This window comes from Thalia democratica, chromosome 7 (assembly GCF_965202585.1).
Source record: "Thalia democratica chromosome 7, ktThaDemo2.hap1.1, whole genome shotgun sequence".
In the NCBI taxonomy this organism is placed as follows: Eukaryota; Metazoa; Chordata; class Thaliacea; order Salpida; family Salpidae; genus Thalia; species Thalia democratica.
Genome location: NC_139171.1, coordinates 48,569,893 through 48,630,840, shown reverse-complemented (window position 1 = coordinate 48,630,840; position 60,948 = coordinate 48,569,893). Strand labels below are relative to the sequence as shown.

At 25.9% G+C, this 60,948-nt stretch overlaps 4 protein-coding genes across 4 annotated transcripts; 1 reads left to right on the top strand and 3 right to left on the bottom strand.

Annotated features, from left to right (window-relative positions):
• Positions 1-206: 206 nt before the first annotated feature.
• Positions 207-3,089, bottom strand: LOC145841507 (melatonin receptor type 1A-like). Its single transcript, XM_082948866.1, has 5 exons — positions 2,802-3,089; positions 1,894-2,042; positions 1,587-1,718; positions 1,297-1,425; positions 207-210 (listed from the first exon to the last, which is right to left on the bottom strand). The coding sequence occupies exons 1-5, from the start codon at positions 3,087-3,089 to the stop codon at positions 207-209; spliced, it is 702 nt and encodes a 233-aa protein (XP_082804992.1).
• Positions 3,090-14,422: 11,333 nt separating this feature from the next.
• LOC145840818 (prefoldin subunit 1-like) lies at positions 14,423-20,476 on the bottom strand. Its single transcript, XM_082948155.1, has 4 exons — positions 20,423-20,476; positions 15,954-16,120; positions 14,980-15,064; positions 14,423-14,785 (listed from the first exon to the last, which is right to left on the bottom strand). Exons 1-4 carry the CDS (start codon positions 20,447-20,449, stop codon positions 14,702-14,704), a joined length of 363 nt encoding a protein of 120 aa, XP_082804281.1. The 5' UTR covers positions 20,450-20,476; the 3' UTR covers positions 14,423-14,701.
• A 7,082-nt stretch (positions 20,477-27,558) lies between these two features.
• Positions 27,559-31,841, top strand: LOC145841505 (uncharacterized). Its single transcript, XM_082948865.1, has 2 exons — positions 27,559-28,518; positions 31,725-31,841. The coding sequence occupies exons 1-2, from the start codon at positions 27,559-27,561 to the stop codon at positions 31,839-31,841; spliced, it is 1,077 nt and encodes a 358-aa protein (XP_082804991.1).
• An 18,435-nt stretch (positions 31,842-50,276) lies between these two features.
• LOC145840964 (AP-3 complex subunit sigma-1-like) lies at positions 50,277-54,963 on the bottom strand. Its single transcript, XM_082948320.1, has 6 exons — positions 54,873-54,963; positions 53,964-54,055; positions 52,631-52,742; positions 51,526-51,597; positions 51,036-51,143; positions 50,277-50,783 (listed from the first exon to the last, which is right to left on the bottom strand). The coding sequence occupies exons 1-6, from the start codon at positions 54,939-54,941 to the stop codon at positions 50,664-50,666; spliced, it is 573 nt and encodes a 190-aa protein (XP_082804446.1). The 5' UTR covers positions 54,942-54,963; the 3' UTR covers positions 50,277-50,663.
• Between the last annotated feature and the right edge of the window lie 5,985 nt (positions 54,964-60,948).

Sequence of the window (60,948 nt, the reverse complement as noted above, 5' to 3'; positions counted from 1 at the left end):
TTTAGTAATTTTCAATATTTACAACACTGTTTTCAAATTTTGTTTGCAGTACAATTTTGTAAAACAAATCGAATCAAATTATGTTAGCAAAATCAATAAGTAAATTACAAGTGTAACTAAATTAAATTTAATTAAAAAAATTTAGTTAAAAATCTTAAAACTAAATTTTTGCGCAAGTTAAAATAAAACGAAGACGGTGAATAAAATCACCTAAAGGAATTTTTTGGAAAAGTTTTGTTTTATTTATATTATCCTAGGTTCACTTTTCACCGATAGGTTATTTAAAGTGTGTGGTAATTAATGACTTTAATATCTGTTATCTAGTTCGATGTTAACATCACAGTTTATACAGTTCATCTTTTTTATCAGTCTAATGTAATCTTTTCTGTAAGTTTTATTCATCACTCCATATATTATGAAGTTCAAACTAGAATTTGTCATACCTAACCATCCAAATACCTATATTTGTTAACAGTTAAGATTGCAGTGGAATGCAACATATTTTAAAATATATAAATAAATAAAAAATTCACTTGAAAAATTACAAATAATATGATATTACAATAAACATACGTGTAAATTCTGATTTTTTTTAAACTTTGTTGTTATATCACCACTAAAAAAAACAATAAAATTATAAAATTTTGCTGAAAACTAATAAAATGTTTGCTTTAATTTTGGCCAAGTCAAGATTTTTTGATAAATACTTGTAATATTTAACCTTTTGATTCTATAAGACTTTTTAATTCAAAACCAACATCGAGTGGTTAAATTAGTAAAAAGTTTACACTTTGAGAAAAACAGTTACTAAAAAATCATACAGACTTTTTTAGCGTAGGGATCGACACCGCGTGGGTTTGTTAGTATAACAGCAGCGTAGCCAGACCAACAAAAAATAAACACAAAGATTGTAATCGCAATTGTTCTTAACAGCATCATATGCTTTTTATTTTCTGCAAAATTAGAAATTGCTGCTTGTCTTCTAAAAGCGCTTCTTTTTCTTACTGATCTGTAATTAGAGTACTGAAATACAAGTAGCATACTTTAAAATTAGCACAGGTATTTTTACAATTTCGTACTAGGTTACATAAATTTTGATAGACTACTAAGTCAAGACAATAGTTTAAAGATATAATAACTCCTTTTTATAGTATATTAGTCAACCAATATCAGTTACAATATATACATAATTTAAACTATATTTGACGTTAGATTAATCTCAAAACATAACCTTTAAAAAAAAACCCTCATAGTAAAAGCTGACTTTGAAAAACCTTATGCTTGTTTATTTCAAACCTATATAACAAAACGTAGAAGACAATAACTATTATCAAAGGCACAAATATGACTGTAGATGCTGTAAACAGGTTGTAAGTAATATCTTGAGTGTCATCGTGAACGCACACTTGCATTTTCCAGTCGTATCTAGAAAAAAAAGGCTGAATTAAGCATACTAAAATATAATCAGCAAAGTTTGTGATCGCATATATCCGCACAAATTTTTCATATAATCTAGTTAAAGAAGTTTTTAGCAGAAGTAGTAACAGTTACGCTGTTTAATTTATTTGTTATTATAGCCAACTCACCTAATAGTGGTCCAATAAGCTACTGGAAATACTAGAGCAATTGACCAAACCCAACCAAATACTGCCAAAAAAATCAACCGAGTTTTTGAAACCAGCTTGTCGTAAAGTTTTGAGTGTATAATTAATAAATATCTGCAAAGTTAAATAAACTCATTTTTGAGTCAGAACGAAAAAACGCTTATAAGTTTCAAATCTAACCTAAAAGTTGTTGATATCTAAGTATTAGATGATATGATTTTCAGTATAGAAAGTTAACACTTAATAGTAACATAAAATAGAAAAGTCACATTAAAAGAAAAATTTTAACCTGTTAACAGCAATAAGAGCAAGGTTGTAGGTAGAACAGGTGCAAGCAAAAAATACGAAAAGTCCCAACACAAAACAAAACCCATTGCTAACAGCCTGCTGGGTTTTGTACACATTGGCAACAACGTGAGGCACGTAAATACCTGTTAACTTTTCAAATAAAATATTAGTATAAAGCAATTGCTTGATTTTTCTAAAATAAAATGATAAGTTTTTTTTTTTCATTAAAATAGTTAATATAAATTTCGAGCTTTAATCAAATCTGTCTCGTTATGAATAGCCTAAAAGTAATTTAACGAAAAATAAAGTTTTGTTTTGCATCTTGATGTAAATTTCATCAGTCTATACTTAGAAATATTTTTTTTTTGTATTTTTTTTAACAAATTTTTTATTCAAAACTTTTTAAATACTACAATTTCACCGTGATATCTGTTTTCAACAAATAAATAAATTTAAGCTTCGATAAAGGTGTAATTAAAAGGTAATTTATTAAACTATTTTAATTTCTTTCTAGAGTAACTAAAGATATAAAATTTGTTTTAGTCTATTGTTAACTTTTGCTACTCATTTATATTTATAAAAGTAATTATTGATAGTATTAGTTTTTAAAATAAAAACTAAAAACTTGTATACATTTATTATTTCAAACATTTTACTTGTGTTAATTTAAAATACTATACATTTTTCAATGGCTAAAGGTATGAATACTTTGGTATAGTTTGAAAAATAATGTTTTAGTGACTTAAAAAATATTTTTAAAACGGTTTCTTAAGAGTTTTGTTCTATTTCAGTACAAAATTTAGAGCTTTAATATTTAATAATTTAAAAACATTGAGATAATCAATTAACACAAAAAATTTAAATAAAAACATTTAAACTGAAAACTAAAAACAAATATAATCAACTAACCAGTAAGTCAACTATTGCCAGGTTCACGATAAAAACATTGCCGTTTTTGTAAAGCTTCTTGGAGTGGGCGACAGACAAAATGACCAGTAAGTTTCCAAAAACTCCGACTATGATTAAAACAAGCAAGTAAACCAGCGACAAAATTCTTTTGACATCATATTTACCGCACCATAAGTTTTCTGGGTCTAACTGCTGACAGCAATGTTTGACCTCGTTAAAATCCCCTAAACTGTTCAGGTTTGTGATATTGCAAAGGTCTGGATGAGTTGAAGTTTGATTGTTATTCATTTTGATTGCACGAAGGGTAGTTGTCTATATACATTGCATCATTTTTAATTTAATTGTGTTCAATAATTTAAATCTGGCTTAATATTATTAGAAAATAATTAATGTGTTTCTATTTTCTATCCTTAAGAAATGCAATTTAGTCTTAAATTATGATATTTTGTAATTTTTTATATATTGACTAACACCTTAACAACCAATAGAAATATAATTCAAAAGTTAATTTTGATTATGCTTCTAGGAACTTATTTTGTAGACAGAATGAAAAAAAAATCCGGCTAAGGAACTTTTAATATATTAATTTTTTTTAGCTATCATATAATAATTACTTACCTATATTGGTTAATGACTTTATTTATAAATAACATTTGTGCTATCCATAAATATAGATTTACGGTCTGTTTAAAACCTTAAAATTTTTTCTATTAAGTCTATTTGAGGAAATTAGATACTGCAAACTTAAATAAGACCTATTGAAATTTCATAACTAAAAATTATAAATAAAAGTACATAAACCCACTTAACTTTATAATAACAATAAAGAAGGGCTTAACTTTTTAAATTATCTATGTACTTTCAAAAGTTATAAATTAACAAAAATATAGCTTACCTAAATAAAAGTTTTAAAAACGTTTGATGACAAAATAAGTTCTTCTTTATTATAACAAAATTTCTATCAGTCATGAGCCTAGATTACTTTTATGAATATTTCAGATTCATTCTTAGTTAAAAATAAACTAATATTAAAGTATTAAAGTATCTTATTTGACAACAGCAGCTTAAATTGTAAAACATGATAACTTTTAGATTTAATCTTTAGAAATTATTTTTAAAAGTTAGTATAAAAGTCAAATTATAAAAACCAAAATCTAAATGTTTATTAAGCTTAACTAAAAGAAAGTCTTGTTTATTATGTCATATAGTTATTAGTATTACTAGTTTATACAAAAAAAAAACAAACGTCTAAAAAGTAAAAAAAAAGGCTCTTTTACATAATTTTCAACTTTTTAAGTTTATTATAAATATCATGACATTTTGTACTGTTTACGAGCAGTTTAAATGTTATGATTCATAAAGTAGATTTAGAAATCAGTATTTAAACTAAAAAGGTTAAAGTTGAAAAGCTTGAAATACTTTTTGATTGTTTTGTTCTTCAAAAATATTTTTAAAGTTTATTTCAAAAAAAAAAAAGCTTTATTCACTATAAACGATAAACTTTATTAAAATAAAGCTTTCAAATATCACTATTTTATGACTTTTTAAGAGCGAAAAAAAGATGACTTTTTTATAAAGATAATTTAAAAATAAAACTTAATGATAAAAATATTAAAACGGAAAAAGTAAAATTTAGGATCATATAAAATAAAGCTAACTATTTTTTATTCATAAGTTTTACTCTACAGTACACTTTTATGGATCAAAACAGTTTTATACATTGTTCCCCTCTAACTTAAAACTAACCTGGACTCCGAGTAGTTCTTTGAGTCAAAAGCTCTAGTAGAAATGTGTTATGTTTTTCGCTACTTAACAGAAGTTTTAAGACTCACTTTACAATTACTTATGGCTTTGTTTAAAATTTTGTGTTTAGAGAGTTTATTTATATATAAACATATATACATACTACTGATTTACCGGATCCGGTAGATAACTATTTATAACTTAATGTTTTAAAAATTTTATTTTATTCTTCTTTGTATTAAATACTGAGACTAAACTAAGCAAACAAACATTTAATTACCTGTTTAATATTGATATTTTTATGTAATATTAATTTTGCAATTAATTATCGTAGTATGCTAGTTTAATTTCTCTAAATTCATAATAGCAATACCAAAATAGTTTATTTGTATTTTTTTCATAAGCTTTATATTTAGTATTCAACTATTAAGTTTTCTTAAACAGCAAAACTCCAACAAGTTTTGCTAACTATTTAAGTTTGTTCACTGGTCAAACAAGCATTGTTGTTTATTTTTTGATAGAATATAATAAATTCTTTTATTTAGAAATGTCATGAAAAAAAGAATTCAGTCTGTATAAACAACCTTTAGGGTAGAGGAGTTTAAAAAGCCTGTACTTTTTATATTTAAGTTATAACTTAAATCTTGATAAAACAAAAGTAAGTGTTGTTTAAAAGTAGTTAATTAAAAAAACTTGGTTAATTAGCTAAACTGTGTATTTTTTGATTTGAATTGTTTGCTTAATACATACGTATTCATTCAGTCTTAACGTTGTTTTTTGAATAATTTTACTTGTATTTAGATCAAAATAAATCTTAAAAATAGGATCGTTAAACGCTAAACTTTCTTTATAGACGCTAAACAGGTTTAAATAATCAGATATAAATAATATTTAAATAGCATGTGTCAGTAAAAAAAGCTGTTTATGAAAATTTATTTATTTTACTTTATTTTATTTATAAACCAAATCTTTATGTTTACTAATATAGCCTTTGGAAATTTTTGTTCAATTTTTAGATACCATTTTAAAAGCATTTTATCATAGAAAATATTTTAAAGTTTGTAAAACAACTAAATGTTATTCAAATTTATCGAAAATGTGTATAGTGTCCGAATCTTGCTAGTTTTACTATTTCGTTTGATGTATTCTAGTTTTTCTCTTTATTATAGTTTATTGAACGACAAAAAGTACGCTTAATATATTTGGTCCTAGGACCTGGTGCACAAAAAACCATTCGGTTATTGAGTCGCACACCAAGGACTCCTTTCAACGTCTTGTCCAAGACTTATAATATCTTTGTGCTTTTTTGTTTAAGGAAATAAGATTACAACTTTTAAAAACAGATATACAAGCGTCAGCTATTAAAATTATGTTCTTTTAGAGTAAATTTAAACAGTAAATGAAAGAAAACTTAAGGTAAATAAACACTTGTGTTTGAAAAAACTAGAATGCAAGATTTTTTAAATTATGAAAACGATATGAATTATATGTTGCTAGATTTGGAAAAACTCCGTTTAATGTTGTTTTTTATAGTAAAAGTATAACATGAACAATATTTTTTTAGCTTTGAATTCAATTGTGCCTTAAACTTAACCTAAAAAGTATAGCTACAACATTTTTTTGTTTGTTAATAGTCTTTTTGAAAAAATTGTACGATTTTGCCCTAAACCTTAGAATACTTAAATAGCTAGCAATGTCAAAAAAAATTTCAATGTTTATATGGCAATTTTTCAGTAAAAAATGTTTTTTTTTTAAGTTATAACAATAACATTGTTTATTAATATACAAGTGAAATTTCACAAAAAACATAATATATGTTAGTACATATATGTCATAAATCTTTTAAATTGTACTGAAACTTACATTATTTATTCTTACTGATTTGTTTTTTTTTAATATATTTTACTTGTGTGAGTTTGAAGTAAATAAGGAACCCTTGTATTCAAGAATAATAACTAAAACAAAAAAAAAACATCTAATCAGATATTTGAGGCAGAAATACTCCAATTCAAAAAAATAAAGAGTTCTCAATAAAATTAAAAACAGTTTAAATAATAAATTTGAACTATCAAAATAAAAAATAAAAATCATGTTGAAACATTAGTTTGATTTAACTTTAAATGTCATGCTCGAGTAACTGTGTAGCAGTTTGCTGATTAAAATAAAGCAACTTTGCTTTGTTGCATGGTGGGTGCACGACTATTCAAATTCGGACAACTCAAATTCCGACAATTCAAATTCTTATAAAAAAATTGAAAATGCAATAACTAAAAAAGTAATCCATATTTGTCAAATATAAAAAATACATATGTAGGTCCTATTAATATCTACAAGCCATTTTTTTGTTTTTGCAAAACATTAAATAGTTTTTAAGATATGGCTTAAATAAAGTAAAAAATATAGTTATCTTAAGTAATTTTAAATTATCTCAAAAAAATTTTAAGATTTTGCAAAAAATAAAAAGTTGCTTGTAGGTTTTAATAAGATCAACATATGTATTTTTTATTTTTTTCAAATTTATATTACTTTTTGAGATATAGTCTTTTAAATATTTTTTCAAGAGTTTGAATTGTCGGAATTTGAGCTGTCCGAATTTGAATTGTCATGTAACCACTTTGCTTTGTTGCATGGTAAATGTATAATTATATTTATCAAACTTTTAATCAAACGAATGTTTCAGAATAATTTTTATTTTTTGTTTTGATAGTTCAAACATCTTAATTTATTTAATTTTTCAAGTTTCATAAAACTATTTAATTAATATTATTATCAAAGAACAGTTTTATATTGCTGCTTAAATCTAATTATTCTATTTACAATCTATCAAAAAACTTAAAACTCTTATGGATTATCTTAAATTAAATTTTTTAATACGTTTCAAAATAGTATTAAAAAGGCAGAAAGAAACTAGAAGTCAATAAGAATTGTTTAATTATTTTTTTCAAGTTATATTTTAGTCCAAGCAAAAAAAAAAACATTGCAGTAAATTAGTCGTTTCAGTAACAAGCTTAAAGCTAATAGTTTTTTTTAATTATAAAAGGAAAGTCACTACAAGCAAGTTTTTATATAAAAGTTATTCTACTAATTAAGTTATTTAACAGTTGGATAGTATAACAAAATCAAAAGTTTACTTATTTTCGTATAATACTTACGTTTCAATACTTTTTTTCATTAATCTAAAATTTACGTCTAAGTTTTTTGATTTTTTTTTTCAAACAAATTGTAAACAAAATTTTTTTTTAATCTTAAATTTACATTTTTAAGATAACTTATTTTTATTTAACACAAAATTACATTTTAAAAAACTTGTTGACTATACATAAAAACAATTATAAAATTATATTTTTGTTAAGAAAATTTAGTTTAAAACTGAATTCAAGCATCTTTTATATAAATTCAGCTATCCATATGTAAAACAGTAAATAATAAATTTATTTAAACAGCTACTAAAACTATTCAAAACAACTTCAGAATTACTATACGGTTAAGCTTATACTTATATTATAGAAAAGAAAAATAAATTTCTGTTAGAAATTTTGTTTCAATTAGCTGATAAATGTAAGTTGTTAACATGTAATTATACCATTTTATATAGTTTTTAGTTACTTAGTTTTTAAAGTTGAAATGTAAAAAAAGTAGTTTTAGAATGAGGCTTTATTTCTATTTTTAAAGTACCCTTAAAGGTAAAGCCAACAGTAATTATTTTTAGTTAAATCATGTTTAAAGTATAGGTTAAATATGTTACTTCATACAGGATTGCCAAAAAACCCGGAGTCCTGGAAAAACCTGGAAATTGACAATATGGGCTAAAAATTGGAAAAACCTGGAGATTTGTCCAAAAATAAGTTAAAAAAAACTTAAATTTTAAACAATTTTTACTTTTTAAGTAGTAAAATTTTGAATTGACACAAAAAATTATATCATATGGATAAAAAAATTATCATCAATTTTTTTTTATTAAAAAACACATTTAAAGTAGCTTTACAGTATCTTTTCAACGTTGTTATACTAATTAACAGAGTTTTTACCTTAAACTTGGTTTTAAACTAAAAACAGACCCAAAAACGTGTACTTTTAAAAACCTAGAGGATTTTTTTTAAATCTGGAGAAGTTTTGCTTTAAACCAGTGGCAACTCTGTTTGTAGATTTCGTTGTCGACTAGTTTAAATGACATAGTAACTTTTTGCTAAACCAAAGGAAACAAAGTATTTGCGGGAATATAATTTAGTATAACTAATTGTTCAGTTTCTTTAAAGTTGAAAATACAATATTTGCTTCACATAAGTTCATTTGATTTTATTTACTTTTAGTATTTTCACTTTATTCATTTTGTTTAGTTTTACAATCTATTTAGAACTTGTAACTAATATTTTAAATACTAACGTCTTTTTTTCCTTTTAGCAAAAAGTCCGTACGTTTAACTTACAATTAAATTGAAAACCAAGAACTAAAATATTACACATTATAATATTTTTTCTAATTAAAAAAAGTTGAGTTAAACAAGTTCTGCATAAAAATTCGCTTTTTAAATCTTAAATAGAATAACATTATTTTAGTAAACTATTCAGATGTATGTCAATTTTTTTTTGAAATTTATACAGCTAGCTGTTGATAATCAATAACCTTCTCGTTCATGAGATCTCGCTATTGATAATTAGTTATGTGCTGATTATCGCTTAAATATGTATATTTCTAATGTTCTGCTTTATTTTCATAGAGCTATGTAGATTAGGATAACTGATTAGATGAGCTTAAGTATTATTTTACTAACAGTCGCTTCCCATAACTCTTTACCTATTTTCGTATTTCTTAACTCTCGATAAATTAGTTTTTGCTTTGGTTTGTTGTAATAACGGTATGCTAACATAAGATATCAAGCAAGATATCAAAATAACATACAAACAAGGTATCAAGCTGTATCCAAGTGCCTTACGACTCGATAACCGAAAGGTTTTTTGTATACCAAGTCCTAGGACAAATTATTTTCAGCGCTCCTTTTAATCTTTCGAGAAACAATACTAACAAACCGTGATGAAAAAAAACTAAGTTGTTTGTTGTTGATGATTTGAATACTTATTTTTAAATTTTAAAGCTTACTAACACTGATTTTTTTATCAGATCTTAACTAGGTTTAAACTGCAAGTAAAGTTGGAGTAAGCAATGATGTAAATACTGTTCTATCTATTTATTCGTTTTTGTTTTTAACTTCAGTACGGTTATGTTTTTGGTTTTAATGTGTTTTAGTTTTCAGTGTATGTTTTATTACTTCTGTATGCTATTACAAAAAATGTTTTTGTGTTTATATGTGACTTAAACTTTTATCAATTAGTTTAGGACTTATTAACAATTCTTTTTTTACTTAATACGCATAGTCTGTTACTATATGTAGTTTAGATTTAAGTAAATTCTAACTAAAATTATTTGTAGCGCACCACGTCAACAATTCATAATTTACTTTTTTATGTTGTTCTTAGTTTAAAAACTGTCTGTTTGCACCAGATATTGTAGTAAAGTAGGGATCTATTGGGTCCACTAACTAGGATATAGGTCTTATTTTCAAATTAGGATGCTAAGTGTTTTAAGTTTTATTTAGATATAAGAGAAGTTAAAAGTATAAAAATAAATTGTTCTGGTATCACTAATTTAGTAAAAATGTTTAATATATATATATATGTCTTGTTAGAAAACGCAAAACTTCATTATTAAATTTTTTTATTTTCTAAACTAAGAAAAAAAAGTTGAACGACGTACAAAAAAATATCTATACAAATTAGTTTAAATTGAATTTCTGTGCTTAAATTTTAAAATACAAGGTTGCCAATTGTTTTTGAGAAATTTCTTCTAAGTTTTTAAAATCAAAAAGTTTTTGGTTTATTTTTAGTATGAAATTAAGTTTCAGGTGAAAAAACTGTTTTAATTAGTATAACAAAGTTAAAATTTTATTGCAAAGTTACTTCGAATGTGTTTTTGAATAAAAAAATTATAATAACAAAAAATACCTGTATGACATATTTTTTGTGTCAAATCAAAATTCTATTTCTTTACATGTAAAAATTGTTTTAGATTTAAGTTTTTTGGTGATTTTTGTTCAAAACTCCAGGTTTTTTTAGTCAAGATTGTCAAGTTCTAGGTTTTTCTAGGATTCCAAATTTTTTGGCAACCCTGAAAATATTATTTCAAGCTTCTTATATGATTGAACTTGAATTTTGTATTTCATTTGACGTAAAAGAAAAATAAATGAATGTTTAAATTGTAGGACATATGTGCAAAATCTTACTTTTTGTTGCTTCTGGTTTCCAAAATTCGTTAAATCAAATGAATTATATATCTTTATAAAAGTTGTAATTGTTAACTTTAATAAAATATACAAAACTTTACTATTAAAAAAAGTTTTCACAAATTAAATAAAAGCTAAATTAATTTAATTATATTTACTGATTTCTTGATTGAACTAGAATGACTTGTTTGTGAATATTGTACTTAAGTAAACTGTCGAAGAACTTGATGGAAGAATGTAACTTATAAGTTACATTAGCTCAAAAAGTTAACTCACACGTGAATCAAATGCGCCATCGCCACATATGGTCTCAAAAGGCGTTAGATTACACAACTATTACGTGGAAACAAATATAAAATCGCTCAATCAGAGCTCAAATTTGATCATTTTCCTCAGCAACAACTGGAAGCGGTATGCTGTCACTACTAACAATTGGAGCACTCGCCGCCATTTTACAAAGCTAAACCTCCAGCATAAACTTCTACTCAAGTCAATTTGGATATTTAACTCTGACGAATAAGCCCACGCATCCGGTAGCATCAACTTGATACTTATATCTTTCAATTTTTTATTTGAACATTGAAACTTTTTATCTCACCGAGCTCTACAGCCTGTTTCAACGAGGAAGCATAAGTGCAACCGTCCTGTAACAGAATATTATATGAGCAACCTTCTCTTACAGCACAACTATAAGCCGTGAATTACAAGAAACCTTCTAAAGTGAATAAGTGTAACACCATTTTATTGTGTATGTAAGTTTATTGTAAAATTTAGCATACAGATTTTCGTTCGTCTATATGTAGTTTAAATTTGTTAATTAGATGTCTCTAAAAGATACATTGAAATAAGTATTTTGATTCTTAAACTGTATATAACTATAAAAAGTTTTTTAACTCTTAAACCACCTCGCACTCGGTCGCAAACCGAGAATTCAACCCAAAATCAAGAAGGCCCCGAAAATATTGCGAACCTGGCTCTGTCGAGTTTGCCAAACCTGCTACAGAGGCAGTTTACCGAAAACTAGAGACGAAAGTAGATCGGATAGCATCAAAATGTAAAAAAAATTGTAATTTTTTTTTAATGTAACCCTAACATTACATATATTCATATACAAAAGCTTATATTAAAAGGTAAATATTAATTTCTTTAGCATTTGTTTAGATGTAAAAAAATATATAATCTAATAAAAATAAATATTTCATATCCACACTATTAAATACAAAGAAACCTGTTGTGGTTTTTAAGTTGTGATAAAGAAATAAACGTGTTTTTCGCCGTCTTTAGAAGTAATCAATATCGCTTTCCTTTGTACAAGTTACCAGCTTCAGAAAATAATCTTTCAGATTAAACAGAAGATGGTGGTACCGAAAGATACTTCCTTACAATCTTGGAGACATGTGAATACCATTTATTGTTTTAGCTCTACCAATATAACGTTTAAGCTTATTTAATTTGTTTAAGTAAATTTTATTAAGCGGCAAATCTTTAATTTTTCCCTCAATCTCTTGATCAACTGAATCTTGTTGCTCGCTTTTGTGAGTGGCTGTATTTGTTTTAAACGAGAGTAGAACGACATTGAATCATTGGGAACATCATTTGTAAATAGGTAATTTTTAGCGGTACTTAAGGAATGTGACCAAGCAATTTTGACTAGTCTCACGACAACTATATTTTGTTTCTAATTTCAGCAGTCTTTCAACCTCCTATTTGAGATTATTATGGTTAAAGTAACATCAATACCGTGAATCAACAGCCATTGTGACGAACAACAAGCTGTTATCATGTAGATTTAAGCGTGAGTTGTTGTAGTATACAATCTTATTTTGAAAGTATACTTTTCTGTATTTTCTGTTAAGATTAAGAACCACTTTGAGCTGGTGGATTATTCGCTTTAAGATAATAAGAAAAAAATTTAAGGTTCAGTTTTCTTTTTAAATGTTAAAAACCTCAATTTTTATTGTGTTTTAAATTAAATCAGTACTTAAAAAACTTTTTTTAATTTAACTTCTTTCTTAATTTCAATAACTTTCTGCTATGTATTTTTTTAATTTGAGCAAACCTTTGAAATTTGTTTTTATTTTATATAAGCATTCTCCTTTAGAAAAATTATTCTAGATCTATCGAAAAAACAACTTTAATTTATTTGTTAGAAATTTAAAAATGCTTAACATTTCTATAAAGTAAATTTTTTAAAGCACACACACTACAATCTAAGTATAAACTGAAAGAAGTTGATCGAAGAAATCAAAGTCTTTCCAATAAACTGGATCCACATCCTGCCGGATCTTTTTAAAACCAGGATTTTGTAAAAAAAAAAGGCGAAAACCTGGATCCGGTAGATCACTAATATAAACATAGTTTTAAGAAGTTTAATTTTATGTAGAGTACACATATTTTAGTAATTAAAAAAACATAATTACACGATGATTTAGGTTTTTTTTGAATTAAAAAAATTATATTAATATTTTCAAATTGATTAAGACGAAGCTGCATTTAGATAGATTATTATTGTTTCCCTTTTTATCTAAATAAGCACTGTGGTGTCGGTTATTGCTTCAATTTTATTTCAATGGTGTTAAACTCATAGCTGGTCATCTATTTAAAAAGTTTTTAAAATTAAATTGTTTATAATTATTTTAGGGAAAAAATATCAGTACTTACTCTCCCTCTTTCACAACAAACATTGTGTCCAAGTAAAGGAACCAAGATTTATTATGTGCACTTATACCTATCCTTTTGATGATTAGCACTTACTTAACACAAAACAACCACAAATAACTACTTTTTTAATGAAAATAAAAACCTCTGGTGGCTGGTAACCTGACAAAAACTTACCAAATTAAAAGTATGTTACCGTTAAAATACATGAGTTACAAGACTTGAGGAGCTAACACACATTTTGCTTAAGTAAATTATTTAAAAAACTAAATCAATTATGCATCGGCTACTTTTGCCTTTCTTGACCATCAACCTTTTTAAAGAACGTTTTGATATCAAAGTTGCAGAAATCTGCATACTTGGATGTATAAAAACTGCTTGCAAGTAATTTAGTTCAACAACTTAAATAATATGAAAAACTCTTTTTTTTTTTTTAGTTTTAAAGCTTAATAAGAAATATTATAAAGTAGTAAATTTTCAATATACTAGATAACGTATGTTTCTAATAAATAATTTGATTAAAAAAAATTTTAGTGTGCATAGCTCACATTATGTATAAAGGAATTTATAAAAACACCAAAATAATTATAACTGTGTGATAAGTATGCATCATTCTAATAATAAATACTTTTACTTAGAATTAGTATTTAAAAACAAAAAATAAGTATTAAAACAAATATCTTATTACTACACTGGAAGAATATACCTTTATATTTTACAGCATCTAAAATATTTGTATTAATCTAAATCAGAAATAATACAAAGTTTTTAATTAATAAAAACTTACTCTTTAAGATTACGTTGGATACGGAGATAGCAGTTAGGTGTGTGAAAAATTTTCTGTTATTTAATTAAGTTCAATTTTCGTTATAAACTCTAAAACAACAATAAAAAAACAAAAGAAATTATTTTTGAATAAAATTCACTTTATAGTTGTGTAAATAAGTAACAAACTTAAAAACAATTTTTTTTATGTAAGTACAAAATCATTATGAAAAATGTTAGAAAATTTATTAGAAGAAACTCCTTTATAGATAATCTTTGTATAGCTAACTAATAAGTTAAGAATTTAAGAGGTATTTTAAAATTAAAAATAATATTATAAAAAAGAGTTAATTTTTTTTCTTACAAGTAAAAAAAAAATTTTTTATTATTCGTATTTCTTCAATATATTTTTTAAATGAGAAAAAGCTATAATAAAAACCCATCTATATTTTAACAATCATTTCTTCTGTTTTGCAGCAACCATTTCTCTGAGATTGTCCTGGCTGTTTTTAACAGAACGCTCCAAATACTCTTTTTTCGACTGTAAATCAAAAAACAATATCGTAAACTATTATTGATAAAAATCAAGAATTGTAATATATAATTCCATTTGTTTTAAAAATCATAGAAAGCAGCTAGAAATCACATACGAATGTGCTTTTATGATAAATATAGCTTCAGTACTTTATAAGTTGTTTATCAGAAAACAAAAAAAATCCTCTGAAAATAACTTACGTTCAGTTCTTTGATTTTGTTGGTTGCATTTTGTTGTTCTTCTTTCAGTGCCTTGTTAATTTCATCTCGAGGTTTGTGCAGAAACCTACAGAAAAAAAAAAACTATTGCTTTTAAAATTTTCACACTTAAAAACAACTATAATCAAAAACGATCACAATTTTTATCAGTAACTTTACTTACTTTAAACTAAAAACAACAACATTTCTGGTAAAAATAAGGACTAAAATTAAATATTGATTTTAACTGTTCGGAGTAAGCTTAAGTTGTTTTCTATTTTTCTAACTAACCTGAATAATGGCAACCCTGTAATACGCCTAAAAAATACATCAACAAAAATACTTTAACTATTGTGTTAAATTTAGTATGTATAGATATCATTTTATTTTTATTATTGAGTTCTTACATTTAGTTGAATTTTTTATTTTATATGTTAAAATAGCTTTCAATTAATTGAAATATGTATGTTATGCATTAGCTTTGCGTTTTTTGTGAGAATCTAAGTTACTTGACTGAGAAATATCTTATGTTACAAATTATAATAAACATTTTTTGCACACTCGAGAAAAAAAGTAATAAAAACTGACGGGGATTAAAAAGTATTAAAAGTAGCTCAATTTAAAAAGAAACTCAAACCAATTTGAATCAGTCTGTGTTTTTCATAAAAGTTCAAAATAACCAGAGTTGGCTTGAGTTTTTAAAAAATTTCAAGCTAGTTTGAGTAATCCTGAGTAGCTTGAGTGTGTTGCAAGCCTGCTTATTCTACTTATATTTAATCAATAATTAAGCTTGAGTATTTCTAAACTGTTTAATAATAAAGTTAAATAATTAAGCTTGCGGTACTAATTTATCAATTACTTGATGAAGTATACCTCAAAAACTGCTTTGAACTATGTTAAGCTGTACAAATGTGTCTAATTGTAAATCATAAAACAAATATAAACATGTATTTAACAGTATATTTTTAACGACTAACGCTCTTCCAACGCTCCAGTAAAACTTTGTGTCTTCAGGTTGAGCCTGAACTTGAGTGGCTGTCAGTAGAGATTTTTTCACTTGAACATTCCACTCACTCGCTTGCATGTCACAAATTTTTATTTGACGCTGAGAATCAATCATTATCTTCTGAACATCTTGAAAAGCCTGGCAGTTTCAGTTAAACAATTAACTATGTTTCAAATGTTTCTATTTCATTTTTTTATTCTATTGTAAAAACTAAACAGACTATTTTGACATAAAAACAATTTACAAAACATCCAAAAAACTACAAATTAATTAAAAAACAATCTTATACAGAAACAAAAGTAAACTAATAAGAATAAAAATCTCAAATAAATTTTAAGATTAAAAACAATGTGATGAAGTGATTTTACTAAAATGATGAGCTTCAACCAGTTTGCTCACTTTTTATTATTATATCTTACTTTGCATAAATTCAATTTAGCTACAAGTGGCTTTTGACTAGAAGTTTTTTGCACAATAATGCAATAACGGAATGAAGTCCAGTTAATTTTTAAACATTATATAACTTTCTATAATGCAGTAACTCTCACTGCAAGTACTAAGTACACTCAATGCAATTAACCAAATATATTTCACACTATTTTTGTCAGTGGATACATAGCAATAAATAAAGTACAAACTTAAATTTATATAGTAATATCAATAATCATAATAAACAATGAATGCAGTAAATTATTTCAAATTCCTGAACATTTAGTGAATAATCAAAGTTGTGCGGAAAATTTCAATTTGGGCAGATTTAAAATAAATAAAAGTTAGCATTTTTGACTTAATTAAAATGGAGGCCATCTGCAATTTAAATAGAAAACCTACCCTTTGTAGGCAAAAGAAACTTGATTATAGTGTTGCTAAATTTACTTTATCCTTTTTTTGTTGTTTATACTTTTGTATTTAATTAGTTTTGATCATAATTAGTATTTTGATTCATTTTATGCAATTAAGACTTTGTTTGTAATTTAAATTTGTTTATTGTGATTACTGCTATCATTATATAACTTTAAATTTGTCTTTTATTTATTGCTATGATGTATCCACTAATGAGAATAATATGAAATTTTTTTGGTTTATTACATTAAGTGTCTTTATATAACATAAAATAATAACTTATTTCAAATGTTTGCATTCGTTTCTAGTTTTACTTTCTTCTTTTTTGGTTTTGGATCAATATAAATCAAAATACTAATTGGTAAAACCAAAACTATATTAATTTACACAGAATAGCTTTTTTGCATCTAAACATCTTAGCAGTCCAGTTAGTAATTTCTAATTTTGTGAGTTTTTTCAGTTGAGGTATAATAACTATAAGTATCCAGAAAAACTACTTTACTTATAAAACATTTTTTAAACAAAGTTAAGCAATGTAATAATTATATTTAAAGCTTAAAATCAATTGATCAATTAAAATAAAATATGTTTATTAAAAGTGGTTAAAGTGTTTCTTAATTGCATTCCACCTTTTACCTTTTAATATAATAAAGGCTATTAGAGGCCCAAAAATTTTTATCTAAAGAATAAATTTAGCCTTAAGATAAAATCTTAAAGACAAACAATAATATAATTTTCACGCAATGTATAAATTAAAAATATGTTTGAAAATAAGTCAGTTTTGTAAAACTTTTTAATAGAAATTTATGGTGAATTAATTTTTAACGGACCTTTTTAACTCAAATTCCTAAAAATATTTCTTGCAATGTTTAAAATTTTTTTAAATAATGACTTATAAAATAAATAAAAATCATAACTGTTTGTTTTATTTTCTAATATTTTATAAATAAAAACCTTTAAACTTCTTCATACAATATAAATAAGTTTAATAAAGATAAGATTGACAGAAAAAACTGTAGAAAATTATAGATGTTTAATTAAATTTATTTTTAGCCTTATTTTTCACTTTTGATAAGAACTTATTTAGTTCTCTAATTTTAATTTATTTGACTCAATAGCTGTTTATAAACTCAGACTTTATCTACTACAGGGTTGCCACTCTTTGAGCCAAAAAATCTTCCCTGAGTGACCAAAAATTTCCCTGAGTAACCTTAAATTTTCCTGAGTTTCCCTGAGTATTTTTCAAGTCTTAAAAAAAAAAATTTCTCTTCTAACACAAATTATTAATACCTCATTCTCATTTTTCTTCTTTAATAATAAAAGGAAGGTTGTATGTGTATGCTTCTGCATTAAACTTATGAAAAAAACTGTTTTCAAAAACTCAATCTTAAAAGGTTTAAACCAATTAATAATTAAAAACTAAATTTTTGCACAACTTTGTGTTAACTTGTTAGTTAACTTTCTACATAAAAGAATAAAGTTTAATTTGTTTGACATTTTAATTGACAAAATTTAATCATACTTTAATAATAATTTCACATGAAGAACTCACTTAAATGCATACATAATAATTTCATTATGACTTGTATGTCTTTCCTAGCAACTGTTCTGAATGCAGTAAATAAAACTTAAAAGCTTAACATTATTGTAAAAAACCTGCAAAAAGAAAGTTTAAAGAAATAGCTAAAGAAATATCTCATATCAAAGTACAACTTAATACCTAACAACTGATACAAAATAATCTAAAATTAAAATTTTTTTATGTCTTTTAGATGTTCATACACAATCTATTTTAAATAACTGAAAACATAATTTTGATTTTAAAACAATTTCACATTACCTAATAAAAAAATCTTAATACTGTTTTTTTAAGTATGCAATTTCTAAATCAATAGTTTTAATTTTATTTTCAAGTTTATTTGCGTTGTCCTTAGCAGCTATTCCTCTTGCTAATAATTCTTTCATTGCTTCTAAATCAGACTGTTTGTTGGCATCTGCAGTATATTTGTCATAGTCTTCATTCAAACATTTGAGTTGCTTTGTAAGTTTACTTTTTTGTTCTCCTAACTTGCTCAAAGCATCACCTTTATTTGGAACATTTTTAGCAAAGCGCTGTTGCTCAAGATTTGCCAAATATTGGGCCCTAGAAGATTTTACAAATGTTAACAATTCAGAACTTAGTTCAACTGTGCTTGGTTCTAGACTGTTTGCATATAGATGATCTTTGATCATTCTTTGGGACCTTATTGTCATCTCTCCCATATTAGTTGATATTACTTACTTATTTAAACTAAAGCCCCGTTCAACACTTGCCTGGCCATTGTGAAGCACAAAAACAGCCTCAAGGATTCTTGTTAAATCTTTATACTTGCTTGGGATATCAAGTGTGTCAAAATAAAAGGTGTCTAAACTGTGACTTTTTTCAAGAAAATTTTCAAAAAGTATTTGAGTGTTAGAAGAACTTAACAAATCAATGTATTGATTAATGCTGTCATCACCCTCTTTTGCTTTTAGTATCTTCATGCTGACAAGTTGTTGGACCAACCTTGTAAAGTTTCTGACTCAACGGTCTTTACCCATTCCAATTAGACATGCCGGATTTAAAACAGCAGCCCTTTTTAAAAAGTTTAAACCAAGAGTCATTCTTGTTTTAATTTTTTTTATTATAGCAAATATAAAAAGTTTACATTCATTGTGAAATGACTTGAACAAAATGTTAGAAACTTTACCTTGATTTAGCAAATCTTGAATTAAAGTAGAAGCAGCACATCCTAACTCTACATCTTTTTTGTGAAAACTTTTATTTTGAAAATGCTCATTATCTAGTTCAACTAGCTTTTTTCCATTTGAATGGGCTTCCATGAAAGAAGTAGTAAAAACAATATTCATTAATTCGTATACTAACTTCTGTATATCATCATACATGAAAGGAATGATTGGGCTGTTTTCCTGATACCTTGTTAAATATGGAACTAAAATTGAGGCAACAAAGCTAAAAAAATTCAATTTCACAACTATTAATACATCATCCTTTATAGCATTAACTACAATGTTAATACTAAGAATATTGAAGAACTAGCCGCAAGGCTAAAAAAATTCTAAATAACCACTTAAATAATAAAAATTACTACTTTTGAATAAAATATTGAAACTGGATTAACTAAACCTCATTCTAGATCTAGAAAAAAATTTCCCTGAGATTTTCAAAAACTTCCCTGAAATTTAGAGAAAAAATCAAAACTTCCCTGAGTTAAAAGAAAAATGCCAAAATTCCCTGAGTTTCCCTGAGATTTTCTACAATTTGAAAATTCCCTGAGATTCCCTGAGTGTGTGGCAACCCTGCTACTATTACCTAAAACAAAACAAATATTTCAAACAGTTTTACTCCTTTACAATATTAATTATAGCCTTTCTGAATACTTTTATAAGATAAATTTATGATTTGGTTATATACACCAACAAATTTGATTTTTATTTTAAAACAAAAAATACAAATTTAAGCTAAAAAAATAAAACAACCAAATTAAAAACTACAACTTTTTTTAATATTATACTTCAATTGTGCTAAAAAATAACAATTTTGATAAATTAACCAACCTTCTTTAATGCCATGTCAGTAGCCATTTTTACTATTTTATTAAATAACAAGTCAAGTCTGAACATGTTGAGTTGTAAGTTAATATCAATATGATTTATATGCAACATATTGATAAACTAATATCGCATCGTTTTGTTAATGTATTGTTTTTAAAAAATAATAATAATATAAGATGCAATTTCATCAAAAACTTAAACTTAAAAATTATTTATAGGGTTCTAACTAAAATTTGAAAAATCTAGGGTTAAAAAAGAAACTTTATGAATAAATTTATTTAAATATATATACATATATACATGTGTGAAACAGCTGTTTAAATTAAAGTTTTTATATAATTAGATAAATATTTAGCTCCAATTTAATTTGTCAAGCACTATCGATCAGAACTTTTTATAAAACCTTTAATATACATATATATGTGATAGAAGGTACTGATTTTTTGAAACTTATTTTTAATCAGTATTTACTTATCAAGCAAGTGTACACAAGACTTTTCCAGTGCACATAAGAGGTAGAGAACCACGGACTATTGTTCCAACTCATCTATCATTGTTTTTTAGTAGCAGCTTACTAGTTTTCATTATTATAATTTCTATTCATAAAATTTTATTTCCTTTCATAGAACAAAAGTAATTTTAAAAAAGTTCTTACAATATTTTATAAAGTTTACACTTTGTTTTATCTAAAATTACACAATAAGAGGCATTTACTAAAAGCAGTGTTTAAGTTCAGGTGAAGAACTCCAATAGAACAATATGGTAGGTTAAGACAACATTCACTTTCTCCATACTTTTAAAAGGTACTCAAAAAATTATAAAAAAATCATCATAAACTTTTCTATATTTAAAAAATTGTCAAGGACTAAACAGAAAAGTTAATTCTTTTATATTTTTATTAAGTTATTTTTTTAGTGTTTTTTTTTAATAATATTTAATTTTTTTAGTGAAATCCCGGGAAGTAAAATCCATTAGTTTCAGGGTTGCCACTCTTTTAGTTGAGAAAACTGCCTTGAGTGACCAAAAACTGCTTTGAGTCACTCTGAGTTTTTCTTAAATCCTTTAAAAAATATTTGCTTCTGACGCAAACTACCTGTACGTCATGTTCATTTTTCTTCTTAATTATTTAAAGGAAGGTTATACGTGTATGTTTCTGCATTAGATGTTTACTAACCTTATGAGAAATACTAATTTTAGAGATTAGACAACACTATTTTATACTCTTTTTTTTTAGTTTTTTTACTAAAAGAAATATTTATAAGTTATAACAAACAACTTGGATTAAGGACGCATAAAACAATATAATTTTACATTATAAGTATTTAGAGTTTTAATGTATTTTAAAAATGTTTAATGCATAGTTATAATTTTATATCTCTAAACCGTTTCTGTTTAATATAAAATTAAAGTCCTGATAAATAATAATTTCAGACTTAAAACAAAAACCACTATGTTATTTTAAGAATAGTGAAGAGTTTGCCACAAAGCTAAAAAAATTAAGTAAGCATTTTAAAATAAATAAAAATCATATTCTTGAACAAAACTGGGTATATAAAACAAAAAATAACAAAACTGGGTATATAAAACAAAAAATAACAAAACTGGATCAACTAAACCAGTGCTTCTGAAATGGGGTTCCGCAGAACCCTAGGGTTCCGTGACGCCTCTCAGGGGTTCCCCAAAGCCTTTTGAAATAAAAAAAAGCATTTATTTAATTAAACATTTTATGTAAAATTAAAATTAGGGGTTCAGCGGAAAGGTTGAACTTTGGAAAAGGGTTCGGCCACTAGAAAAAGGTTCAGAAGCACTGAACTAAACTATATCTCATTCGAGACTTATAAAAATTTGCCCTGGCCTGAGATTTTTATCCTGTGTCATTCCTAGTCCATTGAAATAAAAATTACATAAACTACTTTCACCTTATGTTCATTTTCTTTCAAGTAATTAAAAAAGGAGATATAATAGATTTTTTATTAGATTTTTACTAAATTAATGAGAAATACTGTTTTCAAAGATTCAACTACTAGTTTAAATCAACTAAGATAATCGATTTTTTTTTTGATAATTTAATGTAGCCATGGTAGTTAATTTTATACCATATAGATTAAATTCTGGTTAAAAAAGTTTTCACATTTTATAATTAACTAAATTTAATATATTTTTAATAACTTCATAACTCAATAAGTATTAATTTCAGATTCAAAACAAAAACAACTATATGTACCAATTAATTGCTAATAACAAAACTTTTTTCATTTAAACGGTTTATTGAGCAATGCTTTCAAAATTTAACTAATTTCCTTGTCAAAACAAAATAAATACTCACAAAAAACTAATTAATCAAACGCAATACGAGTAAACTAAAGAAGCAATCAATATAAAACTAATCAAATTAATCATAAAAACTAAAATAGATAATTAGAACAAAAATGGACTATTTAAAAATGTTAATTGTAATTCTAGATCCTTTATCAGGACCTAGATGTTGATTAAGTTTAGGTTTAAGTTTTTTAATCATAATAGCCTCTACTGCAAGTAAAATATTTCTATTTTTACAAAATTTAATAACCTCAAAACAATTAAAAATATCATTATGATTCTGACAGATTCTACATTGTTCTATATGTGAAAAAACTGCGCTATTTGTAGGTTTTGTATGTTCTTTAATTCTGACGAACAGTTGTCGCTCCGTTTCTCCAATATATTGGGTATCCAGGTCACCTGGACATTGAAACTTATAAACGATGCAACTTCTGTAGAGTTTGTTGATCTTTTCTTTCAGTGAAAAATAGTTTCCAACTTTAGATGTTCTGAAAGCTACTTTGATGTTGATTCCAATTGTTTCCAAATTTTTTGTTATATTTTTGCTGAATTTTTCTGAAACCTTTTTTATATAAGGAACTGTTAGATACTGTTGTTTAGGAATTTGTTGCTTATCTTCTAATTTTTGAAGTTTTTCTATTTCATTGTTTATGAAGTTAATCGGATAGCCGTTTCTCAAAAGAAGATTCTTTATTCTGTTTGTTTCTATGTTCTGTAGTTCTTCTGACACTAATCTTTTGTTTCTGATGAACAACTGTCTAACCAAATTTTTCTTCCATGACTTCGGGGTACAAGAGTGAAAATTTAATAGTACATCTGTGTTTGATGGTTTCTTGTAAATTGAGGTAGTAAATTTGTTCTCTTCCAGCTTAACACTTATGTCAAGAAAAGGAAGTTTACCTGATGTACATGTTTCCATTGTGAAAACAAGATCTTGATGTAGAGTATTTAATTTTTGATTGAATTCGTTTGCCATTTCTTCATTTGAAAAGATAGTAAAAATGTCGTCCACATATCTCGTGTACATTTTAGGTTGAATTTCATTTAGAAGACTTGTTTCTAATTTGCTAACGAACCAATTGGCCAAAAGGGGGGCCAAAGGCGATCCCATAGATAGTCCATCTATTTGTTTAAATACTTGATTATTAAAACAGAAGATGCTCTGTGAGCAAGTTTTCAGCATGTTCTTGAATACTTTTTTCGTTATTTTTGATTTTGTGAATACTGAAAGATTTTCTTTTGAGTATACATCGTCTGCTACCATGTTTATCGTTTCCTCTAATGGAACACTTGTATATAAACTTTTTATGTCAAAAGTTCTACAAACATCACCTTCTTTTGGCTTTATGGTTTTTAAAGAATCCATAAACTCAATATTTGAGTTTATTATCCATTTACTATTCAGTAAAGGTTTAAGTTGTATTTCTAACCATTTGCACAATCTATATTCAGGTGTGTCTATAGCAGATAGGACTGGTCGAAGTGGACAGCCAGTTTTATGATGTTTGGCCATTCCATACATTTTTCCTGGCTGACTACCTTTAGGAATTAGACTGAAGTAAACTTTTTCATCCACTATTGGTTTAATATATTTATTGATGTAACTATATATACTTTTTTCTTTTTTATACCAAGGTGCTTTTTCATAACTGTGATTATTACCATTTAAGTTAAAATCAAGTTTTTTAAACTTTTTTGTATCATCTAGAATAACACTCATCTTCTTAATGTATTCAGTAGTATTTAATAAAACTATTCCATTTCCTTTGTCCATTTTAAGACATTTGATCCTTTCATTTTGTGATAAATTTTTCAGTGTTCTGTGCAGCGCTTTATTTTTCCTGGTTGAGCAAACTTTCTTGCTTTCAGAGATGAATTTAATGGTGTTAGTTCTAATTTGCTCAGTAACGTCATAAGTTAATGTTTTATTTTCCTTTTTAGTAATTTGTTTAATTTGGAATTCGATTGAAGCTTTAATATTAATCTCATCTATAGTTTTTGGTAAAATGGAATGCTTGAGGCCAAACATTAATGCATTTGATTCACTAATTGTTAATTCATGACTACTGTTGTTTATGATACAGTTTGGAGTTTTACTTTTACGTTGGTTGTTCCATAATGAAGCTAATTTCTTCTTATGTCTCTGCCTTTTGTCCAATATTTTTTCTTTAATACTTTTTTCCTTAATAGAACTCAAGAGAAGGTGATACTGACTAATGCTAGTGTTGTTGCGGACAACTTTTAGTATTTCATTTCTGTTGTTTTTAGCTATATTGTACTGAGTTCTTGCAATTTTTAATTGTTCTAAAAGAACTTTTCTATAGAATCTATCAACATTATCGTACACTAACAATTTTGGAGGTTTGAATTTTAAAAACTCTGGAATTATTCCAAGTTCTTCACATTTAGTTAAATATTTAATATCCATAAATCTCATTACTGTTTTAATCATACTATTTTCAAGGTTCCTTAACTGAGACAAAGAAATACCTGTCTTTCGAGCAATTTTTATATAAACAGAGTATAGCGAAAGGTGTTTACATGACTTTATGTACCAATTAATTGCTAATAACAAAACTTTTTTCATTTAAACGGTTTATTGAGCAATGCTTTCAAAATTTAACTAATTTCCTTGTCAAAACAAAATAAATACTCACAAAAAACTAATTAATCAAACGCAATACGAGTAAACTAAAGAAGCAATCAATATAAAACTAATCAAATTAATCATAAAAACTAAAATAGATAATTAGAACAAAAATGGACTATTTAAAAATGTTAATTGTAATTCTAGATCCTTTATCAGGACCTAGATGTTGATTAAGTTTAGGTTTAAGTTTTTTAATCATAATAGCCTCTACTGCAAGTAAAATATTTCTATTTTTACAAAATTTAATAACCTCAAAACAATTAAAAATATCATTATGATTCTGACAGATTCTACATTGTTCTATATGTGAAAAAACTGCGCTATTTGTAGGTTTTGTATGTTCTTTAATTCTGACGAACAGTTGTCGCTCCGTTTCTCCAATATATTGGGTATCCAGGTCACCTGGACATTGAAACTTATAAACGATGCAACTTCTGTAGAGTTTGTTGATCTTTTCTTTCAGTGAAAAATAGTTTTTTCGAAAGACAGGTATTTCTTTGTCTCAGTTAAGGAACCTTGAAAATAGTATGATTAGAACAGTAATGAGATTTATGGATATTAAGGCCATAGGGGGGGGTAGACCATGTTTTTTACAAGTTGATCTTATTTTATAGAGTTTTTACTAAGCTTCAAGATGCTTTTTACCGTTTTTAAAAATTCGAATTAGTTTTTGAGATATGACCGGCCAAAGTCGGGCCGCATAACAGGTTTCTTATGGGGAAGGAAAACTAAAACGGCAAAAAAAGACTAATGCATTCAAAATCTATCTCCTCCTTCATTTTTTAAGCAATCTTCTTCAAACTTTCACAGTCTATTCTTTATACAATAACAAAAAAACGTTATTTGTGACTTTAAAAAATTTCAAGTAAAAATACCTTTTTTTTGTAATTTTATGACAAAAATTAAAAAAAAAAGTGAATTTTCATCAAAAAAAATTTTTTTTTACAAAAAAAAGGTATTTTTACTTGAAATTTTTTAAAGTCACAAATAACGTTTTTTTGTTATTGTATAAAGAATAGACTGTGAAAGTTTGAAGAAGATTGCTTAAAAAATGAAGGAGGAGATAGATTTTGAATGCATTAGTCTTTTTTTGCCGTTTTAGTTTTCCTTCCCCATAAGGAACCTGTTATGCGGCCCGACTTTGGCCGGTCATATCTCAAAAACTAATTCGAATTTTTAAAAACGGTAAAAATTATCTTGAAGCTTAGTAAAAACTCTATAAAATAAGATCAACTTGTAAAAAACATGGTCTACCCCCCCCTATGGCCTTAAATATTTAACTAAATGTGAAGAACTTGGAATAATTCCAGAGTTTTTAAAATTCAAACCTCCAAAATTGTTAGTGTACGATAATGTTGATAGATTCTATAGAAAAGTTCTTTTAGAACAATTAAAAATTGCAAGAACTCAGTACAATATAGCTAAAAACAACAGAAATGAAATACTAAAAGTTGTCCGCAACAACACTAGCATTAGTCAGTATCACCTTCTCTTGAGTTCTATTAAGGAAAAAAGTATTAAAGAAAAAATATTGGACAAAAGGCAGAGACATAAGAAGAAATTAGCTTCATTATGGAACAACCAACGTAAAAGTAAAACTCCAAACTGTATCATAAACAACAGTAGTCATGAATTAACAATTAGTGAATCAAATGCATTAATGTTTGGCCTCAAGCATTCCATTTTACCAAAAACTATAGATGAGATTAATATTAAAGCTTCAATCGAATTCCAAATTAAACAAATTACTAAAAAGGAAAATAAAACATTAACTTATGACGTTACTGAGCAAATTAGAACTAACACCATTAAATTCATCTCTGAAAGCAAGAAAGTTTGCTCAACCAGGAAAAATAAAGCGCTGCACAGAACACTGAAAAATTTATCACAAAATGAAAGGATCAAATGTCTTAAAATGGACAAAGGAAATGGAATAGTTTTATTAAATACTACTGAATACATTAAGAAGATGAGTGTTATTCTAGATGATACAAAAAAGTTTAAAAAACTTGATTTTAACTTAAATGGTAATAATCACAGTTATGAAAAAGCACCTTGGTATAAAAAAGAAAAAAGTATATATAGTTACATCAATAAATATATTAAACCAATAGTGGATGAAAAAGTTTACTTCAGTCTAATTCCTAAAGGTAGTCAGCCAGGAAAAATGTATGGAATGGCCAAACATCATAAAACTGGCTGTCCACTTCGACCAGTCCTATCTGCTATAGACACACCTGAATATAGATTGTGCAAATGGTTAGAAATACAACTTAAACCTTTACTGAATAGTAAATGGATAATAAACTCAAATATTGAGTTTATGGATTCTTTAAAAACCATAAAGCCAAAAGAAGGTGATGTTTGTAGAACTTTTGACATAAAAAGTTTATATACAAGTGTTCCATTAGAGGAAACGATAAACATGGTAGCAGACGATGTATACTCAAAAGAAAATCTTTCAGTATTCACAAAATCAAAAATAACGAAAAAAGTATTCAAGAACATGCTGAAAACTTGCTCACAGAGCATCTTCTGTTTTAATAATCAAGTATTTAAACAAATAGATGGACTATCTATGGGATCGCCTTTGGCCCCCCTTTTGGCCAATTGGTTCGTTAGCAAATTAGAAACAAGTCTTCTAAATGAAATTCAACCTAAAATGTACACGAGATATGTGGACGACATTTTTACTATCTTTTCAAATGAAGAAATGGCAAACGAATTCAATCAAAAATTAAATACTCTACATCAAGATCTTGTTTTCACAATGGAAACATGTACATCAGGTAAACTTCCTTTTCTTGACATAAGTGTTAAGCTGGAAGAGAACAAATTTACTACCTCAATTTACAAGAAACCATCAAACACAGATGTACTATTAAATTTTCACTCTTGTACCCCGAAGTCATGGAAGAAAAATTTGGTTAGACAGTTGTTCATCAGAAACAAAAGATTAGTGTCAGAAGAACTACAGAACATAGAAACAAACAGAATAAAGAATCTTCTTTTGAGAAACGGCTATCCGATTAACTTCATAAACAATGAAATAGAAAAACTTCAAAAATTAGAAGATAAGCAACAAATTCCTAAACAACAGTATCTAACAGTTCCTTATATAAAAAAGGTTTCAGAAAAATTCAGCAAAAATATAACAAAAAATTTGGAAACAATTGGAATCAACATCAAAGTAGCTTTCAGAACATCTAAAGTTGGAAACTATTTTTCACTGAAAGAAAAGATCAACAAACTCTACAGAAGTTGCATCGTTTATAAGTTTCAATGTCCAGGTGACCTGGATACCCAATATATTGGAGAAACGGAGCGACAATTGTTCGTCAGAATTAAAGAACATACAAAACCTACAAATAGCGCAGTTTTTTCACATATAGAACAATGTAGAATCTGTCAGAATCATAATGATATTTTTAATTGTTTTGAGGTTATTAAATTTTGTAAAAATAGAAATATTTTACTTGCAGTAGAGGCTATTATGATTAAAAAACTTAAACCTAAACTTAATCAACATCTAGGTCCTGATAAAGGATCTAGAATTACAATTAACATTTTTAAATAGTCCATTTTTGTTCTAATTATCTATTTTAGTTTTTATGATTAATTTGATTAGTTTTATATTGATTGCTTCTTTAGTTTACTCGTATTGCGTTTGATTAATTAGTTTTTTGTGAGTATTTATTTTGTTTTGACAAGGAAATTAGTTAAATTTTGAAAGCATTGCTCAATAAACCGTTTAAATGAAAAAAGTTTTGTTATTAGCAATTAATTGGTACATAAAGTCATGTAAACACCTTTTGCTATACTCTGTTTATATAAAAACAACTATGTTTTTTTTCTAATAATAGTAGTGAAGAGCTAGCTGCAAGGCTAAAAAAAATCTAAATAAGCAATTGAAAATCAATAAAAACTAAGTTAAAGTATTGAAACCGGATCAACTAAAGGGCATAGAAAGGTCAGGCACTTTTTTACATATTTATCCTTTTCCAAAAATCTTTAACTAAGCTAGCAGTTGATTTTTACTGTTTTGTAAATATCAAATTACTTTTTGAGATATGAGGGTACAAAGTCAGAATGCTTAATAGGCTCCTTATGATTTGACTAAAGTAAAAAGACAAAAAAAACATTTTATTAAAAATCTATCTTCTCCTACAGTTTTTAAGCAATTTTTCCGAGATTTTTTCAGCTTAATCCTAAAAAAGAATAAATATTTTAATTGGAGATATTCTTTTTTGAGTATATTTTTTTATATCTTAAAACAGTTTTTTTTTGAAATAAAATTCAATAATTTCAATTCTTTTAATTCTTACTATAGAATTTTTTCTATTAATGCAAACAAAGTTTCCTGAAAATTTGAGAATAATTTGACAAAAAAAAAAGAAGAAAATAGATTTTTTGTAAATTTCTGAAATTTTGTAGAAAATCAAGAATGAAAACTTTTTCTTTATACTTTTTAATTGGAAACTTTTTAGGTAACTGACAATAATTCAAAAGCTAATTAACATTTTCATATTCTGTAAAAAAAATCTTATAATATAGAATTATAGCATTTATATAAGGTTTAATGTTATTTTTTGTAAAAAATGTTGGACCCTCCTCCCTATGCCCTTAATCTAATTACAGATTTAGAAAAAATCTCTCCTGAGATTTAAAAAATTTTAAAACTACCGTTTGTTTTTCATTTTTAAATAAAACTACCCTGAATCAAACCTAAATTTAAAAAAAAAATTCATAATATCCTATCATGTCCTGAGTCATCCTGATATTTCCAAAGATTTCAAAATATCTTGAGTATTTATTCTGAGTGTGTGGCAACTCTGCTGCAGTTCGAACTACATGAGATAAAAAGATAAAAATCACAAAAACAATCTGTGAAAATGTTTAGATGATTTAAAGTAGCATAGGTAGAGGTAGGGAGTACTTGGGTGTTGTTTCTGGACTACTTTTTTGGACATATGAATCTGATGTAATTTGGCTTCATTAAAAAGTTTTTTTTTTAATAAAAGTTAACTAAAAAAAAGAATTGCTGTCTAAAAAAATCATTTCAACCCTAAAAACTACAAATGTTCATGATTTTTGATTTAAATAGTAATCAAGTCACTAATACATGTCCTAAACTTATAATTTGTTTCTTAAATGAAAGCTTATACTTATTGGTGATTTAAATACATTTCAACTGCTTTTGATGTATTATGATGCCATAATCACACAAAATATGCAAATTTTTTCTGTAAAAATATAATTTTTTTTAATATAGAAAGCAAATTCTTCTGCTGTTTTTACTTTATGTTTCTTTGATTATAATGTCGAATGTATGGAGTCAGTCAACTTGAAAGAAAATCTCAGAATAAATCAATAAATTATAAGAGAGCCTGTACACAAGGAGCCTTTACAGATATAATCAGAAGAAAAATTATTTATATGAGATCTTTGTGTAAGCCTGAAACAATTGTAGAGTAATAAACTCAGTAAAACCGGAAATATATTAATTATGTACTGTCATTTCAATTGAATGTTGATATACAGTACATTCAAAATCACTTTCAGTTATTAGATAATTATTATTTATAATTGTTGAAAGCATCTGACTAAGAGTAAAAGAATTATACCTATACACTATAAGAACTGCATGTAAATTTATAAATTAAAAAATATATAAGGGGAATAAATGTGACCAATACATGCAGAAGTGTCTAAAACTGTTTGAAGTTGGGGTGGGCCTGTAGTGAGCGTGGAAGAGCTGTGTTCTATTTTAAAATCTCATCCTGATCAAAATGAATTTTACCGATTATTTACTGAGAGAGTCACACAAATCTAAGTGTTAAACAATCAAGAAATTTTGTAAATAAATGTTAATACCCACGAGAAAAAAACTTATAAACTTATGTGCTCTTGTTGCAGAAGATGATGAGTGCTTTCTTTGATCTTTACCAACAAATGCTGTTGCATTATTGATTGCAGGGGCTTCTTCTCCCAACATATTTTATTGCTCACTAAAAGTTTTTATTAAATTTTTAGTTAGTTGTGTCAAGTACCAGTTATTTAAGTGTTTTATAATTTACTGCACTAACCCTTGGTTTATTATTAAATTGCACTTTTGCCAAAAGATTTATAAAAGTTTTAAAAGTAACTTGTATTTTTGTATTGTGGTTCTTTTGTGAAATAGATACATCACTCAAACTGCCTTGTCTAATTTATATAAAGTAGGCTAGAATAGCTTGAAGTATTGATAGATAAAATTCACTGATAAGTTATCACAAAAGCATTTTATATTTGTTATGTCCAACTTAAGTACTATAAATACAAAGCTGTCTGCAGAGGATCTTAAGCATAAACGTGTTAGAAAGTCATCCCGTCTGCAGGAGAAGTTTGAGCAAAAAGGTCAGGTTGACAATCTTCCTACAGGCAGTCAACCAGACCCAACTGAGACTTTAGACGTTGACCCACTAACATCCATAATTCACAGAGGTAAAGCTAGTTTTGTAAAAAAAAAGTTGTGTTGTGAAAAATTTTGGGTTATGGTTAACTTTAGGTGAGCACCAATATCAAACTGAAAATATAATACATTTGATGTCTTAATTACCCATAATTTTAGGCTAAAAGAAACAAAAATAAATTAAAAAGCTTTCCATATAAATGCAGAGAAAAAATATTTCTTAACCTATTTTCTCAGAAATTTAAAAAAATACTAAAAAACTATTTCTTCCTATATTTTAATGCAATTTACTTTGATAATTCTTGGAGTAATAAACTACATCCTAAACCAAGTTTAAAAATAAAAACTTAAATTGAATGACCAAGAAAACTAAGATAAAGACTTTTATGTTTATTTTTGAAAAAAAATAATTCTTTAAATTTAAAAAAATGCTTTTTAAAGACTTAATAATTTAGTATTTTATATTTATAAAACATTAGTATTTTAATTGTACTTCTCAAAAATAAAGCTTATAATTTTAAATATACTTGATATTTTTATTATTTAAATTTCTAAAAAACATTAAAGGTTTTTTCTTTCAATTAATTAGTTGAGCAAACTTTGTAGTGTTTAGAATTTTAGGTAAGAATTACTGATGCATTGGTATTAACGAGCATAAAGTTAATTTTATAGGCAATTTATTAATTTTTCAAAAAACATAAAACTTAAATGTCGATTATTTTCCTTATCTTAAAAGCTATCTAAAAAAAATTATTTTTATTTTAGAGAACGCACCTTTGTCTTTAATTAAAAAAAAAAATTTTGGTTAGGGGTTGGAATTATTTCATGGGGTCCCTCCAAAAATAAAGGTTTTTTTTTGGTTTTTTTCATTATTATTGTTTAGAACCAAAAATAAAAATTTTTTTTAAATTTGTTTTTTATTTTCTCTTATTTTGCATGTTATTTAAACTCTTAAATGTTTATTTTATAAATAATGTTAATATCTTTTACAATTTGGCCCAAAATCAAAATGATGTATATTACACTATCATTTGCCTTGGCCATTTCCTAAATAAAAAATTGATAAAAGGAAAAAACAAATTAATAAGATTTTGAATTACAACAAACTTTATTTAACTAAAGTAATTTAATTAAATTTGTTGTAATGCACATTCTTATTAATTTGTTTTTTCCTTTTATCAATTTTTTATCTAGGAAATGGCCAAGGCAAATGATAGTGTAATATACATCATTTTGACACTAAGCTGAAGTTTGATCGATATATAAATACAGCATATATACGTTATATACATGTCTTCACTATCTTGGACGTTTAACTTTTATTTTACGTCCTATCGTTTCGATACTTTGCAATTGTGAACTGATAAGTCGTCTCAAAATGGGTGCTAAATTTTAAATCAAACAAACTAGTATTACGTCATAATCGACATATAAAGACGAAAATTCCGTACAAATCGTAAATTTCACATCTTATCTTAGACGTTTAACTTTTATTTTACATCCTATCGTTTCGATACTTTGCAATTGTGAACTGATAAGTCGTCTCAAAATGGGTGCCAAATTTTAAATCAAACAAACTAATATTACGTCATAATCGACATATAAAGACGAAAATTCCGTACAAATCGTAAATTTCACATCTTATCTTAGACGTTTAACTTTTATTTTACATCCTATCGTTTCGATACTTTGCAATTGTGAACTGATAAGTCGTCTCAAAATGGGTGCCAAATTTTAAATCAAACAAACTAATATTACGTCATAATCGACATATAAAGACGAAAATTCCGTACAAATCGTAAATTTTACATCTTATCTTAGACGTTTAACTTTTATTTTACATCCTATCGTTTCGATACTTTGCAATTATGAACTGATAAGTCGTCTCAGAATGGATGCCAAATTGCAGATCAAACAAACTAATATTACGTCATAATCGACATATAAAGACGGAAATTCCGTACAAATCGTAAATTTTACATCTTATCTTAGAAGTTTAACTTTTATTTTACGTCCTATCGTTTCGATACTTTGCAATTGTGAACTGATAAGTCGTCTCAAAATGGGTGCCAAATTTTAAATCAAACAAACTAATATTACGTCATAATCGACATATAAAGACGAAAATTCCGTACAAATCGTAAATTTCACATCTTATCTTAGACGTTTAACTTTTATTTTACGTCCTATCGTTTCGATACTTTGCAATTGTGAACTGATATGTCGTCTCAAAATGGGTGCCAAATTTTAAATCAAACAAACTAGTATTACGTCATAATCGACATATAAAGACGGAAATTCCGTACAAATCGTAAATTTCACATCTTATCTTAGACGTTTAACTTTTATTTTACGTCCTATCGTTTCGATACTTTGCAATTGTGAACTGATAAGTCGTCTCAAAATGGGTGCCAAATTTTAAATCAAACAAACTAATATTACGTCATAATCGACATATAAAGACGAAAATTCCGTACAAATCGTAAATTTTACATCTTATCTTAGACGTTTAACTTTTATTTTACATCCTATCGTTTCGATACTTTGCAATTGTGAACTGATAAGTCGTCTCAAAATGGGTGCCAAATTTTAAATCAAACAAACTAATATTACGTCATAATCGACATATAAAGACGGAAATTCCGTACAAATCGTAAATTTCACATCTTATCTTAGAAGTTTAACTTTTATTTTACGTCCTATCGTTTCGATACTTTGCAATTGTGAACTGATAAGTCGTCTCAAAATGGGTGCCAAATTTTAAATCAAACAAACTAATATTACGTCATAATCGACATATAAAGACGAAAATTCCGTACAAATCGTAAATTTCACATCTTATCTTAGACGTTTAACTTTTATTTTACGTCCTATCGTTTCGATACTTTGCAATTGTGAACTGATATGTCGTCTCAAAATGGGTGCCAAATTTTAAATCAAACAAACTAGTATTACGTCATAATCGACATATAAAGACGGAAATTCCGTACAAATCGTAAATTTCACATCTTATCTTAGACGTTTAACTTTTATTTTACGTCCTATCGTTTCGATACTTTGCAATTGTGAACTGATAAGTCGTCTCAAAATGGGTGCCAAATTTTAAATCAAACAAACTAATATTACGTCATAATCGACATATAAAGACGAAAATTCCGTACAAATCGTAAATTTTACATCTTATCTTAGACGTTTAACTTTTATTTTACATCCTATCGTTTCGATACTTTGCAATTGTGAACTGATAAGTCGTCTCAAAATGGGTGCCAAATTTTAAATCAAACAAACTAATATTACGTCATAATCGACATATAAAGACGGAAATTCCGTACAAATCGTAAATTTCACATCTTATCTTAGAAGTTTAACTTTTATTTTACGTCCTATCGTTTCGATACTTTGCAATTGTGAACTGATAAGTCGTCTCAAAATGGGTGCCAAATTTTAAATCAAACAAACTAATATTACGTCATAATCGACATATAAAGACGAAAATTCCGTCAAATCGTAAATTTTACATCTTATCTTAGACGTTTAACTTTTATTTTACATCCTATCGTTTCGATACTTTGCAATTGTGAACTGATAAGTCGTCTCAAAATGGGTGCCAAGTTTTAAATCAAACAAACTAATATTACGTCATAATCGACATATAAAGACGAAAATTCCGTACAAATCGTACTTTTATTTTTTATGTACTTTAATTATGTACTTTTAGACCTTATCAAAAACACCTTAAGATATCATGGCGTTTTTTTTTAATGGTTTAAACATAAACTTAATAAACTTTTTTCTGTTGTTATTCTTATAATCTTCATGGAATCATAGCAATAAGTTTTTTAATAGCTTTTTACTTAAAATACTTTAATAAGTAGAGACTAGAGAGCTTCTAAAAAGGCGTTTTAGACTTACGGACTTTATCAAACCATTTAAGAATCTACTACGTTTTTCTTACTCTTTCTAACATAAGCTTAATGAACTTTTTTCATTTTATATAACTAACCTTTATAAAAGTATAGCAACAAAAAAATGTATAAATTAACAAGTTCTAAACTATTTTAATTAGTATGATACGACCTAAGATAAACAACACGATGAACTTTGTTGAAAATTTTAATGAAATGAAACATAATGCTATAAAATATCTACTTGTAACTAATTTAAATTAAATCGAGTAAATACAGTCAAAATTAAAAATAATATTCTTCATGAAAGGAATCTTCGTCATCATTTTTTAGATAACCGCAATGTCCACAAAACCACTTAAAATTCAAAAAAAACTCGAAGGGAGAATCATTGTAATTAAGGCAATTAAAATGGAACCACTTTTTACAGTTCTCACATCCCAACTAAAAATTAAAGTTTGAGTAGTTAATCATTAACAACGTTAATTATAAACAGCTATTGATGTTCTATATTTTAGTTAGGACTGACAGCTATACTAAATTAAGAAATGCTTACTAACCCATTTTACCTTTTCGTTCTTTTTTTTTCTACGCCACGCAGGGTCATCTCTTTTACATTTGTAGCAAAAAACTTGGTTTACGACTGAAATTAAAAATTACGTAGATGTCAATACATAATGTTTAAAAATGTAGTGCTTGCTTAAATTTTTTATTTCTTTTGTTTGTTAGTTGTTTAAATTTTATTAGTTTACCTCCGTCCTTTATTAGACTAGTTGCAATTTCTAAGCGTTTTGAATTCAGAAGTTCGCAGCTAGTTTCAACACGTATGTTTTTTAAAGAATGAGGAAAGCAAGATATAAATTGTTCTGCTGCCTGAAAAGTTATATTTGCACTATCAAAATAATATAAAATATATTACCTAACTAATTAAAAATAAAGACTAAAAATAAGATTTGATGTTTAAGTGTGCGGAACCAGAGTTCTGCATACGTATTAGTGTCCCTGAAAAATTATTTTTTATTGATTCTTAGGATTTTATTTCATTTTGTATAAGTTTCTTTACCTTGTGCGGTGAAAATTGTTTTCTTCATTGCTTAACATTAGCCCCGTCCATAAAGGAGCTGTAGGCATAAAAAACTTAAGCAGTGACCTCGTAAATTCTGGCAAATAGTGAGGATTATTATCACCATTTTTGCATATATTCTTTATAATTTCGTTATACTTAAGTGTAAATAATTGTCCAAATGGTGATTTTTTTGCCATCGTATTGCCTGCTTTCCCATCTTTATCCGGAAGTATTAAGCTAAACTCGCTTTCTTCCTCACCTTCCCAGAAGCATTTTGAGTTGCAAATTTTCTTGTTAAGAAAATCTAAGGCAGCCTATAAAAGTACAATAGTTGAAACTTTAGTTAACATAATCATGACTTTAAAAGATTTAAATGTGTTACAATAACTAACAATTTGTTCGCTTCCAATGAAGTTGGACAAACTTAATTTACAAAGTTGCTCGAATATTTCAACAAGCTCTTTTAATGATGTGGAGTTTAACATTCTCGCAAACACAAAACCGTAAAATTCTTTTTTTTTTTTTTTGCTTGTTAAAGAAGAAATGTTTTTGATAATAGTCTTCATCACATGTGAGGAGCAAATATGGATGATTACCTTGTTTGTATTTTTGTTTTTCGACCCGGTGACTATTTGGAAACACCTTAAAATTTTCATATTACGAATAAATTTGGAAAATAATATTAATTGTACATACCTGTCAATATAATCTTCAATTTTTTCTACATTCACTGCCCTGCTGACGGAGTGGATCATCACCCAGGACTGGTCGATTTCAATCTTCCAAACAGTTTTTGAAGTATATCTAAGTAGTTATTGATATTATTTTTTTATTGTTTTTATTGTTTGTTCTAGCTAAAATTCAAAAAGAAATTTGTTTACTTTATCAATTGCAAAAAGAATCCATTCAGCCAAGACTGGACGTGTTCCACATTATGGGCTGTACTTATAAACTCAGCTACAGGCAAAGGCGCCTTACCCTTTCCATCTCCTAGTAAAAGTAATTTTAAGGGTTTTGTAAAAATTAAGTAATAATAGACTTACCTCCTACAGAAAGAGCATAGTAGTATGGTTGTTTAGCCATACCATCCATTTTGCGAATGACGCTTCCAGTTGCGTCTAGAAAAAGTGAAACTGGACTTTTACAATTCAAGTGATTTTGAAGGATTAATAGACTTTTTTCCGTGTACATGACACAGCTAAAAGGATCGTAATTTAACTGCCTAATGTACCTAAAAAGAGATAAAAATTCTAAACTGTTCAATCTAATAGTATTATCAATAAAAATGTTAGTAATCAAGCAAATTTTATGAAGTTAACGAACCCTGGATATTTTTTAGAAGCTGCAACAAGATTTTCTAAAACTTTTTTTACCGTTCTAACTTCGGTGAACCAGTCTTTTTTATGCTTGTGTCTGTACTCCGACATCATTTTACATACCACTTCCTCCGTTATAACGTTTCCTAAATTTCCTGCGTAGCGCTGCTCATCAGGAGTGTTTCTTAAAACAAAAAGTGTAAGTGTTACAGTTTTAATTAAACCAATAGATAAACTTACTTGTTAAGAGACTCCTTTTTAACATCGTGTGCAGTTAGTTTTTCCTTTAAAATTCTTTCAATTAATCTATTTCGTTGAGGCTGTCTGATTTGATTATATGCTTGATCTCCATTTTTGTGTGTTATCTCACCAAAGCGTGTTAACGTAATTTTGAAAAAAAAATCGTCTCCAAAATTTCCATTAATAATAAAACTCGCATTACAACCTATAATATTTGAACGCATAGAGTATTAAAAACTTTTGAAATTATTTAATTACGTCTGAACATAACAAAGTAGAAAAAAGACTTATAAGTTTATTCTACAAAAAAAAAATTAAAAAAGTATGGTCGGTATAGAGTGCATGATTATGTAAATAGTTTAGGTTATTTATTAAGAAACTTAAAACTTATTAAATTAGAAACTAACTGTCTATTTTGCAAGGTTTTTTAATATTGCGGTAGAACTTTTTATGGGTAGTATATTATGGGCACTGCTTAATAATACAATCAATTAAATTAATTATTAACTATTAACAAACTATTAATTAAATAACTAAATTTATTGCTGCAATCAAATCTGCCCATAATTTTATGTGATTTCTTCTGAATTATGGTTAGTATTGAGAAGTTACTGCAATTAACTTGCTACAATTAAGTGAAAAATAAAATAGTGGCTAGGCCTTTTATAAATTTTGTAGTTAAATATTTATAAAAAAAGAAAATAAATAGAAACTTGAACATACTTTGTTTAGTTTACAAATACATTTATGTAATTTATAATTAGTAAAATTATTGAAGTACTGGCTTAGCCTTTATAAATATTAGAATTTTTTTTTTAATTTTAGGACTTTAAAACAAAATAAAATTTGAACAAACAAACCAGCTGTTTCATTTTCTAGTATATTTATGTGTTTTATATTTAGTAACGTTATAGAAGTAGTAGCATGTTTTGAATAAATATTATTGATTGTGTTTGTATTTATAGATTTTATATACAAAACAAAAACTTGGATACACATAAATTGTTTGATTTATAAGTACATTTATGTAATTTATATTTTTTACAAAGAAAAGTTAGTTTAGCTACATATTAGAGCCGTAGACACTTTTTTTTTTGTTTACAAATTAAAACAACAAAAATCTCATTCAATTTCAGTATCTTAATTGAAGCAAAACCTAAATGACGTCACATTAAGTTATGGGCAGATTTGATTGCAGCAATTCTACTCATAAAATAGTATCCATAATAAGACCTACCCATCAGAACATAATTGCAAAGTATTAAAACGATAGGACGTAAAATAAAAGTTAAACGTCTAAGATAAGATGTAAAATTTACGATTTGTACGGAATTTCCGTCTTTATATGTCGATTATGACGTAATATTAGTTTGTTTGATCTGCAATTTGGCACCCATTCTGAGACGACTTATCAGTTCACAATTGCAAAGTATCGAAACGATAGGATGTAAAATAAAAGTTAAACGTCTAAGATAAGATGTAAAATTTATGATTTGTACGGAATTTTCGTCTTTATATGTCGATTATGACGTAATATTAGTTTGTTTGATTTATAATTTGGCACCCATTTTGAGACGACTTATCAGTTCACAATTGCAAAGTATCGAAACGATAGGACGTAAAATAAAAGTTAAACTTCTAAGATAAGATGTGAAATTTACGATTTGTACGGAATTTCCGTCTTTATATGTCGATTATGACGTAATATTAGTTTGTTTGATTTAAAATTTGGCACCCATTTTGAGACGACTTATCAGTTCACAATTGCAAAGTATCGAAACGATAGGACGTAAAATAAAAGTTAAACTTCTAAGATAAGATGTGAAATTTACGATTTGTACGGAATTTTCGTCTTTATATGTCGATTATGACGTAATACTAGTTTGTTTGATTTAAAATTTAGCACCCATTTTGAGACGACTTATCAGTTCACAATTGCAAAGTATCGAAACGATAGGATGTAAAATAAAAGTTAAACGTCTAAGATAAGATGTAAAATTTACGATTTGTACGGAATTTTCGTCTTTATATGTCGATTATGACGTAATATTAGTTTGTTTGATTTAAAATTTGGCACCCATTTTGAGACGACTTATCAGTTCACAATTGCAAAGTATCGAAACGATAGGACGTAAAATAAAAGTTAAACTTCTAAGATAAGATGTGAAATTTACGATTTGTACGGAATTTCCGTCTTTATATGTCGATTATGACGTAATATTAGTTTGTTTGATTTAAAATTTGGCACCCATTTTGAGACGACTTATCAGTTCACAATTGCAAAGTATCGAAACGATAGGACGTAAAATAAAAGTTAAACTTCTAAGATAAGATGTGAAATTTACGATTTGTACGGAATTTCCGTCTTTATATGTCGATTATGACGTAATATTAGTTTGTTTGATTTAAAATTTGGCACCCATTTTGAGACGACTTATCAGTTCACAATTGCAAAGTATCGAAACGATAGGATGTAAAATAAAAGTTAAACTTCTAAGATAAGATGTGAAATTTACGATTTGTACGGAATTTCCGTCTTTATATGTCGATTATGACGTAATGTTAGTTTGTTTGATTTAAAATTTGGCACCCATTTTGAGACGACTTATCAGTTCACAATTGCAAAGTATCGAAACGATAGGACGTAAAATAAAAGTTAAACGTCTAAGATAAGATGTGAAATTTACGATTTGTACGGAATTTCCGTCTTTATATGTCGATTATGACGTAATGTTAGTTTGTTTGATTTAAAATTTGGCACCCATTTTGAGACGACTTATCAGTTCACAATTGCAAAGTATCGAAACGATAGGACGTAAAATAAAAGTTAAACGTCTAAGATAAGATGTGAAATTTACGATTTGTACGGAATTTTCGTCTTTATATGTCGATTATGACGTAATACTAGTTTGTTTGATTTAAAATTTGGCACCCATTTTGAGACGACTTATCAGTTCACAATTGCAAAGTATCGAAACGATAGGACGTAAAATAAAAGTTAAACGTCCAAGATAGTGAAGACATGTATATAACGTATATATGCTGTATTTATATATCGATCAAACTTCAGCTTAGTCATTTTGACTTTGGGCCAAATCATAAAAGATATTAACATTATTCATAAAATAAACATTTAAGAGTTTAAATAACATGAAAAATAAGGAAAAAAAAAAAAAAAAATTTAATATTTATTTTTGGTTCTAAACAATAATAATGAAAAAAACCAAAAAAAAACCTTTATTTTTGGAGGGACCCCATGAAATTATTCCAACCCCAAACCAAAAAATTTTTTTTTTAATAAAAGACAAAGGTGCGTTCTCTAAAATAAAAAATAAAAATTAGATAGCTTTTAAGATAAGGTAAATAATTGAAATTAAATTTTTATGTTTTTTGAAAAATTAATAAATTTGCCTATAAAATTAACTTTATGCTCGTTTGGTATTAACACAAAAAACAGCTTTTTTTCATTATCCATTTTGAATTAGAGAACAGTTATAAATCAAAACTTGTGATGTTACATACTAACAAGTTCAACATACTTAATACAAAGGCTAAAAAACAAAGCAGTTTTAGTTAGAATAAACGTTTGAACTAAGTTTCATTTTTAACTTTTATAGCATAAAAAAGAATTAAATTAATTTAAACAAATTAAAAAACCTATTTATAAGAACAGAAGTTGTTACATAAACTTAAAATTTATAATTTAAACAAAAAATGATGTTATACAGAATCTTTTTTGTTTGTTTTTTATAAAATTAGTTTTCAAACAAAAAAAACTTTACCGAGTCAGTTGTATATTCTGTTTTATACTTCTAAATTCAGTATTAGTTCGACAGGATTGCCAGAATTTCAGAAATAACGAATACTAAACAGACGTTTTTTGTTGTGTTTTTTTTTCGATTTTTTTTATAAGTTCTTCAAAGCCAATTTTCTATGGCAAATATGAAGCTAAGTAGTAAAAAAGTTAAAAGTAATTTAAAATTAAAGTATCATAAATATAATACAGTTTTAATATTATACATGCCATAGATAGATTTAGAATATAGTACTGTACTGGTATAACATGTAAAACTAGAGGTGTTTGTAAAATTAAAGTTTTCGACAGTATTGAACTTAATTTTTAATGATATACTGAAAAATAAATCTCAAAATTAAACTAAATTAAAATATTTACAATTCGAAGCAACAAAACTCTCTTGAGTTTTTCAAACCTCGCTACTTTACTAAGCCTCTCATTTCGAATTGTTTTAATAAAACTACAGTATAACTTTTAGTATTTGTACGAATTAATAGGCAACTAATTTAAAAACTCTTGTAATGTACTTCTTTATATTGCTTATTAAATTAATGTATTCAACGCTCAAATTTTTTAGTTGTAGTATATGTTACTACATTAGCTGCTTTTTTTTTATATGTTTTAAGGCTTCATTCACTTAATATACCTAACTTAAAAAGTTGCATATCAGAGACAACGAACATACTATTTTATTTTTGTGGAACTGTGTTAATTGTTCAATACAAAAAAAACGTCTTTTGAATAAAAAAAATATTATGTAAACTATTTTATTTGTTACATTTTCCAAATACTTACTTTTTTTTATCTTTACAAAAACAATTAGCAATTAATATTTTTGTTTCGAATCTATAAGTACTAAATTTTACGGTATCACAATAGGCTGGCTATTAGCCTTTGTGATGTGCTCACAAAATTTACCATGTTCAAAAAAACAATACTAAAAACAAGTACAAAAACAATAATAAGACAAAATACTTGACTAAAAATAACAAACAATTAATAAATACTAAAAAAAAGCATTCACTCTGATTTCTTCGTCTGCTTAGTTTCTTAAAGTGGTTTTTCCTTTTTTTTTTAGTTTTCTAGTTTAGTAGATTACTTTATAATTTTTTGTATATGTTCAAAAACATTATACATATATATTTATACTATAAAGTTCTGATAAAAAAAGTATGGTTTTACTCCAAAATTTCTCTTTTTTTCTTAAAAAAATAAGTTTACCATTTTCGCACATATTGTTTGAAACTTATTGATTGCAAATACACTTATTGAAAACTTTTTCAAATTTACAAAAAAATACTTAGAAGACTACAGTAATTTAGAAAAATTACACAATAAACAACTATATCCCTAAAACAACTGATGCATAATAATCAACAAAAATATCAAAAACCATTGATTTTAAGAGTTAAGGTTACTAAAAAACTGTTAAAATAACTTTTAGAGCTTTAAAAGTTAAACATTTCAGAGTACTTTTATACTATCAAATACGTTTAAACTGATTAAATAAAAGTTTAACACTTAACAATTACAATCGAAAAAAAATTAAAGAAGTTAAAAACACTCAAGATTAGTGCTAAACAAAAGAGATATAAACAATTAATAATTTGTTTTCTAAAAAATAGTAAAAAAATTATTTATGGACAAAGAATAAGGACAAACTATTAGTTTTAATACTTACACTTATCTTATATTTATAAAGTTCTGACCAAAGGTATAAAGTTCTGACCAAAGGTAAAGAAATATGTAAGTACTTAATAAATAGACAAAATTTGTATAAAAGTGCTTATATCAGTCCAGGACACAGTATAATTTTTTGTTTGATTTACTACGGCATCAATAATTAGAAAAAATCAAAAGATAGTTTTAAGTTTTTTTTTGCACATTACATAAGTTTAAAACTTTTTCAGGTTTACAATCCGTTCTGAATAAACTAATAGAACTAAATGCATAAATTGCATAAAAGTGTTTTAGTTATATTAGTTTATTGAAATTTTATTGAGGACGGATTGTAAATCCGAAAACGTTCTAAACTTATGCAATGTGCAGTAAAAGTTTGTAGGCTTTTCAAAACTATTGTTTGATTCCTCTAAAAGTTTAATATTTAAACACTATACTATTTAAAAGAAATTACAATCCGAACAACAAACCATTATCAGTTTTCTACACGTTGCTTTTTTTTTTTTGCTAAATCTCTGATTTCAGCTTATTTCACGAAAATACAACATAATTTTTAGCATTTTTTAACCTACTAAGATTTTTTTAAACTCTTTAAAGTATTTCTGTATTTTTTTTTTTGTACGCAAAGAATGTACAAATCAAACAAATTAGTTCTTTTTCTGTTTTTATTAATTTTCTGATTTTTACTTTTTTTAAATTTTGTTAAAAAAATAAAAACAAAATTCATTTCTAAGAAAACAAACTTTTTTCAAATGCAAGTAAGGATCATCATAAATAATTTCTTACTGAATTGGAATGAATACAAATTGAAATAAAATCATACTGAAGTTTTAAGATATAAAATGACGTAATAATCAAATGTTAAAAATTAAATAAGTGCTTATGCTAAATAAATTGTTTTAATTCTAACGAGTTTTATTAGTACAGTGCTTATTCACTTATCCAGACTTCACTTATCCGGACGCTCACTTATCCGGACAGTTTTGGGTCAGAAGAAAATTCAAAAAATTTTCAATAGTAAACACTAAAATTCATTCAACAAGTTTCACAACTTTTTAAATTTCATGAGTTTTCTGCTGAAAAACTATAAACAAACGTCTATTGTTTCTTATTTTAGTAAAACTTCCAATAAAAACTAGTTTGTTAGGAGTGATATGTTTCCGTTAAATTGACTTTAAACTTAATCAAAGTTTCCCGTTTTCTTTCTGTCTGTTTTTTTTTTTTATTAAAAAAAATTCTTTTATTTCATTTTAAGAGATAGGTTTACATTGTTTTTTGTTTTTAAAGATAAATTTAATTTATATTTTTTTATATTTTCGTTAAATTAATAGTTAGGGCAGGTGGAATTGCAAATGATGAATTTTACTTGCTTGACCCTCAAAAAACGTATATAGTTGCAGAGGGTTAGTAAGTCTGATGTTTTTCTACCATAGAAAAAATGAATTAATTAACCTTAAGTTTAGTTTTTATTATTTATCGTTTAATTATATATTACTCACAATTACTATGTGTTTGTTTTTACCATAACACTTTTACTATGCATTGCATTATATGCAGCAGTTATATTATTATATAAAAAAAATGTTTTTTTGTAGTTATCCGGATTTTTAGTTATCCGGACATGTTTACAGAAAAATCTTGCCCAGCGTGTCCGGATAAGTGAATAAGCACTGTATACTAAATTTATTTAGCATAAGCACTTATTTAATTTTTAACATTTGATTATTGCGTCATTTTATATCTTAAAACTTTAAACTTCAGTATGATTTTATTTCAGTTTGTATTTATTCCAATTCAGTAAGAAACTATTTCTGATGAGCCTTACTACGAAAGTACTAAAATAAATTTAAAGAAAATGAAATTTATTCTGTTATATTTTTAAAAAAAGTTATGCACCGGAAAAAAGCTGTTCAAATAGATTATCGAACACTACAGTTTTTGAGTAAATTAATACTAATTACAGTAAAAACTACCGTGATTAGCCTTTTTATATAATTTTATAAATACATTTAAATACAACATAACTTTTTTTTATAACATTGATTGAGTGAGATAGAAATGAACAAATAAATTTTGCTTTACACTATTGGTTAGCTGATCAATTACTGTAAGAAGTATATTTCAATTACATTCCTTTAACTTTACTAAAATTACGTTAAGAAAACTAAAAATGATTTAATTAATTGAAATTTATGTTATACAACAATCTTGTAGGTAAATAAAACAAACTTTCTAAGTTTACTAAGATTATAAAACTTTTTTTATTAAATGAAATCAAAGTCTAAAAAGAGTTATATAACCCTATCATGTATAATGATTAGCTTTTGAAGTGAAAAAAGTAAAACGTTTAAAAAACTGTTTTTGTTTTCCAAAAGATGTTAAAAATTCATAAGCTTTACCTAAATAACAATTTTGAGCGTTTTTTTTTAAGTAAATATTTTTCAATATCTTTTTTTTAAGTCAGTGGGCTTTAAAAATTAATATCTCAGCCTTGTATAAAAATTTATTTATCTTTTTTTTTTTTGAAATCTCAAACAAGAAGTTTTACGGTCAATCACTTATACACTGTTTTTACAACTCTGCCTTTGTTTGTTGAGGTAACTTTTCTGGGCCAAAAACAGCTAGGAACTCGTTTTTTGTTGTTTTACTTGCCCAATGTTTTAATATAACTGAGATGCTTACTATTTACTTTTTGAATGGTAACTGTAATTATGCCTGCAAAAACGTTACAATTCAGCCATATTTTTTTTATTAAATCGTCTAACTGACGCTTAGCAGTTATCTAGTTGTTTACAAACTATACAAACTTATGAAGAAGTATTTCTTCTATAATTTAGCTATTATTGTCTACTCATTTAAAATAAATTTTATCCTTGTTTAGAACTAAAAAACCGTAAAGTTAAAAGTAAAATTTTAAACGACATACTCCTAAAGTATACAGAAGAAAATTTTTTTAACTCCTTACAAAAATTTGATTTAACAGTAAAAACATATTTAAAGGTGCATACTTTAAAAAAAACATTGATTTTATGTAAACACATTTAAACAATCTTTTATTCAAACAAAATTTTTATGTTAATAACATATATATATAAATAAAAGTAGTTTAAAAAAAGGGTAAAAAATTCTCTCAATTATATAAACAAAAAAACTTAGCAACATATCGTCCTTTTAAAATTCAATTGTTCTTATTCAAGTAGAATCTAAAAGGTATTAAAATTCAAATGTAGTTTAACTAGTTTTTATTTATATATAATATTAGGATAACAACTTGGTATGAAAAATTAAACTGCATCATGCATGTATTACAACAGCCTTTTATAAACAATGAGCTGGAATTTATTAACAATTTTTTTTCTGTGTCAATGTATTTTTGTCCGTATTTAGTGTATTTTGTTAAGATGTACCCGAGCTGAAAGTAAAAGTTGTTTTTAATTAAAAAATGTATACATTAAAAATAAATCACTAAAACTTTGATACCTTATAATTGTATTAGAACAGGAGTCGGCAGCCTTTTGTAACTCGCGGGCCAATTTTCTTAGAAAAAATTGCTCGCGGGCCGCACTTTTTAGAAAAAAGTTGTCGAGGGTTGCAGTTATTTAAAAACAAATATATTAATTAGTAGAAAAATACTATTTTAAACCAAAAATATAATAAAATAAGCAGTAAAATAGTACCTTTATACAATATTCATTAAATTAAGAGCCTAATTGTAAATTTTTATTGCAAAACCGTTTATTTTGTTGTTTTTTAAAAAGTATCTTTTTGGCTAAAAAGTAGCTCGCAGACCGCAGATTTTGCCTTTGAGGGCCGCAGTTTGCCGACCCCTATATTAGAAATAAGTTTTTTATTTGATGCTAAAAAAGTAATTAGTTCAAGTTAAAGGAAGTGCAGTGAATTTTACTTCAGCAAATAATTAAATTTTTAAGGGTTAGAAATTTATTTAGTCTCTAAATATTTAAACTATCTGTTATAATTCATATGTTCAAATAGATCAATCGATTAAATTTCAGTTTAACACTGTTTAGTTTCTTATGGTTTGTATAAACGCTATAAATTGTTGTTTACTTTTTAATTTAGGGTTGTAGACATCAGAAAACTAATATACATCATAGATAGACACCAGAATACAAATTTCATTAGTATTTGGTAAAGTAAAATTTTTGAATCGACTAAATTCAGGGTTCGTTGGCAGAATTTCCATTGACCTTTGTTGGTCAGCACTCAAATAGGTTTATTAGTTTGTTTAGAATAGCGTAAACAAATAATAATAGGTCTTTTTAGTACATTTATTATATATTTTTAAACCGTGTAACTAGATATGGATATTGGAAAATATCACAAGAATTGTGTTGTCTAACCTTGAAGTGTTATGTAAGCGCTAAAGACATATTTAATATTCTACTATCTAAGTGCTGGAAAACAAAATCCAATAAAATCTTATATAAGTAAAACAAACTAATTCTCCTTTTTGTCTTTAATATCAGATAAAACCTTTTATACTGTCGAATCCTGACATTTTGCCAGTATTGCCTTAACTTGAAAAATATAAGATGAAAAAACGAAATTTCAAATAACAAAAATCTTAAATTTTTTATCTACTTTAGTAAATACAAAATATTCTAATAATTCACAAACTTCTAATCTTTTAAACTGACAAAATCTGACATTTTGCAAAAAAATATTTAGCCTAATTTTGTCTGACGTGTATAAACGATGTCAATTATAAAGAAAACTAATATTAATTTGGAATTTAGTATTAAGGTTACGTAATAGTGGTGTTATAAAAAATTATTAAGATTACTAAATACTTTACTTAAAAGCAACTTTCGTAGTTGATGCAGGCGTTTTGTTTGAACTTCGACTTAAAAACTTAAATTTCCACAACCCCTAAAAAACACTGCAGTATGTTTGGCATAGAAATTAAAACTAATGTGTTTTTTTTATGTGATAAATGTTTAACAGATACTTCTTATTTTACGTTGTAGTATTTCTCGTTCGAGTACAGAACAGTAAAAAACATATGTTAAAACTGCGGGTAAAAATTCATTCTTTAAACTGACAAAAAAAGTAATAAAAGTTTCGAATTAAATAGTAAAAAAACAAGGTTCTTCTGAGTTCTATAAATCCTTAAAAATTACAAGTTAAGCTTTCGGAATTATAGTAAAAAGTTTTACTTAATAAATTCTAAGCATGTAAAACTAACTTGAGCATCATAATAGAGAAAATTTAAAACAAAATTTTACTCAAAAAAAAAAAAACTATTATAATTAATAATTATATAAATAAGCTTAAATTATTAGTATTTGGTTAAGACAAATTAAATAAGCTCATTATCGTTCTGAAGAGATGCATAAAGCATCGAAACTAAGTAAACGATTTGAAAATTAGTTGTTTTTTTATATTATAAATAAATATTCTTATATTTTTTTTTTATCATAATTAATTTTTAACTATTGGAATGCCTATTAGAACTTTGCATTGCTGTATTGTAAAATTAATTAAATGTTAAAATTTTTCAAGAGTTGTAGCTCTATATTTATTTAATAACACACGTTAGGCTTAGTCTGAACTTTATAATAATGAAACCACTCTTTAACTTTTCATGACCAGAATATTGTTAAATTTACACCTGTCGGTTAAGTTCGTATTTGTGGTTGTGATGAAATTACAAGTTCAAACAGCAGTTTACTTTACTTTAAAACAGGGTTTCCCAAATTTACTTTCATAATCGTCCCCTTTGGCAGAAAAAAAAACTATCCTCATTTATTATGAATCGCCCCTTTACTAGTTAATTACCATTCTTACTATTTAACGCTCCTTTAAAGTAAAAATTTTCCCTAAAGGAGCTTTTAGGAAGAAACCCTGCTTTAACCAGAAATAAAAAACCGTTGCACTAAAACTTTATAAAATGATGATTATCGATAGGCAATATACAAGTTTTTTGAACAAATACACAAGTACTAAAGCTAGTACAAGAAACATTTCATCGTAAATAGAAATTTAAAACAAATTAATATTTGTAATTTACATACTTCAAGTTTGCAAACTTTTATAAGCTTAAAATAAATACGAAAAGTACAAAAAATGTAATTTTATTTGTAACTAGTATAAAGGACAAATTAATATCTTTACAATAAAACAATTAAAGTATACGTTTAAAAAAAAACTTATTGCAGCCAAACATTATTAAGAAAAGCGATAAACTTTACGATAAAGGTTTTTAAGAATGTTTAATTAAATTAAAAATTTGAAAAAGTGCTGAAACATACACAAAGCGATAAACGTTTACATAAAAAATAACTTATCAAAACAAGTAAATGCATGCAGAAAATAGGTGTTTAAATATTAGCAAATTAAAAAATATTTTCAACAAAAATTTTAGTAGTCAAAATGTGATAAGAAAATTTTATAAATACTAAACACGTGAAGGTTAAAACTAAATAAAAGTTTTATTAATTTAAATGATATATGTTATAGTGTACTCATAGTATAAACGCATAACTCAAAAAAAAAGAGATAGCATTACTACATACAAAACTTTGAGAATGAGTTAATTAATTAGGTTTAATTAATATTGATTTTATAATTAAAATTGAAAAAAAGATAAAAATTTCTTGTAAATAAAAATTTTATTATGAAGATAAAAACATGGAAAGAAGTAATACTAAACCTAAAAATTTTAAACAAAGGTAATTTTAAAACATTTAAACTAAAAACTTGTGTGGCATTTATATTGAAAAACATCTAACCTTAGACAAAAATACACAAAAAGTCAAACAAACGTTACAACTTAATACAAAACATACTTTTGATACCTACTTAAAGTTTTGGGCGAGCTTGGAAAGGTCGGGCAGCTTGAGGTCCTTGGGCAGGCTGGGCAGGTCGATGTTTTTTAATGCAGCGGCCGCCTTTGCCGGGGCAGCCGACAATCCAGCCTAAACAAAAATTTTATTTAACTATTTAATATTTTGTTAGTTTTAACATCAGTGTTTTTTAATCAAAAAAAAAATGTTGTAGTTTTTTTGTCTTGTATACTTTTTCAATTATTATCAGGGATAATCATAATGAAACAGCACAAATCAAAAAGAACTTATATGCTTTAAAAATGAAATAAATATGTCATTTAAATTAAATAAATTTATTTATTACTTTATTGCCAACGAATGTTGATAAATAAAATTTCTTACCTCGGATTTTTCAAGTTTGTCTTGTTCTTGGAAGCGGCTGCATATTTCGTGCATGTTGGTTTCGAGCACCATTCCCCCCATAACTATTTCCGACAAAATGTTCAGTACCTTAATGTTTGAAACATTAGTAACACACATATTTTTGTAGATAACTCATTTTGAAAGTTTGTTTAATATTTTTGTTTAGCCGTCGTCAGAACAAAATTGTGAATAAGAAACATTAGAATACATACCATAAAAACTTTTAAGATTTTTTAATAAAAGTTAGAACCAAGACAAACCTTTATTAATAAAGTAGTAACCAACACTAAAAACTTTGTAAACTAGTTTTACTCAACAACTACATGCTTGAACTTGTAAATTATGACAGAAAATTTAAAAGCAGTGAAAAAATCTCAAGTATAAGTTTTAATTAAAAAGTCTAAAGTGTAATTTGTAGTTAAAATATTGAAAAAAGGCTTTTAATCGAATGTAGAAAAATGATACAAACCTTGTCAACGTGGAAAATAAGATCAAGTTCGCAGACGTTTTCAAAGCAACGATCGAGAGTTTCAACAAAGACCTATAAAAACTTACAGGTTTATTTATTTGATATTTGATTTTTTAAGAGATATTTACGTCTAAGTATATTCATAACAGTGTACATAAACATGTATATTTTGTATTTAAAAAAAAAAATACAATACACAAACAAACTATTTAAACTTTCTGTAACTATAAGTATAATATGTCTTGATTTTAAAAAAATCAATAAACAGAGATCTCTACATCAGAAGATTAAATATTCAAGATATTATAATAAGTTTGTCTTTCTATAACTGTTTTGAATAATACTTTAAGACAAAGTTTGACACTGCTGAAACAGTTATACTTTAAAACAACTTTACTGTTAAAAAATACAGAAACACATTTTGTGAGCAGTCAAAATCTTTGTTTTCAATTAATTAAAGCATTTCACTTAAATTAAACTTTACTCCAATTCTCTGCTAAAACAACAAAAACATCAGCGAAAGTCTCCAGAGCAGAAGCCTGGACTTTCGTTTGCCGTGAAACAAAATCAAGTTTAATAACGAGTTGATCATGCCAATTAGATCATCAGACCACAAGCTTTCAACTGAGACTGGTTTTCATCCTTATTAGGATTTATCAGTCAGTCACAACCGAAAAACTTGCTGTCTGCAATCTACAAACGGTTTATAATGCTTTCACATGAAGCAACCATTTGCTGGCCATGATCAGTGACTGCAGCAATGCCTTTTGCATCTGGTACGCTCGTATTAAGCTCGGCAAAAGACAATGCTAAAGTCACTGATCATTGTCAGCATTTGGTTGTTTCATGTGAAATCATGATAAACCGTTTGTAGATTGACAACTGCAAGCTTTTCGGTAGTGACTAACTGATGAGTCCTAATAAGGATGAAAACCAATCTCAGTCTACCGAAAGCTTGTGGTCTGATAACTTAATTGACATGATCATCACTTTGTTCTCTGCTAATACATGAATGTATAAACTAAATCTATAACCACAAACAACTTCACAGTAAACTGAAAATAAATGTTATTATTTACTAAAAGCTACAGTACTAATAAATTACTTGAATAAGGTCTAAAATCCCAAGCTCACTTTCGGAGGAGTCAACGCAGAAAACGAAATACAATGTGGCATAATGTCTGTAGATTAGCTTGTAATCAGATCCTCCTATTAAACTGAAAAAAAGAAGTTTAAGATTTATTCAGTTACTTTAATGCTACTTAAGTTTTACTTTATTGAGGATTTTTGTACAACTAATACTTCACTTATATATATTTTTTAATTAATGAATGTTTTTACGTGATTGTAAAAAAAGGTATATAATTTTGTTACGTCAAAAATGTAAGGTTTAAACTTTTATTAAGTTAAAAAGAAAAATACTAGTACAAATAAGAGCTTATAACTTTGAATTTTTAAATTTAATTTATTTTAAATAATGTTTTTAACAAATAATAAAAGTTTTCATAAATATCCTGATTTGTTATAAATATACTACTCAAATACAAGTAAATTTTCACAATAAATTTACTTTATAGTTTATATAAATGTTTTAAAAAATACTAATTTCCTCATCTCTTTCTTAAAACTTATTAAATATAAACAAAATAACTGATGGAATTTTTAAAGATTTAAGTTTATTTTAGTATTTTTTCAATTTAGTTCAAAGTTAAGAAAAAAATTTGATTGTAAAATAAAACGCACAGTAACATTAAAAACTCTAAAATAAATAAAAGTATATTAATTTAAAAGTGTCAAGGTAAAGCTAAAGTAAAGATATGCTTACTAATAAATTGTTAATAATTTTGCTTTTCCAATTAACGCTATTTGAATATTTAACTTAGGTCGCTCTTCCTTAATCAATAAGTTTTGAAACGATGTAATCAAAGCAAACTCTACAACCTGGAATCAACATTGGTTGAGGAAGAGCGACCTAAATTAAATAAGCAAACAGCATTAAATGGAAAAGCAAAATTATTAACAATTTATTAATAAACAAATCTTGCTAAACCTCTAAAATTTGTATTTGTTTAAATTTATTCATACTTCATAATTAAAACTTATTTTTCAAACTATTTATTAACCAAGTTTTTTTCAAATTAATTTAACATTGATCACGTGAAAATGAATATCTAGTTTAGTTTTGAAAAGCTTTGTGAAATAAAATGTAAAATAAAATGAGTAATATGTTAATAATAAGTTACAAATGGTATATAAATACGTTTAAAAACCTTCCTATAATAGTAGTTAAGGTAAAGCTTTTATTAACAATTACTTCGTCTTTAGATCACAATATAATTGTTAAAATCCGTTGCATCAATTTACATGGAGAACTTTGTAAGTTTTCATCTACTAACTATAAGTTTTAGTATTGCAAAAACTTTAGAGAAAACACTAACCTTCCACCCTCAAGAAAGCTGCAAACGTTTTCATCTCGTCTTGATACTAAATGAAATGTTTCTCTAACAATTTGCTGCTGCTGTTCCTCACTCTAAAAATTTTCTACTGTTTTTTAAGTGGTAAAAAATATACAAAAATATTATATTTAAATTTTTGGTTATTTATATATATTAACAATATTTTTACTATTAAGTTTTGTCATTTAGTTAAATTAAGTAATTTATAAAACTTATACAAGTTTTTTACATATTGAATATGTTAAGTATACTTTTTTTTTAGAAAATTTTTTTTAATAAATTTCAATTTTATCTATATTTTAAAGCTACACTTAAATTCTTTTTAAATGACTTGTAGTTATGATATTTTTCAAATACCTTAAATTCCTTGAAATTATTCTAAATTTTATCTAAAAAATGCCTTGAATAAGTCTTGTTGTTGATTTTTAAAATAAGTTATCATATACTTTTTACAAATGAATAACATTTTTAGTAGTTTTTGAGATACATGAGATCAAAGATGGTGAATTCTATAGATTTTGTATAGAACATAACAACTAAAAAAGCAAAAATACACTATTTCAAATTTGAAATTTACTAAATTTTATTATACTTTAAATATTCTTTAACTTTCTATCTTTTAAATCATTATATTAATGAAAGATAAAAGAAGTACAAATTATTAGTTGAAGTAAATAAAAATTTTTGTAAATAGTATTTATTCAAAAATTTACTTCTTATTTTTATAAATAAGAACTTGATTAGAATAAAATTAATAAATCACAATCAAAAAATGAATAAAAATGCTAAGCCACATGTCTCTAAGTTTTAAGAAGTAAAGTTAACATTTGAAACATTTTTTTAATTAGTTTAAATTTTATACTATAATTTACTTTTCAAGTTAAAACTAACATAATTTTGGTAGAACTTCATCATTCTTGGTTTTCCATGGTTGTTAAATACAATTATTGCTTTAATCATGGTGAAATACTTTAAAATAGCTTTATCTGAAATTAATTGATCAAATTATTATGTTTTTTTATTTTCCATCAGGACTTGTTAAAAGTAGTGATGTACTGGACCCAAAATTTTGATCCGGCTGGACCCGGATCCGGACTTTTTTTTCAAATTAGGATCCGGCCGGAACCGGATCCGGACTTTTTTTCATATCAAGATCTGGCCAGATCCGGATATCAGACAAAAATGGTAATATCCGGCCGGATCCGGACCCGGATAGTGAGTCCGGTACATCACTAGTTTTCACATAAAAAGTAGAGCTTACATTTGTAGTTTAAAATTTCATTTCTATAAATCTAAAAAAAACTATGAATAACTTTAAATTTAGTATTAGGAAAATTGATAGAAAGATGAAGTACATCACAGAAACATATCTGGTAGCTAAGATTAAAATCTGTTAAATAAGATCAACTTGTAAAAATCAAGGAGGACCCCCCTATAGCCTTACCAATCTAAAATCAATTAAAATCAAGTTCTTGAACAAAATTAACTAGAAAATCACAAAATATTGAAAACTGGATCAGCTTAAACTCATTCAAAATCTAAAAGAAAACTAGCCTGAGTTTTTCAAAAAATCTTAAATCTAGCCTAACAATTTGGTAGTAAGGTTTTTAATTTTACCTCATAGGTAAAGAGTTGCATTTCTAAAATGTTTATTTCATAGTTTAAATGTAAACAAATGTAAATTAGTCACGTGTTCAAAATGAGCCAATCACGGTAGGTGTTTAATTTTAACTGACAAAAATGACTCTTTTAAATTTACAAAGGGTTTGTTTTAGAAAAAAAACTTTTCTGTATGCTCTTTTTTACTAAATAGATCCAAATCAACTGGATCTCTGTTAGGATCCGGCCGGAACTGGATCCGGACTTTTTTTTCTATATCAAGATCCGGCCGGATCTGGTTATCAGACAAAAATGCAATATCCTGCCGGATCCGGACCCGGATAGTGAGTCCGGTACATCACTAGTTAAAAGTAACATTTTGAAGCCAAAATATTTTTTTTATCATCGAATTTGTAATAAAAGAATTTAAATAATCATTACTCTGTAAGCAAAGTTGGATTAGCAGAAAATTCATATATATTTATTTAAAAAATTTTTAATCTTATCTTTTTTCAAACTTAACTTTGGATTGCCAAAAATTTTGCTTTGCTAGCTTTATTAGAAGATTAAATAACTTATTTAACTTGTTGCTTCAAGTTTATAATTAATATTATTTTAAAAGTTGGAAACAAATTTATTGTATTTACTGCTAATACTATTTGCTTTATTTTTATTAATTCATAATTTTGTTGATAAAAGACTATCAGAATTGTTTTTTGTTAACTTTGGGATTTTTAAAACTTTCAATTGTTAAACCAAGTGACTTATTGGAGAGCTTATAGTATCAATTTTTAATTCTAGAATTGATATTTATAAAAAATCAAACCAAAAATCTGAAAACTAAAAGACATTTGAACATAAAATTATACCAAAAATGTGTTGCTTTTTTTTTCTGTGTTTCTGTTGTTTAGTTTAGTGTTCTACCAGATACAAATGTCAGATCTTGCAGGACCTGGCCATAGGTTGCAAAGATCTGGATCTAACTGAATTCTAATTTTAAAAATAAATTCAAATTTGGCTTGGGCTGGATCTAAAGATCCAGATTGGGAAAAGCTTAATTTAAAAACAACTCAGATCTTAAATCTAAATTCAGAATTAAACTATATTGCCTTATGGGGCCTTCAAATATTTTTAAATTAACAAACATTTTAACTTTCAAATTTAATTTTTTAATTTTATTGTCAAAACAATGCTTCACTTGTTTGAAATAAATCCTTAGTTGAATAACAAAATCTGTAAGAATTTTTTTATATAAATATGTAAGATGACATTAGGCTTATCTTAAGATAAAACTGGGATTTATGATTAAAAACAAACAAAATAAAACTTATAGTTTAATACTATCAATTTAGAAAAACCATAATATTAACAGGTAAGTTCATGCTAAGGTTAGAAAATATAAGCTACCTAATAATATTATAAGTTTAAAAACTTAAATCAAATAAACATACTTACAATTAGCAGGCTTGTAAAATTTATGAACAAATAAAACTCTTATAACTATTCTAAACCACTAGAATGAATTACTGCTTTTACTATTAAAAAAAAACAACTACCATATGTTTTACTTAAAAATCTAATAAAATTAAAAAGATGTGGTTAATTTTATTGGTTTTAATATTTACTTGTACAATTTAAAATAGAAACATATTTTTCAAGTTTTTTTGAGGGCAAGGGGGGAAGGTAAATCACTTCTTTAATAATTTGATCCTATTTTGTAGTGTTTTAACTAAGCTACAAGATGTTTTTAACAATTTTAAAAATTCAAAATAATTGTTGGGATATATCAAAGTCAGAGGCAACAATAGGTTCCTTATGGGGGGCATAAACAAAAATGGCAAAAAAAAGACTATTTCACGAAAAAATTCTCCTTTGTTTTTTTGAGATAACTATCTCAAACTTGCAGGAAATATTCCTTGCAATATATAGAAAATTTTGTTCTGACATATTTTTTTTAAGTATTGCAACGAATATTTCCTGAAAATTTGGGACAAGAATTTACCAAAATTTTCCATGTAATTGGAACCATGATTATGTTACTATTTAAGAATGTCTAAAATTAAGATTTTACTTTAATTGTGCATGTTTTAATGTCCACATGAAAGTTTTCTTGGCATTCATGCAATTTTAATAAAAACTAGTCTGATTAGAAAAAATAAATTCCCCTAGCTTATAAATTCAGCAAGGAAATATATGGACTTTTTTTTGTTTCTTTTAAAGATATCATTGTTAAAGATTGTAAAGAACAACTAACAACAACTATTTTTTATGTTCAAATTGCGAATGCATAAGTATAGATATTCTTGTGTTTTTACAATTGTTACTAACAATCTATTAGTAGTTACTCATATTTTAATTTCTTTTTTACTTCTATTCTAATTCATCGCTTTGTTTTTTGTTATACAGCTTTCTTGTGTCTGATGAGCTGTTCTGCAGTGTAAAAGCGTATTACAATAATAATTAAACAGAAAATTAGTGTAATCTTTTATTTAACCTGATAACTATCAAAAAAAAATATTTGCGGTTAGAAAGTGGTAAAGAACTTTTTTTTTAAACTTTATCCTATTTTGTAGAGTTTTAAGCTAAGCTAAATGTTTCTTTTTTACAGATTTTTTGTATTCAAACTATTTTTTGAGTTATAGCCACTTTAATTTTTAGAGTACATTCATTGTTGAATAATAAATCTTTAACGAAGAATAGATAAAAACAATAAAATCTATCTCATCCTACGTTATTTGAGATAAAAGCCTGAAACTTTTAGGAAACGTTCTTTGCATTGTTTTAGATATCTCTTGAAAGAAAACCTAAAGTTTTTATAGATATTTAATTTTTTATAATATTTAATTATAATATTATATTTTTATAACATTTGATAATTATAATTTTATAATAAATGATTTTTATATAGAGATTTATATTATTATATATAATTTTTAATATAATAATTTTTTAGTTTTCAATTTCTAGTTACTACAAATTATTGAATTATAAACGCTCTCTTGCTTCATTCATTCTCGCTTCGCTGCTTTCCTACAAATATATATTAAATCGTCTGCAAAGATCAGTTACGGCTTCGTCTTTATTGTTTATTAATCGACAAAAAAGCGCTCAAAACTGGTGTACAAAAACCTTTCGGTTATAAAAGCGTACGTTATTTAAAGTCTTGTTCAGGACTATTGTTGCCACAAATAAGTTAAAGTTTTCAAATAAATAAGTAACTCTGTAAGAATGGTGAATATAAAAATTATTTTTTTCAGAACTTGTTTTAACTGCTTTAAATTTTAGTGTTGTAGTTTTTATCGAACTAATTGGATTTTGTTCATGTTTAAAAGCCACCTAAAAAAAATGTCGTTGTCACAGACCGTTATCGTATGAAAAAGAGCCTCGAAAACTAAACTTAAAACTTAGTCACAATAAATGTTTTCTTGAGAAACCTTATAAACGATTTCAGACGATTTTGGTAAATTCTTTTTACAACCTTTAAAAACCAATACTTCATCAGATGATGTAATTTTGCTTGGATGGCTTGACTCAAATCACATAGACAAGTATATAAAATATTAAAACAGTTTTTAACTTGTTTTCTAGTAGATAATTAGATTCAATTTGTTTAGAAACGGTAATAAAAAATAAATGAACAACTTTATTTATGTTTGAGCCAATTTATTTAAAAGGATTGGAAAAACAACTGTTTACTTATTGTTAAATAAAATGTAAGATTTTAGTTACTGTCCTAAACAGCTTCTACTAAATTTATCTCTTTTAAAACTATTCAAGTATGTTGTTTATTATCTATCATATCAGTAAAACATTAATTTTAAATGAAAATTGCGGTAAATATTAATAATAACTCTAAATAAATAGATATAGCGAGTCATTTTTGCTAATATTGAACTTTATTGAAAAATTAATGTTATTCTGGTTCAGCTAAACAAAGAGCTATACAATGTCAATATAGTTGTTCTTTACCTTGTTTTGTAATAGAGAAACTTATAGCACTATACAACATGTATAATATATCAAAATTTCTATCAGAATAAGGTAAAACACAATTAATTCAAATATCTTAGTACAACACCTTATCTCAAATATATTGTTTTATCAATTTAAAAGATTTAAGCTCCTTTATGATTTAATATTTTTAATAAATTGTTCTTAACTTAAAAAATAAATTTATAGCATTAAAAAATACTTGTGTTGTTTTACTTATTTCATTAAAATATTTTAAAGTTTTATTTTATATTTTTATTAGATAATAAACCGAATAGAAATATAGATAGTTTTTGTATAAATGAAAATTGTTTAAATCTTAGCAAATCAAATAAAACATAAAAAGTACTTATAACGATGCAATTTTAGACAATAAATTTTATAAATTAAATTTTTGGTTTAGCCTTAGACTACAATAAAAAAAAGTTGTACTAGTAGATTTTGTAATACATTTTTATTAAAAACTAATTTTGGATAAGTTTGTACTTGCTAACTTTACAAAAAAAAAACTAAGACTAGAAAACATGAGTATTATTGATATTTTAACCAGTTTAAATGCAAAAATATTTAAACATGATAAACCTTTTCTAGGTTGCGACTGCAGATTTTTGATTGCGACTAGCTGAATAGTTTCAACGAGAATGAAACCCTGGTATCAGTCTACCAAAAGCTTGTGGTCTGATGATCGAAATTAACTTTGATCAAACCTTATGATAACGTGTCTTGTCTCACGGTCATGATATTTAAAAGTTCAGGCTTATGCTTTTGATACTTTCGCCGATATTTTATCTGGTCGAACAAATTTAAAGTACATTTAAAGATTTGACATATTAAATTTTAAAACACCATTGTTGGTTTGCTTTTGAATTTTTACACATATATAATATTAAGTAAAAATTAGTCATTAAACCTGATTTATGTAAAAAATGAAATAGTTCGCAATTGATTGTTAGCATCATTTAATTACAACTTTTTGGTAATATAAAGTTATATACTCTTTTATTAAACACACAGCACTTGTAAATACACTAAATATAAACCATTAAAAAAAGTGTTAAAAAGCAAAAACTAGTTTTAACATTTCAAAATTTTAAGTATAGTTTTTTGTTTTAGTTTATAGTTAAACGTTTGTCTTGATTTCTGTCCTGGACAAGATGTTGGACATTGACGTGAAATTATACTTCTTTCACTTCAATCGTCCATTTATCAATGCATGCATCAAAATTGTGTTTAAAAACAGTTTCAATTCTTTTCAAACCATGAGTTTTAAATAAATAGTATAAACAGTTTTCTAACATATATCTTAAATTCTACTCGATATTTTTTGATTGACAAAGGAAAAAAAATACGGTTTTGTATTTTGTGCCGTGTGCAAACT

What these genes read in the sequence shown, in the direction of transcription:
- LOC145841507 (XM_082948866.1), bottom strand. Translation starts at nt 3,089, where the DNA reads ATGAATAACAATCAAACTTCAACTCATCCAGACCTTTGCAATATCACA. An exon ending in TGGCAATAGTTGACTTACTG is followed by an intron (nt 2,043 to 2,801) that starts GTTAGTTGATTA and finishes TTATTTGAAAAG; the next exon opens with TTAACAGGTATTTACGTGCC. An exon ending in GCTTATTGGACCACTATTAG is followed by an intron (nt 1,426 to 1,586) that starts GTGAGTTGGCTA and finishes TTTTTTTTCTAG; the next exon opens with ATACGACTGGAAAATGCAAG.
- LOC145840818 (XM_082948155.1), bottom strand. Translation starts at nt 20,449, where the DNA reads ATGGCTACTGACATGGCATTAAAGAAG. An exon ending in TACTGGAGCGTTGGAAGAGC is followed by an intron (nt 15,065 to 15,953) that starts GTTAGTCGTTAA and finishes TTTTTTCTGTAG; the next exon opens with GTTTCTGCACAAACCTCGAG. An exon ending in ACAAAATCAAAGAACTGAAC is followed by an intron (nt 14,786 to 14,979) that starts GTAAGTTATTTT and finishes TTTGATTTACAG; the next exon opens with TCGAAAAAAGAGTATTTGGA.
- LOC145841505 (XM_082948865.1), top strand. Translation starts at nt 27,559, where the DNA reads ATGTATGGAATGGCCAAACATCATAAAACTGGCTGTCCACTTCGACCA. An exon ending in CAGTTCCTTATATAAAAAAG is followed by an intron (nt 28,519 to 31,724) that starts GTTTCAGAAAAA and finishes AGCTGTCTGCAG; the next exon opens with AGGATCTTAAGCATAAACGT.
- LOC145840964 (XM_082948320.1), bottom strand. Translation starts at nt 54,941, where the DNA reads ATGATTAAAGCAATAATTGTATTTAACAACCATGGAAAACCAAGAATG. An exon ending in TGAAGTTCTACCAAAATTAT is followed by an intron (nt 54,056 to 54,872) that starts GTTAGTTTTAAC and finishes GAAAATTTTTAG; the next exon opens with AGTGAGGAACAGCAGCAGCA. An exon ending in GGATTTTAGACCTTATTCAA is followed by an intron (nt 51,598 to 52,630) that starts GTAATTTATTAG and finishes AAGTTTTTATAG; the next exon opens with GTCTTTGTTGAAACTCTCGA.